The sequence below is a fragment of the Diplotaxodon limnothrissa genome, linkage group LG18, assembly GCF_057381915.1.
Source record: "Diplotaxodon limnothrissa isolate DT_005_m linkage group LG18, D_limnothrissa_male_GT1.1, whole genome shotgun sequence".
Taxonomy (NCBI): Eukaryota; Metazoa; Chordata; class Actinopteri; order Cichliformes; family Cichlidae; genus Diplotaxodon; species Diplotaxodon limnothrissa.
This window is the reverse complement of record NC_140613.1, coordinates 41,025,987-41,098,075: the sequence shown is the minus strand read 5'-3', so window position 1 is coordinate 41,098,075 and position 72,089 is coordinate 41,025,987. Positions and strand designations below refer to the sequence as shown.

The 72,089-nt window shown below is 42.0% G+C and overlaps 2 protein-coding genes across 3 annotated transcripts; one reads left to right on the top strand and one right to left on the bottom strand.

Moving 5' to 3' along the window:
* Positions 1 to 15,436: 15,436 nt before the first annotated feature.
* Positions 15,437 to 32,424, top strand: LOC146614186 (tissue factor-like). The gene is made up of 7 exons (XM_085377618.1): positions 15,437 to 15,536; positions 17,247 to 17,361; positions 25,119 to 25,208; positions 26,040 to 26,131; positions 26,462 to 26,640; positions 27,157 to 27,322; positions 31,249 to 32,424. Exons 1-7 carry the CDS (start codon positions 15,470 to 15,472, stop codon positions 31,383 to 31,385), a joined length of 846 nt encoding a protein of 281 aa, XP_085233744.1. The 5' UTR covers positions 15,437 to 15,469; the 3' UTR covers positions 31,386 to 32,424.
* A 6,593-nt stretch (positions 32,425 to 39,017) lies between these two features.
* LOC146614185 (uncharacterized) lies at positions 39,018 to 59,486 on the bottom strand. Of its 2 annotated transcripts, none has more exons than XM_085378888.1 (10): positions 59,259 to 59,486; positions 58,593 to 58,754; positions 52,353 to 52,550; positions 51,855 to 52,013; positions 46,908 to 46,988; positions 46,500 to 46,656; positions 45,616 to 45,660; positions 45,003 to 45,470; positions 40,194 to 41,650; positions 39,018 to 39,059 (listed from the first exon to the last, which is right to left on the bottom strand). In XM_085378888.1, the coding sequence occupies exons 1-10, from the start codon at positions 59,484 to 59,486 to the stop codon at positions 39,018 to 39,020; spliced, it is 2,997 nt and encodes a 998-aa protein (XP_085235014.1). The 2 variants fall into 2 exon arrangements, with proteins under 2 accessions (XP_085235014.1, XP_085235013.1); XM_085378887.1 differs by having other exon boundaries at positions 39,018 to 39,065; positions 46,911 to 46,988.
* Between the last annotated feature and the right edge of the window lie 12,603 nt (positions 59,487 to 72,089).

Sequence of the window (72,089 nt, the reverse complement as noted above, 5' to 3'; positions counted from 1 at the left end):
TGAGGGTGGGAATGGATGTTTGTATCTGTGTGTGCCTGTATTTCTGTGTCTATATGTCAGGTTGGGTGTCAGGCGCCACCTCTCTGGGGACATCTCAGGCCCTCCAAGGTTTGGAGGCCTATCTCCACCCACCACCACTTCCCCTGCCGGTGGCGGACCCCCTCAGGTGTCGGTGCGTTGGTGGTTCTTTGTGTCTGGGGGTGGGCGTCTGGGTACACACCGACTCACTCCTTGGCGGCTGCTTATCGGGGCCTGGAGCCTGGGGCTCGCTCGGGCCACTTCGGAGGTGGGGTGCCCCCGGCCTCTCGGCCTGGGGCTCGGTCACTCAGGCACAGCTGGCTGCCAGCGGAGCTCACGGGCGCGTCACTGCAACTCCCCCTGGCTTCTGCTCCGCGGCTGCTGAGTGAGCCCTCATCTGGGACTCTCCTCAGCTCTTACTGGGACAGTGGCGCAGCTGCCCCTCTGTTGGTCTTCCTTGGTCTCTTGTGTTCTGGGGGCCTCTGGATGTCTGGAGTTTTGATCTCCTCCATACCTGCTTCATGCCCTGGAGGACGGGGCTGTGGCCCCCCCACACTCCCTAGCAGATCGTTACATGGAGAAACCTTTGGAATACAAGCGCGCTGATCCACACAGGTATGCACACAGGTATGCACACAGGTGTACACACGGGTGTTCACAGACGCGGACTACAGCTTTCTTGGCTGCTGCCTCAAAGCACATTGTGCGCTGTCTATCTTGCGTGCTGCACAATATCGTTTATTATTTAGTATCTACTGATATCTACTGCCAGCTAGTTTATTGTGATGGTGCCGTTTTTTTTCTCCATACAGGTGACCCAGGTGTTTTGTTTTTTTGTTTTTTCTTTCTTCCCCCCCTTCTCACCGTCTCTTCTCCCCTTTGGTTTTCTTTCTCTCCCTCTCTTTCTTTCATTCTTTCCCCCTGTCCTATCCCCCAGTCATGTCTGTCCCGTTTGTAGCAACTGAAAATAAAATAAATTCATAATTATAATAAATGTCAATCAAATGGACCAATATGGCAAGGCCATGATGATCCACTTGGTAAAATAAATCTGCTTGGCATCTGTCTTGGCCTTAAGACAACAATTCTGATGGCTAAAGATCCAAACGGGACACAAAAAAAAGAAAAAAAAGAAAAAAAAGAGCATATTTCTTAACATAATTAGAAAAACGACACTTTGTAAATAAGTGAAAGTATTGTTCCTAATCCCATCTGCTTTGAAATACTGGACTTTCAAATTTACCTCATGAAAGATAATAACTCACTGTGGCTCACAGTCATTATCTCCTTTCTCTGTGATACTGTGAATAAATGCTGCTGGTAACTCACTGTGGGAAAGCTGTGTTATTAAAATGAAAACATCTGTGTCATGTGTAACACATTCACAGAGGAAGAGGACACGCAGAGGCTGTATTAAAATCAAAAATCCAAATCTTTAGTCAAAAACAGGCTTAACAGAAAGATAAGCAATCCATTAAACAGTCTACAGGGTCAAACATACAGAGAATTCAAACAGCAGTAAAAAATAACCAGACACTGAAAAACTTAACACGGTGATGTGGGAACAAAGAGACACAGCTGTTTACAAGCTCAGTTACAAAGGAGAAAAACTGTTAAAGGCAGCACGCAAACAGAGCAGAACACAGAAAGAGTAGAGATTACAAAATAAATATGGAAATTACTTCAAACTTACTGAGAGCAAGGGTTACCTGGACTACTTGAATATTTGATAAAGTCACTGAGTCAACAATTGAGTGTGGCTGGTAAAGATGAAAACACATACAGAATGTAAACTGTCTGAGTTTGGTGAACTTTGTTAGTAACAACGCCAAAAAACAAGACAAAACACACAAACATACTAATGATTCATAAATAATTAAAAAGCATTTAAACATTCTGTTCATGAATTTTTACAGTCTTAGTTCTGCTCATTTTCATCTTCATAATCATACTTGACACAGGGAGGTCCTGAGGTGGGCGGGGCTGTCTCTGGTGGTGTAACTATGAATGGCAAGAACAGCATCTGGCACATGCTGGTGAAACATCACAGCACACTGGCATGGTTTCCTTTCCAGCTGACACTTCAAGATTGAAGGGAACAAGAAGAAATAGTGATATGGCATGTGTCTAGAGTGACCGCATGATGGTTACTGTAGGTCACTATACTTACCAACAGCAGAAGCAGACAGACCAAGAAAAATCAGATGCTGAATGTTGCAGGAACACACTCATCTGTGGTGATCACTGAGGCCTGCCATGTTCTTTTGTTGAAGTTGGCTGGTTGGATGGCCTGACAGCGATATCCTGCCCATCTGTGGAAGTTTGAACACACACATGCAATGGCTTGTCTGAATTATGGTCAAAGTTGGATGTTAAGTTTTGTCCTTTAAAAACTTTTGTGTATTTGAAAGTACTAGAATTTAAGGCTAAAATGGCTCAGATCGTCTGTCTCTAAGAGTATCTCATTTGAAAGTGGAGACAAGTTTATCCACTGATCCGCGTCGCTTTACCTGGATGTTTTCTTTGAAGCTGGATGAAGACTGCTCTCTCTCTCAGTCCTGTTCTAGCTTTGCAGACCAGTTCGCTCTGGGGTTACAGTCATCACCTGCAGCAGGAGACTGGAAATTCTCCATGTTCAGAAAAACACTCCTAAAGTGACCAACAAATAAATATTATTAAAGATTTAAACACTTCATTAGACAGTGAAAACATCTGCATCTCATTCCACTTTCCATTCCTACTCTAAACATCAGCCGACAAAAATCACAGTAAAATGTAAAGAACACACTACGTACAACATGAGAGGCCATAAATTCTACAACTCACAACTATTTCTTTTCTAGCTGTGGATGGTTTATCTTCTGCCTCTTATGAGAGATCAGATCTTCATTTTCTCTGCTTTGTCTAACCTCTACAGAGCCTCTGCATCTGTACGCATAGAAAATGTGGAATATACATTTGATGACACAGCACAGGACTTGTGCCCTCTGGTAGTTCTTCTGAGGAAACACCACAGTCTCTCACACCGTCACCATCTGTGAGCACAGGCTGCTGCTCTGCCAAATGTAGAAAATCACACACAGAAGTGAAGAGTATTGCTACTATTAAACATTAGAGCTTCTTTGTGATGTGTGTGAATGAGAGGGAGATAGGTACTGTATAATACTGAAGATGCAAGGAGTAGTTTAAATACCTGGAGTCAACCGTAAAAGGCAATGGGCACCCGATTCACATGTTAACAGTCCATACAATGGGCATTATTAGCAGAAATCAGCCCCATAGATATGGGCCAGTAGGGGCCTTCTACACCTAGTTTGTTCAGAAGGTTGTTATCATCCATTCAGATGGGGGATCACTAACAGGAGGATGGGAAGACTCCCTAGATAAATATAATATGATAATTTTAACCGGTGATTTTAACCTGCACATAGATAATCCTTCTGACCCTGCAACAAAAGAATTCTTAAACATTCTTCACTGTTTGGATTTTACCCAGCACGTCACGCAGCCGACTCACAACAGAGGACACACTCTGGACCTGGTCATCACCCATGGGCTGTCCACCAGCATGTCCTCTGTTGTTGACTTGGCTGTCTCTGACCACTACTGTGTGTTTTTTAACATCACCGGTTTTATTCAGCGGGAGACCTCGGTGCGAACTGTGAGGAGGCGCTCTCTAACCTCTGAAGTGGCTGCAAATTTTACCAGGGTTTTAGACGAATGCCCCCCTGTGATTCTACCTGCACCCTGCGATTTGATTTTTAATCATTTCAACAGCAAACTGAAGAAAAGCCTTGACTCCGTTGCTCCACTCACCACCAAAAAGATTAACGTAAAACATGCATCACCCTGGAGAAACGAAGAAGTCAAAAAACTCAAAAGAAATTGCAGGGCAGCAGAAAGGAGATGGAGGAAAAATAAAAATAATATCAACCATCAAATACTTTCCGAGCAACTTAAAATGTACAATAATACATTAAGGAAGTCAAGAAATTCATACTTCGCCAAAATAATCAGTAAAAACAAAAATAATCCCAAGGTCCTCTTTTCCACCATAGATCATTTATTTAACCCTGATTTTAAAAGCTCCCAAAGAACCCCCACAGACTCGCTCTGTGAGCAGTTTGCAGACCACTTCAGGGGAAAGATCAGCGCCATCAGATCTGATATTTTATCTAATCGCCATATGATTGTAAACACATCTGAGGGCTCGATTGTACCTGAGGAGACACTGGACAGCTTTGTCCTGGTTAATGCTGAGAACCTGCAGAAAGTTTTCTCCACAGTGAGACCCACCACATGTCTTTTAGATCCAATCCCTTCTTCACTCTTTAAAACACTTTATGGATTTTTTGAGGCTGAGCTTTTATACATGATGAATTGCTCTCTTCAGTTGGGTGTCTTAAGATAAGATAAGATAAGATAAGATAACTCTTTATTGTCATTGCACAGTCATACATAGTACAGTAGTACAATGAAATTGGAAAAACTGTCCTACGTCGGCACTACATATAACACAACACGACACGATATGACACATCACAACGTAACAAACAACACAACACAGTATATTAACTTAGTATAAAAAAGAAGAATAAGTGTATGTGTATTGCACACTGTTATTATTGCACATTAATTATTATTGCACCTTGTTATAAATATAAATATTATTGTTATCGTTTTAAACATTGTAAACTCCCCCTAAAAAGTCCAGGGAGGTATCCAGTCAGGTCAGCTATTTGCCTTGATCAGGGCTGTTGCCCTGTTGTAACAGCTGTCCTTGAGTCTATTTGTTCGGGACCTCAGCAGCCTGAACCTCCTGCCAGACGGCAGCAGCTTAAACACCCAGTGTCCTGGGTGTGTGCAGTCCCGTAGGATGCTGCGTGCCCTCTTGAGACAGCGAGTGCTGTACAGGTCCTTCAGGGAGGGAAGAGGATGTCCAATGATTTTTTGGGCCATGTTGATGACCCTCTGGAGTGCCTTTCTCTGTGCTGTGGTGCAGCTGGAGAACCACACACCGATGCAATATGTCAGCACACTTTCAATGGAGCAGCAGTAGAAGACGGTCAGCAGCTCCTTCTTCAGGTCCATTTTTCTGAGGATTCTCAGAAAGTGGAGACGCTGTTGGGCCTTCTTTAAGACCGCAGAGGTGTTAGAGCTCCATTGGAGGTCTGTGTCTATGTGCACACCCAGAAACTTGAAACTGGAGACCCTTTCCACGCACTCCCCGTTGATGCTGACAGGCTGCAGCTCGGACTTCCTCCTTCTGAAGTTAACTACCAGTTCTTTTGTCTTGGTGGTATTGAGGTCCAGGTTGTTGTCTGCACACCAATCTGACAGCCTCTGAACTTCAGCTCTGTATGCAGTCTCATCTCCCCCTGAGATGAGCCCCACCACAGTGGTATCATCTGCAAACTTGATGACTGTGTTGTCTGGGTGGGAACTAACACAGTCTTCCCTGCTGCCTTTAAAACGGCGGTGGTGAGGCCCCTTCTGAAGAAGAGCAATTTGGATTGTAATGATTTTAATAACTACAGACCTGTATCCAACTTACCATTTTTAAGTAAAGTCTTAGAAAAACTTGTTTTTACTCAGATTACTGATTTTCTCAATGATAGACAGATCCTGGAGATATTCCAGTCTGGATTTAGGGTGAACCACAGCACAGAGACGGCTCTCCTAAAGGTTTTAAATGATCTTAGATGTAACTGGGACTCCCAAAAGCTCTCAGTCCTGGTGCTACTGGATCTAAGCGCAGCCTTTGATACAGTAGACCACGCTATTCTTTTAAACAGACTAAAACACATGGTGGGCCTCTCTGGTGCTGTACACAACTGGTTCACTTCCTATCTCTCTGACAGATCTTTTATGGTGAGTATGGATACATGCTCCTCTAAGATCCATAGAATGACATGTGGTGTGCCTCAAGGGTCGGTTCTAGGCCCTGTACTTTTTAATTTGTATATGCTGCCTCTCGGCAGTGTCATCAGGAGGCATGGAGTGAACGTCCACAGTTACGCTGATGACACGCAGCTGTACATCTCCGTGTCTCCTGATGACACCAGACCAATGGATGCCCTTTTTAACTGTATCTTGGATATAAGATCTTGGATGGCAGAAAACTTTTTACAGCTTAACCAGGACAAAACTGAAGTTTTAATTGTTGGTCCTGAGGCTCAGAGAGAGAAACTCTTGTCTAAATTAGAGGCATTTTCACTATGTCCTTCGCTACAAGTGAAAAACCTGGGTGTTATTTTTGACTCTGAGCTTGGTTTTATCCCACATGTTAAACATGTAACTAAAATTGGATTTTATCATCTAAAAAATATAGCCAGAGTCCGCCCTATTCTCTCTCGGGCCAACACGGAGATGCTGATGCATGCTTTTATTACCAGTCGCATTGATTACTGTAATGCCCTGCTCTCTGGTCTTCCTAAGAAGAATATTTCAACTTTACAACTCTTGCAAAACTCGGCAGCTCGTGTGCTGACGAAGACCAGAGGGCGGGCCCACATTACACCGGTTTTAGAATCGCTGCACTGGCTCCCCGTGTGTTTCAGGATCGATTTTAAAGTTCTTTTATTGGTTTTTAAATGTCTTAATGGTCTTGGGCCTTCTTACCTCTCAGATCTGCTTTTACCATACGAACCCTCGCGGACCCTGAGGTCCTCTGGTACTGGCCTTTTAATTGTCCCTAAAGTCAGGACACATACTCACGGAGAGGCAGCTTTTCAGTGGTATGGTCCTCGTCTGTGGAACAGCCTGCCGGAGGAGCTCAGGGCCGCAGAGAACGTACATGTTTTTAAGAACAGGCTCAAGACCCACCTTTTTAATTTAGCTTTTACTTAGCGTTTATTTATTTTTTATGCTTATTTATTCTATCCTGTTATTCTATTATTAATTTAGGATTTACCTAATATTTCTTGATTTTATTCTTATTCATTTTTTAATCTTCTTACTCTATTTATATTTATATTTATATTGTATCCTGTTCTTATTTATTTTATCATTTTACCCTGTATACATCGTATTGCGTCATATCTCCAGTGTTTCCTCGGAGGGCGCTCTCTGCACCGGGGCTATTATTGACCGTGGCTGCTGGGTCTCTGGGGGTCCTCTCAGCCTGGTTGGGGGGCTCCTTGGCCTCCCTCCTGCTGTGTGCCCAGCCCGGAGGCTGCGGTCTGTGACCGGCTCCCGGTGCAGACGGCTCTCTGTTATAATGTTTCCTCACTTGGCTCATGCGAGCCCAGCCCAATTTTTACTCTTTAAGTGTGCGCGTGTGTGTATGTGTGTGTGTGGGTGGGGGGATATATGTGTATTGAGAGTGTGGGGAGTGAGTTGGAGGGTGGGGTGGGCTGCTTTTAACTATGTAAAGCACTTTGTGCTACATTTTTTCTGTATGAAAAGTGCTTTATAAATAAAGATTGATTGATTGATTGATAGATTCTGGTGGACATGGCAGTGTTTACAGGTAAGACCATTGCAATGGAGAGCATTTATAGGGACTATAATAAGTCAGCGAGTGTCAGTAATGTTAATGTGGTTACCAGGAGTGTTATTATCACGTGCTTTACCGTCTTTATGGTGCTGGCTTAAAGTTTCGGTGTATAGGTTACTCATACTGACTCAGGGTCAGTGTAAAATAAAATTCTACCTGTCTGAAAGAAATCTGGCTCCTTTAATCAGCCGGACAGATCATCAACAAACCTCAGGATGCAGCTTTAATGACCCTCTTAACTGCTGCCGGAGCATTAGTTAGAAACTTCATGACATCAAACGTCACATCAAACATCATGCAAACACTGTCTGGGAAATACTGTACAAACATTTGCTGTCCTTGACTTTAAACAATGCCTGTCTGTCTGCGCTGAACCTTTTCTAATCAGGTTGGAGTCAGGCTGGATCAGCTGAATGTGTTATCTGTAAATATCAGTATTTTTTATTTAGGTGTGGGAAAAATACTCAAGTCTCATTTAGAATTGTTAAAATGAAGGTGGTGAGGAGATGTATGACCAAAGGTACCATAATCAATTCAAAATACTGGACTTTGTGAGGTCTGTTTAAAGTAGACTAAAAATGAACTGCAGGTTCCTGAGAAGTGGACCGTGGGCACAGAGACACATGGTCATAGTTGCAGCCAGCTTGCAGTCGTTTTAAACAGACTTGCTACTCTAATGTCTGTCTCACTGTAAGTCCTGCCACAGACTGGAACCCATTGTGACCCTGAATTGAATGGGCAGAAGAAAACGAATGTTTTTTTTAAAATTGTTCTAGAAATCCGAGCTGTCGGTGTGTCCTTGGATTTTGTGCTATTAATATTAGAGCTAGCAATCTTTCTCACAGAATCCCTACAATAAGCTATTTCCCCTGAGATTACACCAATATTTAGCTGGAGGCCATGACAAACGTGCTGGGTACATGAAAGATGTAAATCAAACCGCATCTTAACTCCTCACAGTTAAGGAACACATTCATATTTAACTGAAAGATAAATCAATAATTTTCCGTATATTTGTGATCAATATTTGATTACTGATTCCAAAATGGCCTTTATGGAAATCCTGTTTGGGTTTTTTCATTTTACGTCTCTTTTCAGTTTGCCAGGGCAGCTCTCCACAGTCACTGTCCACATGAGTCAGAAGCACTCTGCTGACATCAGCAGCAACATCCAATATCAACCCAGACAGCATTTTCCAGGTGCCTGCTCGAGTTTTTGGTTTTTGTCTGTGACTGGAGAGTTAGATTTTCCTGAGGGCTTTTGCAGCTCTCTGTGCTGGAGGAACAGCTTCACACAAAGTCAGTTTTCAGAAATCTGTCTTAGTGTTTCTTTCTCTGTAAAATACCTTGATGTTGTGTATGTTTAAGTGACTCCATGAATGCAGCCTATGCCTCATACGATGTAAAATGTATAAATATTGCTTGTTTTCTGGAAAATGGCCATGTTATTTTACAGGGAAGGAGACACAGATTGCATTTTAAGTAAGTTTAAGTATGTGGTGGGGCGTAGTCTGCGGTGCCATGCGAACGCAACTGCACGGCATCTGCAATCATGCCCCCCATGTTAAAACATGGAGAATCGGGGTTTGGGTAAGAGTTGCAAGTAGTTTTGTGGTGTGATGTGCGGCTGACAGCCGAGAGCTGCAGCCAGAATAAATAAAATGGATCCAACACCGAGTCTGTGGTCCTGGCGTGTCTCAGTTACCACAAAGTACACCATCAGTAACTTCACAGCAATTCAAAAGCATTAATGTTTTGGTGTTAATAGTCTTCTTGCAAAAGTAGAGTTAATTTTACTCTAAGTAGAGTCACAATCTTTTAATGTAACTCCGAGGTGTAAAATGATAGTAGTTAAAATCAGTGAGCTGTCGCCCCGACGCCATGTCCATGAGAAAGGCGACAGCTCACTGATTTTTAATGCGTCGGTGGGTCCACTCTTTGTGTTTATGTCTTTTTTTGCGCTGATTCTGAAGCTGCAGGTTTTATCTCTCGCCAATATTGACTGAACCATCAACAAAAGAAGCCAAACGACGCTTCACATTTCGCTTCACGTAAACATCGTCATGAATTCCTTCTGACTTTTGCTGTTCTGCTTCCACCACGATAAAATCACACTTCATGCAGAGCTTTCTGTCTCCCTCTCTCAGGAATAGGTTTCCCATCCAAAAATCTCTGTTTTCTGCATTATTCGCTTGCTTATTATGCACCTGTCTACCGTTGTTTACAGCGCTGTCGGCCACAGTTTGTTTTTTGTTTTTTTACTGACTTCCAAAAAGAAAGTCTCATTTCTGTTGGTCAATACTGAACAAATGTAAACTTTTTAAAATTATGCAAAATTGCAAAACGCTCAGCTCTGTAACTTTGTTCTGCTTCACTTCAGCAGCATCAGGTAACGTTCATATGATGATTCATGGTTTTCTTTCGTTTTTGTTCTATTGCACAATATTTTGAAGGTTATCTGCTATAAAAATCCAGGCCACGAAAATGTCCATGTTGTTCTGTGTTTTATCCTCAGTTACTTTGACACAAAGGCATCTGCTGTGATGCTCACACCTTTGATAAAGGCTCACAAGTGTCAGCTGTCTTTTTATAGATATAAAAATATGGATAAGTGTTTAGAATTATAGTCAAAGGAGCTTGCAAAGAAAAGCGTCTGGACTTCTTTAAGTTGCAACTTAAAGAAGTCCAGACGCTTTTCTTTGCAAGCTCCTTTGACTACGATGACCTGGATGACTGAGAACCTTCACAGACATTCTGTTTAGAATTATAATATTTCTGACTGTCTGAGGCAAAATTTCCCAAATTCAAATCGAATTGAATCGAATCCATTCGTGGATTGAATCGATTCGGGACCTTGTGAACTGGAATCGATTGATTCTAGAAATCAGTGATGATACTCAGCCCCACTTGTTAGTCTCGGTAATGGTGGCGGTAGGTATTGTCCGTAGAGCCGCATTCACATCATCTAGTAGATCCTCAGAGGATTTATATGAACAATTGTGTTTAAGGTACCCTATCTTGGGTGTGGATGATGATATCACCCCCCTGACCTGATGACTGCCCCTTGCCATAGCATTTGTGTTGTACCTCATTGAGCTCCACTTGTGATAGCAGATGCGCCTTCTAAATGGTGGAACACTGAGTTACTAGTTGTTTTGCAGTTAGTCTAGAAGTTGGGCATCACAGGTTCCATGTTTCCATAGCTTCCATGTCCTCTTCATGTAACCCCTTCCACTGAGATGATCCTAGCAGCGCCCTTGCACAAAGCCCTGCTTCGCCCAATAAAAGTTGCACAAACTAGCACCACTAGCGAACAATGGACTGTGAGATCAGTTTCTTGATCACCAACATGCAACTTGTCATAACCATTAATCAAAAACCACTGATCAGAGACCATTGATCAATGACCATGAGTGCCATTCACAGAGAGTTGGGGAATAGCTACAATCACAGTATTGTAAGATGGTGACAGATGTACCCTTAGCCCCCCTCCTCAAATTAAAGGTGGCCTTTCCCTTTTCATGTAAATGGCCTCCTTGACTTCCTGCTCAAACCAGCGTTCCTCCCTGTCCAGGATGTGCATATCCTCATCACTGAAAGAGTGGCCACTGACCTGTAGGTCAGGTGGGTGTGAGTGACCCAGGGTCCTTGAGCATTATTATTGTTATTATTATTATTATTTGTATTTTTGCTGCACTGTGCTGCCATTCTGTGTTCCACATTTGTATGTATACGCAGGCATGTGTGCGTGTGTGTCTGCAGGTGTGGCTGTTTCCTGTAGGCTGGGTGACAGGCACCTGTAGGCCTGGTGGGTGTGGCCCTGCAGGAGAGCTGGCCACACCTGAAGACCATGCCACTCACCTGCTGCTGATGAGGCTCGTCGGGGGAGCGAAGACTCCATGAGGAGCGTGGAAACAGGAGGGCACCGAGCACAGGGAGTGCAAAGACACTGATTTCTGGGAGAAGACACGACACGGAAGTCAAGGGAGCACATGTGGATTTATTGTCCTTTTCTGCACTGTAAATAAACTGTTCACTGCACAGAGTCCAGCGTTTGGGTCCTTCCCCACTTCCCCACGGTCTGCCTCGGTGACCGTGACAGGATTTTAAAATTTACAAACTATATTTACATTTAAAGTTATGAAATACGATTCATTAAACATGTTTGTGGTTGTTACAGTAAAAATAACTTTTTCTACTTGGATTTTATGTTTTTTGTCTGATTTTAGATCAGTTGTGTTAATACTGTAGTCAAAATGAAAACATGACTGTAAATTCAGACACGTGAGGTAGTGCTGAAAAGGATGATACTGTGGAGGTATGTAATAACGACAGGAGAGGTCTCAGTGTCTCACTCCAACTTTATTAACTGACTCTCAGAACTTCACATATAGTAAGCGCCAAAATCTCCACCCCAGCACTTCCCTTCAACTTGGGTGTGAGTGGAGCCACCTGGTGGTCCGCCACAATACGAAACAAGGCAAAGAAAATCGTTTTAAAGGTGAAATGTAGAGGAAACATCAGAAGTAGTTAAAAATGGGCAATTATGACCTGGACCCCAGAGGGTTAAACAACTTTTTTAAGTAGCACAATAGTTACTTTTCCTAGTAATTAATTACTTTTAGAATCTTGTAATTTAGTTATTAACTCAGTTACTTTTTTGAAGAAGAAGTAATTAGTATCTATAATTAATTACTTTTCCAAACAACTTGCCCAACACTGCTGGTTCTACTGTTGATGAAGCAGCAGCAGCAGCAGCAGCAGCAGCAGCAGCTAACATGCTGGTTAATTTGACACAGTCCCAGTGTTAAGAGATAAACTCATCACTGTGCTGTATTTATTGTCCCTTTTATTTCAAATTTTCCATGGATTTAACGAGTACACGTGTTTTGAAAACAGAAAGACACCAGCTGGGATTTGAATGTTGCAGCTGACAGGCATTTTAGGACTGCGAGATCATAGCTGTGTGACTCCACACAGCAAAGCAGGAGGCCTGAATGTTCACTCTACGTAAAGCAGCCTGGTGTGAACAAACAGCACAGGCAGACATGTACACTGCTACGATGTGAGTCAGGTACTTGAGTGAGATGTGTCAGAGTGACCGGGTGAGTCATTAAATTTCCTTGCAACCTTGTGAACACCATGCTGACTCCTTCCGTGAAACTGGCATTCCTTACATGACTATCACTCATTAGATTTCAACATTCCAGCATAGGGAGGACGCTGCTGAAATATTACACTTTGTTAGTCAAGCCTTTCTGTCTTATGTCTACAAATTAAGTCTAAGGCACCACTTAAAGCTCTCGGGACAGCACTTGGCTGAGCACAGCACAGAAGGGATTAGTGGTGATTTTCAGAGTTTGCTTGGGTGGATGTTTATTATTCTAAAAAGAGAAGAACAGCATCACTGCGACTACGCAGGCAGGCTTTGGAGACACTTTTCTACAGTAGTTTTCTGTTTACAAAATCTGCATTGAATAGACTGAGAGCTCACTGTATGTTGTGGGCTGTAGAGCCCACCAGAGACAGTGTTGCTGTGTTTACCAAAGTATTCCTTCGTTTAACAATGTACGTATGTACGTAGAGGTTTTGCTCTGTCTGATAGTTTGTTTGGGGTTTTCGGCCTCTTCGTCTTCGCTGGGCCTCATTGAGAATTAAAAGCCTTAAAAGTTACCAGATGCAAATTCCAGAGTTGGAATCAACTGCATATGTTGTGTTTGCTTTATTTGTTATGAAGTAATGAGGAAGCAGGCCTCACCACACCAGGAAAATACTTTCCAGTTAATGGTGCATTTTAGCCTCTGAAAATGGAGAACTGCGCATAGAAATGGTTTTCATTCTTTAAAGGTTAATGCAATACTTTTGTTAAACCCTTCATTTACTGTTAAACTGCACTTAAAAAAGGAAAAACAACTACTTTTGGACCTGTCACTATGTTTACTTGATGTAAACACTGACTTGGTTGTTGAGCAGTGAATTTTACAAGACTGGCTGCACCATCACACTGATTTCGTGTTGCATGTGTGCGCTGGTGTTGGTGCTGCAGTGATCAGAAACATGTGTCCGGGCTCTCATTGTTTACAGCAATGCTTTGTTTATTAACCAGTGCTGAGAAGAAGCAAAGCAGATGCTCCGACACTTTAACGCAGGAAATCCTAGAAGAAACGACACACGCTTTGCCACGTAAAGCTGTTTCCAGTATTTAATCCACATCATCATCGTTTCCTTGACAAAGTGAAATGCACAAAACAATCCTGGAGTGAAGCTACCCAAAAAAGACAAATACTTTGTACGCTTGTGGGTTTTTGGAGTAAGTGTGTGTTCCTGCGTACATGTGGAGGAGGGTCCAACGTTTGTCACTCAGGTGCTTACATGATACCAGAAGGTTTCATGGAAATGACTGCGACTGCTGAACTTTTCCCACATAGTTACTGGCTCCCAGTGAGGCTTTTAGATGATCTGAAATAGGTGAAATCATGGGAAGCATGAATTCCCACAAGCATATAAAAGAGCTGACTGTTTTCTTCACAGCCACATTCCTTGGCATTTTTCCCTGCTCTGCTCACCCAAGGGACTAATGGATGGAGAGCAAAGGGAAGGTAGAGTCTGTAAAAGTTCTCATAAATGTCTTGTTTTTTGTTGCATTTGTACAACCGACATTAGAACAACAAAGTGATCTATTTTTAGTTTTTTAACTAACTAAAAGCCTCAGTTCTTCCTCACGGTTACTTCAATAGCTTAGTTTCTCCCAAGTTTCCGAAAATATTAAATAATTCATGTTTTTATAGATGAAATATCATCAAATGATAACCATGCATTTATATGCACTTAAATATGCTGACATTTTGTCAGACTTACAGCTGCCAGTCATATTCCAAGATGAAGCTTTGTTGGAATTATAATATACATTATTAACATTTCTACCAAATGAACAATCTACATTTCATGTTTCTTGGCAGGATCTCCTTCATCCTGCCAAGAAACCTTCTGTCCTGATGAATCAAGAGCTTTTTGAATGCCAAACACATAAATCTCACTGCAGTGGACTGAATCATGTGTACTTGCTGGTTCTTCACCTGTTCCATAGTGAGGAGAAGTATTTGCTGCAATAACATCCAGTCATCCCTAACAGGTTTTTTCAAGCTCAAGTATACTGTAGCAAATGTTTTGGACCTGACTGTGAAATTGGAAGATGAGAAATTATTCTTACAACATTTCTAAACCTTTAATTTTGTTGGCAGTGACCTTTTCACTGACACAAACATGTGACTTTAAAATATGAACTGAGGCTCTGGGTGAGCTGCAGTGTATTTCATACATGTTTATGGAAATATGTCTTCACTGCTGAGAACTTTAAAAGTGTTTTGGGAAATGTTTCAAAGCGACTGAGCAAAAATTGTAATAATGCATCCTATTTTGTACTGTGTGGTATTTGTATGCATTGCTGCTGAGTGAAACTAGAAAGAAACAAGTTTCCCGGCAACCTAGAAGTTAGTAAAACTGAACCACTCACACAAAGCCTATTAGTTGTCAAGGCAACAGGGCATCAAACTGCGTGCACTCACAAAAACACCATTGAACAGACAGACCGTGGAGTGCAGGCGAATTCCTTTCCACAAAGAAGAACTTCATGATAAGACAGGTTAAACGTAAATATAAGCATTCTTTTGCAAAAGTTTGCACACTGCACGATCGCAGTCCAATTCCTGTAAACGTCGTAAAGGGGATGAATAAGAAGGAAAACAGTTCGGATTGAGCAAATTGTTTCAGAACATCTCCTCCCCCATTCCCCAATGTTGAGGCAAACATGTGGGAAGGATCAGCATACCCCACCCCATTACCCTTGTGTGTGCAGCTGAACGGAAGCGGCACCAATCCTTTTCAGCTCCTTCTGCTCTCTTCAGCTAACAGATCAGGACAGATCAGGACAGAGAAAGGACACGCTGGTACTAACATGGCAACTGTAAAAACTCTGCTTTGGCTGGGACTCTCTCTGTCTGCCTTCGGCATAACCACTGCAGGTAAAACACACAGCACATGATCGGCAGACAGACAGACAGAGGCGACTGGTGTTAGACATTTTACCTAGACACCAGTGTCATGTCTCGTTTCAGTTTTAGCATATCACATATCAAAGTTTAGTCCTTACAACACAGCAGGCTCTACTTCATCTGATAGAGAACACAGACAGAAGAGTTAAGCATCTTACACAGGACTTAAAGTTTCATGCTTGGTATTATGATGCAGTAAAATGTCCAACAATTACAGATGTTCTGAAATATTGCAGAGAATTTAGTATTTAGTATTTATTTATTTATTGTCATTGTCAAGAACAATGAAATTGCGTTTGGGGCTTCCATACAACCCAAAAAAAGAGAAGAAAATAATAAATACCCCTTAAAACCCAAGTGTACATATTTAACCCAGTGTGACTCCAATGCAATAAGACAATCCTTAGCAATAATGTTCGTAGAAATTCAGACAAAGACCTGAGAAACATGACAAAATACAACAATGCAACCCATTCAATATTATTGTACTGTGAGATATGATATCAGATATGATAGTTATCTATTTAAGAAAGAGGGGGGGGGGGGGGGGCAGGAGGGGGAAGAGAATAAAGATATGATGCACCAATGCAGACCAGTTCATTGCTATTAAGAAGTTGGATATGGTTATTGTCCGTGAGAGGGGGGCAGAGAGTTCAGGAGCCTCACAGCCTGTGGATACAGGCTGTTGGCCAGTCTGGATGTTCTGGCCTGTATAGACCTGTACCTTCTTCTTCTGAAAGAAATTTAGAATATTTAGAAAATAGCAGTGGGATGGTCCCGTGGGTTTCTGGTCACATTTGAAAGAAAACTGCTTTTGCATTTTTATTCTTACTCTGATGGCATCTAGCTTTCCATCAAGTTTTGCTCTCACTGACTGCTTATGCAAAATTAAATATTGGTTGTTTGCTAATTTTCTTAAATTAAACAGTGACAAACTGAGCTTCGTCTGGTAGGAACACGTACCGTTGTGTAATAATGTGATATTCATCGCATCACCTCTCCTTCCTGTACTCTGAGATCCTCCTTCTCGCTTACTGTCATTATGCCATCTGCTCATCGGACCCCCTCTGGGCTTCAGAGCCTTGAACCGATTTTCCCCTCATCTTTAGCTCTCCCACCACCATGTTTGAAATATTGATTCGCTCTCAGTCTGAAAACTCTGTTGTACTGACTTTTAATTCTACGACATCTTCCAACTTTTATTTGATCCATACTGTGACTTGTAATTGAATTGCTTGTATTGTAAACTTGAGTGTTTTGAAAGGCGTCTGTGAATAAAACATATTAGTAATGGAGTACTCATTAAGCATTCCATGACGGTGCACAGATGTGGGGATTTTCTAAATATGCTGAACTAAACAAAATCTTCCACTACAGTTTTTAACAGATGCATTCGCTTTATGATTTTATAAAATGTATAACTTTCTGTTATGTAAAACTCTCATTTTGGACCTGTGCCCACCTTTGCTGACTCGCAGACTTTAATTTGGTTCTGATTACGAGTATGAAGATGTTGAGGGAGTTGTCATCATTTTCTCCAGCTTAAATAAATGGTTCATTAAGATCCTTCATTCAATTCAGTTATTGTAAAATAAAAACAAACACAAAAACCCAACGAAAACAGGAAGCAGGAGTCATGGAAAACTGGAAAATACTGACGATGTTTTATTTTATTCACAGATGTGAACTCAGTCCCCAGAGCACAAGACGTCCACTGGGTGTCTCTGGACTTCACCACACATCTTCGCTGGAGTGTGACGTCCTCTGACTACACATACACTGTCAGGTTCTCACGGTGAGACACACACACACACACACACACACACACACACACACACACACACACACACATTTTGAACCTCAAAGATGCCTTTAAACTTCGGGTATTTTGAGGCTCTTCCTCCTCAGTTTGTGGAGGAAGTAGAGTTGTTGTTGGGCTTAAACGACCAGTGAGGCTGTTTTCTTTGACCAAGAGAGACCTTCTGAGATGTGCACACCCAGGAACTTGGTGCTGCTTGCCCTCTCCACAGCAGCACCATTGATGGTTAGTGGAGCATACATGGTGTGAGCTCTCCTGAAGTCTACGATGATCTCCTTAGTCTTCTCCACATTCAGGGAAACCACTATTAACTCTTTTAGTAACCTAACGCCGGTAGTAGGTCTCATCGTTGTCGCTGATGTGACCTACCACAGTTGTGTTGTCTGCAAATTAGATGAAGAGGCTGTGTGATGATGTGCAGTCGTGGGTCAGCAGAGTGAAGAGAAGTGGGCTCAACACATCCTTGGGGAGCAGTGTTGGGAAGGTTACTTTTAAAATTCCACTACAGATTACAGAGTACATTGACCCAAAATGTAGTTTGTAATGTATTCTGTTAAGTTACTCAGTGTGATTATTTGATATATTCTCGTGCTATTTATCCTACTGCTCTGTGATTTATTACTATTACTGAACGTCTTTTAACAGCTGTTAGAATGTATGAACACATCACTCCAGTTTCAGCAGATGTACACTGGCTCCCTGTAAAATATCGTGTTGATTTTAAGAGTACTTACTTTTAAAGTTTTAAATAATATGGCGCCTAGTTATTTAAACAAACTCCTCAACATGTATGACCCCAAAAGAGCACTGAGATCATCTAGCCAGATGCTCTTAGCACAACCGAGGGCTCGTTTGAGATCGGGCCTTCGCAGCAGCAGCGCCCAGACTCTGGAAGAATCTGCCAGAGGAGATTCGTACTGTAGAGTCTATTCAGTCTTTTAAATTGCGTCTTAAAACTCACGTCTTTACTTTGGCTTTTAATTTGAGTTCAGTATGAGTACCATCAGGCCTGTTTTATGTTTGTATTGTTAATTCACTGTCTTCTTGTTTATCTGTGTTTCTCTGTTGTTTTCTCTTGTTTTTAGCCGATTGTGAAGCACTTCGGTCAACCCAGTTTAAATGTGCTACACAAATACATTTTGAATTTAAATTTGAAGGCTACTCGCCACCGAGCTACCATTGGTTAGTTCATAGTGTCAGGCTCAGGAGGGACTCGGAGTCAGACCGTCACTAAAGTTCACGTTTTATTTACACACACAGACACCAGGTGCGAATATATACAGGTGAGGGGGCACAGGAAGAGGGTCTCCGGGAAGCACAGGCACGGGAAGAAGAGGGCTATGTACAAAATCCACTGAAGCTCAGGTAGCTCGGACTCCGGCTTTAGCTCACCAACGGCGGTCCTCAGGCTGGCGAGAATCCTGGCACAGAGAGGAAAGGCAGGTAAGTAGTGGCACGACAGAAACTCAGAAAAAGGCTCAGATAGGTGATGACACTGACGAGTGTTACACGATAATCCAGCGAGGAAGCACTCTCAGCAGCCGCCTTAAGAAGTGAGTGAGATGATTGCTTGCAGGTGTCCGAGCCAGGGGCTGGAGCCGTCATGACTCCGCCCCGGTAGAGCGCAGTGCAGGGGAGAGAGAGAGATGCAGCACAACAAAAACACTTGTAGCCATACAGAGTCAGCCGAGAAGGCACAGGGTCATGACAGTACCCCCCCCTCAACGGGAGCCCCTCGGCGACCCACCCGGCTTACCCGGATGCCGCCGGTGAAACTCGCGGAGCAGACCAGGAGCCAGAACCGCCGACCGGGGCACCCAGGAACGTTCCTCTGGCCCGTAGCCCTCCCAGTCCACCAGGTACTGGACGCCCCGCCCCCGCCGCCGAGAGTCCATAACGCGGGTGATGTTAAACACTTCCTGCCCATCCATGAGCCGGGCGGGCGGAGGGGGCCCGGAAGGAGGGCACAACGGGCTGGAGAGCACGGGCTTGACCTGGGAGACATGGAAAACATTATGGATACGCATATTGCGAGGCAGCTTCAGACGGACGGATACCGGATTGACCAGGGCCTCAATCTCGAACGGACCGATGAAAGCCGGGGAAAGTTTCTTCGACTCTGCACGAAGGGGAACAAAGCGTGAGGAGAGCCATACCTGTTGCCCAACTGTATAGGCAGGCGCAGGGATCCGGTGGCGGTCAGCGATCTCTTTATTGCGCTCCGCCGTCCGCAGCAGAGCGGCTCGGGTGGACCGCCAGGCCCGGCGGCACCTGCGGAAATGATGTTGTACTGATGGGACGGCATGCTCACCCTCCATGGCCGGGAACAGGGGTGGTTGGTAGCCCAATGAGGCTTCGAACGGCGACAGTCCAGTGGCTGAAGAGGTCAGGCAGTTGTGGGCGTACTCAATCCAGGGGAGCTGCTCGCTCCAAGTGGCCTGGTTGAGAGAGACGACACAGCGGAGTGCCGCTTCGAGCTCTTGGTTGGTACGCTCGGCCTGTCCATTGCTCTGAGGGTGGAAGCCCGAAGAGAGACTGACCGCGGCGCCGATCTGCATGCAGAACTCCTTCCAAACCCGAGAGGTAAATTGGGGTCCCCGGTCGGAAACGATGTCCATCGGAATGCCATGAAGCCGGAAGACGTGGGTGGTGAGCAGCTGGGCGGTCTCCAGGGCTGTAGGGAGCTTGGGGAGGGCAATGAAATGAGCCGACTTAGAAAAACGGTCAACAATAGTGAGGATGGTGGTGTTACCGGATGACGGTGGGAGCCCCGTAACGAAGTCCAGCGCTATGTGAGACCATGGCCGTCCTGGCGTGGGGAGTGGTTGAAGAAGCCCGGCGGGTGGTCGGTTGGGACGTTTGTTCCGGGCACACGTGGCGCACGCCATAACGTACTCCCTGGCGTCCTTGTCCAAGGTGGGCCACCAGAAAAACCGCTGGAGGAAGGTGATGGTGCGGCGGGCTCCAGTGGAGTACCTGAGGTCAGACAGCAGCAGGGACAAACAACCGACCAGGGGGCCCGTCCCTGGGTCGGGGTCAGTATCCTGGGCCTCGCGCACGAGAGCTTCGATCTCCCATGTGACAGCTCCAATAACACAGGTAGCTGGAAGAATCGGTTCTGGATCGGAGTCTCCTTCCGTACTGGAAAACTGACGGGAGAGTGCATCGGGCTTCACGTTGCGCGACCCTGGTCTGTAAGTGATGGTGAAATTGAATCTTGTGAAGAAGAGGGCCCACCTGGCTTGTCGTGAATTTAGGCGTTTGGCGGACCGGATGTACTCAAGGTTCTTATGGTCGGTCCACACGATGAACGGGTGTTCCGCGCCCTCAAGCCAGTGCCTCCACTCCTCCAGGGCCAGTTTGACCGCTAGCAGCTCCCGATCACCGATGCCGTAGTTCTGTTCTGCGGGTGAGAGACGACGAGAAAAGAATGCACAGGGATGGAGCGTACCTTCAAATCGTTGAGACAGAACTGCTCCCACTCCAGAGTCCGAAGCATCCACCTCCACCACGAACGGTTGCCTGAGGTTGGGCTGACGGAGGATGGGGGCGGTAGTGAACTTCTCCTTTAGTAGGGAAAAGGCCTCCTGAGCAGAGAGGTCCCACTGAAAAGGAACTTTGGGAGAGGTAAGCGCAGTGAGAGGTGAGGCGATCTTACTGTAGTCCTTTATGAAGCGTCGGTGGAAGTTGGCGAATCCTAGGAACCGTCGGAGTTGCTGGCGGTTCGGCGGTTGAGGCCAGTCCACCACGGCCCGGACCTTCTCGGGGTCAGGTTTGAGATCCCCCTGAGAGATGATATAGCCAAGGAAGGCCACCGTGTCAACGTGAAATTCACATTTCTCCGCTTTCACGAACAACCGGTTCTGCCTCACGTGACTCTCGTGCTCCGCCTGGGACTTAGAGAAAATGAGAATATCATCAAGGTACACAAAAGCACATCGATTAATAAAATCCCTCAGAACATCGTTAACAAGGGCCTGGAAGACCGCGGGCGCATTGGTTAAGCCAAAGGGCATGACGAGATACTCATAGTGTCCGATATGAGTGTTGAAAGCGGTCTTCCACTCATCTCCCTCCCGGATCCTCACCAGGTGGTAAGCGTTTCGCAGGTCCAGTTTGCTGAACACCGTGGGGTCATGACACATAGACTGCAGACTGTTAGACTTGATGGACAGCATTAACAACCTGCTAGCTGCAAGTGATCACGAGCAGTTCTGAAAGTAACACCAACTAGATTTCTAAATCTTAATATAAAATGAGCAACAGTAGGGGGGACATTAGGTGAGGCTGCACTTTTTGCAGTGATCTTGTATAGAAAATTATTTCTTTATTAGTAATATGTTTTCTTTCTGTTTTCTTTCAGAGCTGCACGTGATTATTTGCAGCTAGCAGGTTGTAATGCAGCCTTCATTAATAGTAATAAATCACAGCAATAGTACATCGAAGACACTGAAGTGTTTCTTTAGGTTGGAGTCTTTGACGCTGAGAGCAGCTTGGTTGCTGGATGTATTCCATTACCCGTATTCAGCATTCGTATGCTGGAGGTGTTGCTGCTGACCCGTACTGCCTGCTGTCTTAATAATAATAATAATAATAATAATAATAATAGATTCCATTTATATAGCACTTTTGAGACCCTCGAAGCGCTTTACAATGCCACTATTCATTCACTCTCACATTCACACACTGGTGGAGGCAGCTACAGTTGTAGCCACAGCTGCCCTGGGGCAGACTGACAGAAGCGAGGCTGCCATATCGCACCATCGGCCCCTCTGGCCAACACCAGTAGGCAAGTAGGGTAAAGTGTCTTGCCCAAGGACACAATGACCGAGACTGTCCGAGCTGGCGCAATCTTCCGATTACAAGACGAATACCCAACTCTTGAGCCACGATCGCCTCTTCCTGTCAGGAAATCCAGCAACTAGTTACAGAGCGAGGTGCTGATCCCCAGCTGATCCAGTTCACGTCTGAGCTCCTGTGGAATGATCCTGTTGAATGTTGAACTGAAGTCTATGAACAGCATTCTGATACATGAGTCTCTCGTGTCCAGGTGTGTGAGGACTGAGTGAAGGGCAGTTGAAAATGCATTATCGGTCAAGCAGTTTGACGGGTATGCGAACTGAAATGGATCCAGATGTTTTTTGGTTTCCCACAGTGTGTAAATCACGGCAATCCTCCTGGCACAACAGTGTACACCACGGCTATAAAGTTAGTTGGACCAGATTTTAAAACCAAGGAATATATCTGGGCCAGATATTGTTTAGCAGCCAGTCAGCAGCAGATCACGATAAGTTTCAAACCAACACAAATGTATTGAAAAAAAGTTGTTTATTATTTTTTCCCTTTTAAATCTTGTGACATTTCACACATGCACATGAAAAATCATATAAATGAGCTATAGCTGAAGAGAGCCTGCGCTAGTAGCAACACTTTTTTTATTCACATTTGAAATAAAAAAATAAAAAATATTTGGACAATTCCCTTTCAAAATAAAGTTCATACTTATGTGACCCGGACACATCTTAAAGTGCATTTAACAGAATTTAAAAAGAACAATCAATCCTATCAAAGCTATCAGTGCACAAACCCATAGCAGTAACACATATGAATACAACATTTACTGCTGCACACTGAGGGAATGCAGGTTTGTTTTAAATCAACAGTACACAAGTCTACAGTAACCTGACATTTGTTTTGTTTGGCCCTTCTGTTAAAACACTAAATGGGTCTCTGGCAAAACTCATCACCTTTGTGCGTAGAGCAAGTCCATCCAATCGACCAGAAAACTTCTCTTTCAACCTTCTCTGAAATCAGTCATCACATCCATGACTTGTGCCGCAGATGAGATGCTTTTGCAGAGCCCTGGAAAATGCAGCAACCGGCCTGTGCTCAAGTCGGTGGTGAAAGGTTCGGCTTGGCTTGGAGTGCACGCATCTGTTCCACAAGCTCAGTGTCAGTTTTGCCTCTGCCTTGTAGTCCCACATTGAGGTCATTCATGTTTTGAATATGTCGCTCAGAAAGCAGACACTGGCCATGAAGCTGTTGTCCTCATGCAGTTCAAATGTGTTTCTGCTGTTTTTTTGCCTGCTGTTGCAGAGGAAAGTTGTGCTCTCCTCTTTGAGATCACAGAAATACTCCAGTGCACTGCCTTTGGACAGCCACCTGACATCATTGTGCAATAACAGGTCATGGTGCTCAGCAGACATTTCTGAGAGCAGCATGTGGAATAAGCAGTGCTGGAGGCTTTAATCAATTGTAGCCATCACACTGTCCATTGTTGTTTTGAGCTCTGTGCTTAGTTTTGCGCACAACACCATCTGCTGCACAATGCAATAAAGGTTTGAGGTGCAGCAGCCAAACCACTCACTTTTCCTGCCATGGATGAAGCCATGATGATCTACTCACCAGAAGGGTGGTGGTTCGATCCCAGGCTCCTCCAGTCTACATACCAAATATCCTGGGGCAAGATATTAACCCCATGTTGCCCTCCGATGCATCCATCGGAGTGATACAAGCACTAAAACCTTAGATAAAGTGCTTGTGTGACTGGGTGAATGCACAAGTTGTGTAAAGCGCTTTGAGTGCTCAGTGAGAGTGGAAAAGTGCTATATAAGAACCAGCCCATTTACAAGCATACAGACATGCTTCATTACCACTGTCCTCAAAAAAAGCTGAAATCTTCTCAAAGATTATCTCGCCAGCTGTGTGGTTTATTTGTTTTACTCTGCGTTTCTGCCGCAGGCAGGGCCCGTCGGAGGTTGCTTCTGGGCCTGTGGCCCTTTGAACAGGTTTGGTGAACACTAGATTACTCTGTTTGAGCTGTGGGACCAGATCGTTGGGGCGGACCAATTGTTGGCGCAGTATGTTTTGGGGTTTGAAAGCCATAGAGCCACTTGTGGCCCACGTCACCCCTACTTCTGGCCCATATATTGACATGAAGAAATATAACGCAAGAGAGAGAGAGTACCAGTGTGTCTATTTGGTAGTTCAATGAAAGGCTTCGGTTAGTTAAGAGTGAGGGGAAAACATTTGCAGTTTTACCTTGTTATACAATATTTGAAATTAAAAAAAAAATGGAAATGTTTGTGAGTGTTTTCTTGTTTGTTTGGGTTTTTTGTACTACTTGAACACTAAAGTGGCCCTCCAATGAGATGACAGTGCCCGCAGTGGCCCACAGCACATTTAAGTTTGAGAGAAAATGCGTCTCAGCCGTTCCAATACTCCTGACACATGTGGGGCAGCTAACGGTTTCCGCTTAGGCAGCAGTTGTCCCGTGGATTACCTGGTCAATTCTTTACGAGCCTTCCCAGCTTTGGTCCTAAACTGACACAACACTATGTTAGTTTCTAATGAACATCTTTAACAAGATCATACAACTCATGGGGTTCAATGGGAAGTCAAGGTGGCAAGGGAGAGCCAGAGAGCCTCATGAGCTGGGAAGACTAAATATTTCAAGTGTCCTGCATCTGTCATCGAGGAAGAACACCTAGAACCTAAAGAAAGAGTTCACACCTACAGGCAGGCAGTCACAGTGATAGAGTGATTCAAATAAATAACTGAAAAAGTGAATTAACCTCGATGTATTGCTTGCATATATCATGACTATGTGTACAGGAGGAAATATTTGCTTGCCAAAAAACAACACAATCCAGACATGTCAAGCGGAACATTTCCATTGAGTTTTAAAAACTGTTTTCATAAGCGCATGTCAGTAACTGCCGTGTGACTTGCAGTGAAGATGCTGACTGGGAAGAAAGTCCTAATTGTATCCAAATATCAGCATCAGAATGTGACCTGACTCAGTCCCTCAAGGCCTCGGATAGGTAAGAACACTTCCATCACCCTTAAACACATCTGGTAGGTTTACATCGAGCTTACTTTATACTTTTACTTTTGATTTTTTTCTTATTGTCAGCAATATTTGTGCTCTGTGATTTTACTCAAGAAAAGTTATATGTACACTACCAGTCAAACGTTTGGACACACCTTCTCATTTAATTGTTTTTCTTTATCTTTACTTTACAAATTGAAGACATTAAATCATATGAAGCAACATATATGGAATTATGTAGCAAGAAAAAAAACATTGATAAATACCCTTTTGCTTTGTTGACAGAGCTGCAAACCCTCGGCCTTCTCTCGGTGAGCTTCATGATGTAGTCGCCTGAAATGGTTTCGCTTCACAGGTGTGACTTGTCAGGAGTAATTTGTGGAATTTCTTGCCGTTTTTATGGGATTGGGACCATCAGTTGTGTTGTGCAGAAATCAGGTTGGCAGAATGAGGTCAACAAGTTCTCATCATCTCCTCCTTCAAGCCTGTTGGAAAACCATTTCAGGTGACGACCTTACGAAGCTCATCGACAGAATGACAAGCGTGTGCGAAGCAGTAATCAAGGCAAAGGGCGGCTACTTTGAAGAATTTAAAATACATTTTTTGAGTTGTTTCACACTTTGTTGTTTACTACATAACTCTATATGTGTTCATTCATAGTTTTGATGCCTTCAGTGAGAATCTACAATGTAAATAGTCATGAAAATAAAGAAAAATGACTAAATGAGGAGGTGTGTCCAAACGTTTGACTCGTAATGTGTTATATAAGTGCAGATGAATGTGCCTCCAAAGCATATGTATTCTTTGTGTCCCTATTTCACAGGGCCTACTTTGCTGATGTTCAAACAGAAATCATGGACATGGACTATGAACTCCCTCACACTCAATCTTCCAGGTTCAATCCCTATAGAGAGAGTAGGTTATATATGACACACACACACACACACACACACACACACACACACACACACACACCCTTAGCCTTCACAGCTTAATGTCAATCAAAGCCTGGACCTGATCAGGTCATCCATGCATCCTGATCCCTGTTGTGGCTGAGCCCATAATGTCAAGGCTACCATACCTGCACCAATCAGGCATTCTGAATAATGTTTAGTAGAGCACCCATCCACTCAAAAACTCACTCGCTCTAGTAATGATGTTGTAAACTAACTGAACTGACTTTTAGCGCATGAATAAACCTTTGCAGGCAGTCTCAGCATAACTGTTGGTTGGTCCTGTCCCCAGGTAACATCAGTGCTGTGAGTTTCACTGTGGCGCCATTGGATGACAGAAGAGTAATAGTGAACATCACTGATCCTTTAACCTCCATTTATGATCGTGGGAAGCAGCTCAGCATCAGAGACATTTTCAAAAAAGATCTTAATTATAAGATCCGCTACTACAAGTCTGGAAGCACAGGAAAGGTAATCTGATGTTAACGCTAAAAGTGAAATGAGCTGCAAATTATGTTGTTAAACTGAAAAAATTACACCTTTTTCATGTAATTCTGTTAGTGCTCCACGTTAGGCTTGCTCACACGAAGAATATGGGCTAGCAATGGGCCTTACTATGGGTCCCTCTCTGCTTAGTGTGGTCAGCCCATTCTATAGGCACCCACACAGTGGGTGGGTTAGTTAGTTAGTTAGTAACAAGTTCATCTGGGCCTTTAGATTTAGGGCCTATGGCTAGTTTCATTCAACACTGGTCAGTATTACCAATGTAATTGGGCATCTTCTAAAAATCCAGAACTGCAGCTCTAAGAATTTGAAATAAAGAACAACAATGTGGCATTTGTGTGTGTAGGCTAGCTGTTTTCTGCTGGGCCTGGTCTTACGATCAGTCAAATGAAGACTTGACCCAAACATCCAAATGTCTGCTTGGTTAGTTGGTTAAATGTTTACAGATGAATGACAGTAATCTGTCCTGCTGTTACCCCTTAGAGAGATGAGATATCAAACTCAAGTATGAAAGTGATACCGGGGCTGGATAAAGGAGAGAGTTACTGCTTCATGGTGGCAACGTTCATCAGATCCAGACCCAAAGCCACTCAGCAGGGATCCTGGAGCATGCAGCAGTGCACAGAAAGTTCCCAGGACAATCTGCAAGGTACACATATTCTACATGCAACTCTGTAAACTATTTCAGCTTTGGTGAATACATACTGAAATTTGTTATTAGTTGTTTCAATTGCAGCTTCTTCCTCTTTAAGTACTCAAGACCAGAGTAATAAACAACCAGTGTATATCAGCATTAGAGGGAGAGTGCTGCCCCCTGCTGGAAATTAAGACACCTTAATTTGGTATTTTGTCAGATTTGATTTGATTCCATTGGCTTCATAGTATCGTGGTTAACACTTGGAGCCTTATGTGAAAAATCAACAGCTCACGATTAGGAGGAGGCACACCCAGCCTCAGTGGGTCATAAGCTAGTGTACTCCGAGTGCTGTATAAATAGGAGGGCACTGAACATCTGTGCCAAATATGTGGAGTCATCCACTGTGACAACTTTCTCAGACATAAGGGACTGGCTGACAGGATGTGATTTACAGTTTTTTACAGACGCTAGGACACATTTCTCAATACTTAGGTCACGTTTGCAAAACTCCTCACACAGTGAGCACAACAGAAGTCTATGTGGGCTAAACTGAGGACCAGTTATCATTGTTTTGGCACAAAATGCATTCAATGACTACATCTCTCAAATTTCATGAATTATCTTCTCACTCAGACACAACAACTGCCAAAAATCTTTGTACGGACAGGACATTTTGCATGTGCTTACATACTGTTTTCAAAACTGTTAAACTTATGGCCAAAACAATAACACAATGCAAAACTTAAAAAGACAGCAAAATCCAACAGCAATATTTTATTGAAACATATTTTAAATCTAAAAATGCAGTTTAACCAGCCACAGCTGATTCTCATTGTAGATGAACATCTACACAGGTGTTACTCCTTCAATTTTTCAACTCCTTCAATTCTGGCAGCCAGAAGATTCTTTCCTAGGTGTGTTGCCCTAGATGACATAAGATCTGATGTGGATGAGAACCTGTGGCCAAATGGAGGAGACCGAGTAGATTAGCATTACTATTGTATGTGTATCAGTGGATGGTGTGTATACAAATTCTTGTATTTTGGGATTACTTAGTGCAAAAAAATAAAAATACATAAACAAATATTACAGTTTTTTACAGCCGCTAGGACACATTTCTCAATACTTAGGTCACTTTTGCAAAACTCTTCACACATTTCTTCTAACTGACCTTCAGCTTGGCAAAGCAGTTCATTTCACATTCAAAATGCACTACAACTACCAAAACACTTCATTCAGGTCTCAAATAAACTCATTCTTCCAGAACACTAGCAAAGGTTGACAGCCGACAAACACACTTTGTCACCCACAAAACAATGACCTAAAAAACACTAACAACATGTAGCATTACACAGTGTTTTCTTGTGTAAAACAAGGACACATCTCTGTTTATAATTTCAATATATGTTACTGGAATGAATCAGACATCATGCAGAATTCGTTAATATTTGTTTATGTATTTTTATTTTTTTGCACTAAGTAATCCCAAAATACAAGAATTTGTATACACACCATCCACTGATACACATACAATAGTAATGCTAATCTACTCGGTCTCCTCCATTTGGCCACAGGTTCTCATCCACATCAGATCTTATGTCATCTTGGGCAACACACCTAGGAAAGAATCTTCTGGCTGCCAGAATTGAAGGAGTTGAAAAATTGGAGGAGTAACACCTGTGTAGATGTTCATCTACAATGAGAATCAGCTGTGGCTGGTTAAACTGCATTTTTAGATTTAAAATATGTTTCAATAAAATATTGCCGTTGGATTTTGCTGTCTTTTCAAGTTTTGCATTGTGTTATTGTTTTGACCATGAGTTTACAGTTTTTTCTGATAGCTTAAGCACATTTTTTGTAACTATTGGCTAATTTTGCAAAACTCTTCACACAAATAAGAAAACCTGTCACCCAATCATCAAAACATTGTAGTTCTCTTGCAAAAGCAAACACAGCTAGATTAACTCTTCACACCTTCGTAAAAATGGTGTTTCCGTATCAAACAGTACACACAAGCCATCATCTACTAAGCACACAATGCGCCAACTGCACACTGATGGTATGAATACAAAACACATCTGGCTTTTGCTTTCTCTGTGCACAAGGTAGGCTATGTCAGTTTGAGCTCATACTTCTGTCATAGATCCGTAAGCATAGAGGGATCCAAACTTCAAGTACTGGTGTTTATTCAAACACATCAAAACAAACACAAGTGTTTATTTCCAAGTATAGGATTATTTGCAATCGCCATAATGACTATATGGGTTACTTGGTCTGCAGTGAACATGCTTCCTCTGCCCCAGCATCTGGTCATCTAGCAATTCTGTAAAGTAACAATTTCAGTATTTTTACAGCAATGGTATTGGTGTGTTTCTCATTGGCATATGGCAGTGCTACAGATCTTTGTGCAAAGTGACTGTACTCACCGATTCTCATTTCAAGATGTCCCTATGGTGCTTGCTACAGTGTAGCGGCTCGAGTTAGGCTGGACCCGTTGGCCAGCTACCCTCAGGGTCATTCCACGGTTGATTACATGGTCCACTATTGTAGCTCTGATGTCATCAGCAATTCTCTTTCTTACTCTTCTTACCCTTCCTCTCCCCCCTCCTCATCTGCCTCTCCCCCCTCCTCATCTTCCTATCCCCCCTCCTCATCTGCCTCTCCCCCCTCCTCATCTTCCTATCCCCCCTCCTCGTCTTCCTCTTGCTCCTCCTTGTCGTCCTCTTCATCCTACTTCTTCACCTCCACATCCTCTTCCTCGGCCTCCTCTACTTCTCACTCTTCCTGCTGCCTCCATTGTACTCCGCACACACAGCTTACCTGTATTATAGTGCTTAGGCTGACTGCAAAGTGGACTAATTATCTAAAACAGTTTTCACATGTGAAAGTGTGCCAGACAGTTGGCAGATTAGTGTTAATGATAGCCATACATGTGTATACTTTTGCTAGGAGTGTGTTGGAAATTTGGTAATTGAGTGTTGTGCAGTGAATTGTGCCTACAGTTTTGCAAAGTGTGTGTTACAAAATTGCAAACTGAGTGCAAAGCAGTTTTTGTGCTTTTAGTTTTGCAAACTCAGTGAGTGGTTTTGCTATAAGTCTGAATAGTTTTAGAGATTGTGCTACAGGAATCACAGTTAGGGTTTAAGCATTCAGAAAAAACTGTAACAGTTTTGAAAACAGTATGTAAGCACATGCAAAATGTCCTGTCCGTACAAAGCTTTTTGGCAGTTGTTGTGTCTGAGTGAGAAGATGATTCATGAAATTTGAGAGATGTAGTCATTGAATGCATTTTGAGCCAAGACAATGATAACTGGTCCTCAGTTTAGCCCACATAGACTTCTGTTGTGCTCACTGTGTGAGGAGTTTTGCAAACGTGACCTAAGTATTGGGAAATGTGTCCTAGCGTCTGTAAAAAACTGTAACGAATTCTGCATGATGTCTGATTCATTCCAGTAACATATATTGAAATTATAAACAGAGATGTGTCCTTGTTTCACACAGGAAAACACTGTGTAATGCTACATGTTGTTAGTGTTTTTCAGGTCATTGTTTTGTGGATGACAAAGTGTGTTTGTCGGCTGTCAACCTTTGCTAGTGAATGAAGTGTTTTGGTAGTTGTAGTGCATTTTGAATGTGAAATGAACTGCTTTGCCAGGCTGAGGGTCAGTTAGGAGGATTGTGTGAAGAGTTTTGCAAAAGTGACCTAAGTATTGGGACATGTGTCCTAGCGTCTGTAAAAAACTGTAATGATCTCCCCCTCTCTCTCTCTCTCTCTCTCTCTCTCTCTCTCTCTGTGTGTGTGTGTGTGTGTGTGTGTGTGTGTGTGTGTGTGTGTGTGTGTGTGTGTGTCTGTGTGTGAATGAGGCATGTTGTATAAAGCACTTTGAGTGCTCAGGTAGAACCAGTCTATTTAACAGTGACCCTCGTTCTTTCTGCAGATTTGAGTGTTGGAGCATGGGTTGGTGTAGGCTTCATCATGTTAACAGTCCTCATCGTCATCGTCACGGTGACCGTCCTCTGCTGTCGCCAGAGAAACAAAACTCTGCAAACGTCTCAGTCATCAGCACCAGTGTAAAGTGCTTGGGTTAAGTTTGCTCTCTGAAACCAAGTTTACACTGTATTATGGGTATTATTTCTGTATTTCATATTCAAGTTCTTTATTTAGTTGACACTGAAAGTGAAAGACTTCATCAAGAATTTGGTCTTTCACATTCACCAGTGTTTGTCCTTTCATTTGTGTGATCATCGGGTACATCAGGAAAACAGTAACCAAAACCAGTCTGCTACAGCAAAGTCGTGATTTGTGTCTAAATGACTGGATTATTAGAATGTTCATGCCTGAAGTACGGCATCATTTATTAGCTTGTCTTCTGGCGGAACCTGCGTCCAACCCATGCGTTTGCATGGAGCTCATTGGCTGTAGAGTAATTTTCATTAAACAACATTTCTTTTTCTAAAGTAACTGAAATATATCATTAAGTCACAATCACAGTTTATCTGTAATCTTCATTTGTAAAAAACGTTTAAATGGTTCAAGATTATAGAAAAAGCAAACAGTTTGACAAATATTTTGGTAAATGTGCAGCACAGTGGTTGGGTGGTTAGCACCTGGGTTTAAATCCAGCATCTGGCTGGAGCCTGTCCTTTCACGTCATGTCTGCGTGGGTTCTCTCTGGGTACTCTGGCTTCCTTCCACAGTTTAAAGACATGCAGTTATTGGGGTTAAGTTTGGTGAATCTAAATTGCCCATACGTGTGAATAGTTGTCTGTCTCTCATTTCTCCTTGCAAAACCTTACACCTTGGTTAGGCTCTTGCCCACTGTGACCCTGAAATGGTTAAGTAGAAGAAGATGGACGAACAGCTGGTAATTGAAGCTGTTGCAAGTTCGTTTTGATGTCATATCTGCATCAGCTTGATGTGCTGTTTTGTCAGGGGTTACTTAGGAAGACTTTCCAACATATTTGTGTGTCTGAGCCAAATCTTTTGCCTTTTTCTTCTTTTTGACCCATTATGTTTCAAATTTGAATGTCCAGGTCTTATAAATCACCACTGGTGGTTAGTGAACACAGTGGATTATTTAGCAGCTATTTTCTCACGAGTGGGGGGAGACAAAAGGTCCATGGATTATTCTATTTGTATATAAATAGTGTTAAATAAAAGCTGAAGATTACTTTACTACTTTTATCTCATCTTGTTGTTTTCATCGATCACTCAGATCCCAAATGTAGCAGAAACATCAATTTCATACTTCTTCCAACAGCCACTGCTGGTGGGCCTTCCTGAATCCATTGTACTCATTTCCAGTAAACAAAGACTGGTCTTGGGCCCAGCTGGCCTGCCCCAGCACCAGGAATCCAGCGCTTCCTATGCTGGAGCCATGTGTCAGTAGATGCAGTTACAGATCCTTTTTTCAGCTCTCACTATGTAAATTTGAGGCCAGATTCAAAGGCGCTACAGCAGAACTGGCTCCCTGCCTGGCTGAACAGAAGCGCTCCATCCTTGTCTTTGAAATTGTCTGTGAATTGCCTCAGAACAGGAAAAAAGAGGATAATTGTGACACATAGTCTTTGATTTATGAATATCTGAAGGTAAAAATGTTACAAACATGAAACAATTCTTTCTTACAAAGCACAATTAATAAAACATCTTCTCCAAATTCTTTATCAATCCAATCTTATCCTTTCACTACGCACCTCTTTACCCCACAACTGGTGCTGGCTCATGACTGCCCTTCCCAGAGCCCGGTCTTTCTGGAGGTTTCCTCCTGTTAAAAAGGGAGTTCCTTTTTCCCACCATTGCACAAGTGCTGACTCACAGGGGTCATCTGATCGTTCTCGCTTTGTATTGGTAGCAGTATTTGTATTTGTATTCCACAATAGAGATGGAAAAGCAGACCACATTATGGCTTGCAGATGACTTTTATTTCTTAGTTTTTTCATCACACATTTAAGACACCAAATTGTACATTAGACATAAATGAATCATCATCACAATAAACCATGGCTGCATCATGACAAAACGCACAATTTCTTCTGAATATGCTGTCCTTCGACCATGGCTTTGGAGCACACACATATACATCGTAGAAAACACGTCATTCAACGCTGCAAAGAATGAAAAGCTCCACAGGGAACTTGATATCTGCCTCTCTGAACAGTAGAAGAGCTCTGCCAATGCTTTGGGTAATATTCTTATCCTGTGTGGGTAATAAAAGCAGCTGGTAAAATGAATATATAGATATTTTAAATCAGAGATATGGACAGCTATCTGTGTATATAATAAAACTGATTGCAGACCTTGTCATTTTAGTGTGCGCTACATGTGTCTATGTACAGTGATGCATTTTTGCTTTTTTTGGATGTTACCTTGGCAATCGATTAAAACACACTTTAGCCCTGGAGAGTGGCAGTCTGCTGAGATTTCCTCCTGACATGTGGATAATTTAGTAGCAATAAAGTAGCAATTTTTAATGAAAGATGTCGTAGCTTATTGGGAGAGTAAAAAACAAAACATGGTTTAAGCAGGACGACGGCTCCACCTGCAGATACTTAAGATACTTAAACTCTACTGATAAATGTTTCTTGCTAAATTATGTTATTGACAGATACTCCATATTAATATGTATCTCCATGAGACTATCAGAACTGAGATCCATTCTCCAGGCGGAGAAGAAACCTGTTCAAAGTGGTCAGTAAAGCTTCTACCACCTTCAGATTTATCACTACTGTTATTCACAAATGCATTTTAGAACAATACCCTCATGTTTGCAGATATTCTTCTTTTTAGGTTTTCACATTGTGAGGACGACATTATTTTGACTGCATCATTCAATTTTTCAAACTCAGAAACTGACTTTCATTTTTATTTGACATGGGTAGCTGTGACACGCCTATTTTGCTAACATTTGAGGTAAGTTTATATGCATAACTACAAAAATCTACACACATCCACACAAGAATTAGGGCAGGTTCTGGGCCAAAGATGAATGGATAACAAATTAACAGCTGGCACACTGTGGAGCTCCAGATTTGCTATTTTATTACACCACAAAAAGTCTGACATTTTGAGCAAACCTGCTTTTTATCACATAAGATACAATGCAGCACCATCTTAAATCACATGTTACTGGTTGTAATGATGCATGCTTGTGTATGTGTGAGACTACTTTATATGGAATATGCTTAACTGTAAGCACATCATGGTACAATGCACTCTCATCCGTCAGTACAGCCACTGGTGGATGAGTCAGGGGGCGGCAGTCAGACAGGAAACTGCTGTTGAAGCTGAGCTTCCAGCGGGCAGCTTAGGTTTACAGTCTATTAGCTTGAGACAGCATAGTTTTAGCCAGCTGTCTGAAAAAGATAATCCAGTTTTCTGCAGCAGACCATGCTCAATACGTCATAGTTTCTGTGTGTAACAGGCTGGCAGTGTGCAAACTGTTATTTTAGTGTTGTGTATGTAACTAATTATGTTCCAAAATGCAACAAATGAACAAAATAAGTCTTCTAAATGTTCTGTTTTCTTTACACATGATTGTACATTTGAACAAAGCAAATACATGGAGCACTGTGCTTGTATATGAAGTGTTGTGATTCACGCTAGTAGATTTGTCAATTTTAGATTTTGCCAATAACTTGATACTAAATGATACAGAAACACACATTAGATCTAAATATCCTTTAAAGGTGTGTACCCTCACATTATGCTACACCCACATGGTTTCCATGGACAAAAGACCAAAATGCATAGGAAAACTGCAAAACGCACGTCAATAATGTCTCGATGCATGCCATTCCCCAACTCTCTGTGAATGGGACTCATGGCCATTGATCGGTGGTCATGACAATTTGCATATTAATGATCCAGGAACTGACCTCCCAGCCCACTGTTCCTTCAGTGGTGCTAGTTTCACTCATTGTGCAAATGTACTGTATATAAGATTGGGGAAACCTGCAGTCAGCTGAGACTGAAGAAGTCACCTGGATGAGTGACGAAACATTTCTCCCACTGAAAATGTCCAGATGAACAGGATGCACTTTTGGGACACATCAGTAATCCTTTAACTGGAAGTAAGAACTTTGAATATAAGGTAAGGTGACGATGGCTGGTCTTCGGGGTCTCACTGACTCTTTTATATTAAATTAGCTCTGGCTCTTTAACTGGTTCTGTTTAAAATGATTAGACCCTTGATGTTAACTCGTGAACCAGCTTGTGTTTTCTTCCATTTCCAATGGAACCATTCTAGTTATTCAGTGGAAGCATCTCGTTTGAAGCAGGTGGAATGTGGGACTTCACTTTAATGTCTTTGCTATATGATGTGTACCATTGTACAATCAAAAGAAAATGTGAGTTCATGTACATATCTACAAATATGAAAGTCATGGAATACTTGCTTTTAATGGGTGTAGCTGCTGTCATGAAATCATGGTAAAAGAGTGAGGTAGGCTGAACTGAAGCTTTGTGTGAACTGAAAGGTTCAATCAGTGCCTGCTGAGTGTGCCATGTAAAGGTAGACTCACACTCATGATATTTGTACTACCATGTAAAAACAATCAGTTTGAATTTGATGGCAGCAGCATGTTTCAAAGAAGGTGGGATGGGGCGGCAAAAGGCTGAAAAAGTAAGTGACACAAAAAAGAAACATTTTATACGTAATTAGACAAACTGATGACAGGTCAGTAACAGGACTGGGGGGAAAAAGAGAACATCTGAGAGAGAGATCTGCAAAAAAGTGCTTCAACAACATTGTAGAGCAATTTCAGAATAATGTTCCTCAACAAATAGTTGCAAAGACTGTGAATATCTCATCATCCAAAGTCATAAGCTCAGAAGATTCAGAGAATCTGGAGAAATCTCTGCATGAGGGACCAGGCTGAAAATCAACATTAGATGCAGCTGATCTTCAGGTCCTCAAGCAGACACGATCCTGTTATGAAATCAGTGCGTGGGCTTAGGAACACTTCCAGACATCACTGTCTGTGAACACAGCTCACTGTGTTGTCCACACACACCACAGTGCCACCATCTCTGGACCAAAGCTCATTTAAAATGGACTGAAGCAAAGTGAAGAAATTTTAATTTGAAATCGGAAAACATGGACACTGCGTCTTCTAGACTATCCGACTTGCTGTCAGTGCTCAGTTCAAAAACCTGCGTTTCTGATGGTGTGGCAGTGCATCAGTGCCTCTGGAGTTGGCAGTTTTAGAGCAGCATATACTCCCATCCAGATGGCATGTGTTTCATGGAAAGCCTTCATAGTAGAAGAGTCCTTGCTGTTACCAGCTGGTGGAGCATCATAAAGTGAAAAATATCTCTATGAGACAAGAATGGGACAGCATTCCTCTCCCAAAGTCTACAGAGTGGGAAGCATGACCCTGTTTCTGAGATGTGCTGCTGCCATCAAATTAAAATATTACATATTTCTCTTAAAATGATATGTTTTCTCCGTTTAAACATTTGATATGCTTTCTGTGTTCTATCAGGAATAAAGATGAGCCAATTCTGTTTTATTTAAATTTTACACAGCATGAAAACTTTTTGGAATTGTACTTCAGGTTGGCTCAGGAGGAAGACTGATGACTTCATCCTCCAGTCTGCAAAACACTGAACCCCAAGTTCAATGTGTATGTGACTGTTAGAGAAAAGCTCTCAGGTGTAAAGAAAGTGCTTGTGTGAATGTGAGTGCAAATGGTTAAATGACGCTTGCAGTAGAACAGGCTTCGGGTGCTCAGAGGAATAAAGCGCTATGTGCCATTTCTGAACTGCCTAATGAACTGGTTACACTGATGCTCTGCTACCATACCAGTAAATATCATGTACTTGTTAAAAAGCAGTTGTGCGTGTGACCTTGTGTGGGTACAATCAAAAGGAATAACAGTGTTTTACATATAATTAGATATCTAATTATAACCTGAAAATGATATAACAGTGTCAAAGAGGTCTCTGGGAGTGATTAACCTACAGAAAATGATCAGCTCACAGATTTCTGCTTTGTACTCTGGCTGTGGCGTCACTGTTGGTTCTGACTACTTTAGTCTGATCACAGTAAACTTATCAGACCTGGGTGGAAGAAACTGCCGGATGGGCAGCGTAACAGCGGCACCGGTGCCAGACCCACTCCACATTTACCCTCGCTGTGTCCTGGTTCCACGCTTCAGACCATTCCTAAGCAAAGATGTTTACACCAATGAAATGCTCAGATCTGCCTTACCACTGTAAATCTGCTCGACTTTGTGTGCGCCATCCACAAATGAAAACACATCTTAATTACTTCATAAAGTTTCACTGGCAGTGCTATAAAAAGCTGCTGGACAGAAGAAACTGCTTTCTGAAAGTTACATACAGTACTTCTGTACTGGTGTCTTTAAATATCAGCAGTAGTAAAATTAATTACATTACGAGGGAGAGACAAAAATACAAGAGCTTACTACTGATGACAACGGTACAAGGCAATAGTCTTCCACTCAGATGTAACTATCTGTCTTTTGGTGTTGTGTCCCCACCCCAGCGCTCCCCTCATGCATCGCTTTGATCACTAGTAGACGCTCCAGGCTGTGGTTGCCTAGGTGACCTCATGCATTTACAAATGTCAGTCACTCCAGTGGCCTCCAACATGAGAAAAGTTCATCCTGGGCTTTTTGCCCATCGCCACTTGAAGTCAGACAATGTCGCTGACTTTCATTGCTCACCAAACCACACCCACATTTCCTGGGTGGACACAGCTTTGCTGCTTTTTTATTTGTTGCTACCAAACAAAAGAAAGAATTGGAAGCCTGCGCTGTTAGTTAGGTAGTTACGTCTGTAACTGCCTAACTAACAGTACACAACCAAAATCCCTGCATAGTTTTTATTTTCAGCATTAGTGTGCAGTATGAAATTGGAACAAAGAATGAAGTGGCCATCTTTTCAGTTACAGTCCAATTATAAACATGGGTGGCATCGCATCACTACTGAGCGTGCTACACATGTAACAAAGCACACACCTGACCACAGCCATCAGTCGTGCTTTGTCACTGGTGAAACTGAAGAATCCAGCCTAGAATGGCAGTGAACCACTGCTTCTCTTTAAGGAGCCTCTTAAATGATGTGTGAAAACACTGTTGTGAGCGTGGATATGCGTTCATTGGTAAATCTGACTATAAACTCTCTACAGCTCATATGCAACTTAGATCTAAACTACTAATTGGATAGATAATCTCAAAACCACAACAGCAGATTACATTGTATCATTTATATACAGTTTATCTATTTGAAGTCTTGTAACATATGTCCTAATATTTACTGTATGTCACATCACAAACATGGACATTATTTGCACTTCAGACCAGTCAGGTCCGTCAAAACCTTCTTCAGTTCATCAAATCATAAAAAGACAAGATAGTAGGTCAGACAGTCGTGTGCAACCTTGACAGATGTAAATAAAAAAACTGGATAAAATCATGTTTCTTAATATAATAATCAGGAAATCTTTTTTATCATTTGGTTCCTGGTAGTTTTTTCATCTTGCCTTCCATTGTTTCTCCTCTGATTAACCTGAACTAATTTACTGTGATAATTAACACCAGAATGAGCTCTTTAGTCATTTTTCCTCCATTGCATTTCCCTTTGTCGTACTTTATTCCTTATCATCTTCACTTCTTGCCTTGTTGTCATCACAGGAACCGTGCTGACACAGTAAACCTCACTTGAATGTTTCATGGTGAGAGATCACTTTAAATCGATGACCTGAGTCTGGGACTGGGCCTTGTCCTTGGCCTAAAACACATGAAAGTAGATGTTTTTAAGTAGATGTTTTTTTTTTTTTAAATATAATTTTCTATGCACAAAGCAGTTCGAGAGGCACGCTGACTTATAACAGTTATTTTAAATAATCATTTGAACTTCAAACAAAATGAAAAAATATTTTCTTTAAGATAGGTTCAGGGCTGTTCAGCAGGCACTTTAGTAGTGGTGCAAACCATTAGCCAAAGAAACCAGAATTAATGTTCAGTACAAAGAAAAACATGTATGCATGGCACCACAAACCAACAATAAATATATCAACAATTTCTGGCTGTTGGATGGAAACTTTTGGCATATTGTCCAACCCCTACAAGAAATGTTTTTCATCTCAACGTTGTAAGAAGTTTGAAAGGTTTCGGACTTTGGAGCAGTTTAATGGAATAGCTGACTAACAGAACAACTATAATTCTAGCTAGGGATACAATGATGCGACATTTGGATCAAATATTGGTTCAAAACCTGGATGGAATATTGGGGAGCCAATTCATAGTCTGACAGTTAAATTGGATCAATCAATCCAAAAATATTTGTTTCATGTATTTATCCGATTCTCATTTATTATTTCACAAATAAATACCAACAATCCAGTAAATGTAGTCTCTTAGGATTAAGTTAGGTGTTCAAATGGAGCCAGATATACAGTAATTATGGCCAGTCTCACAATGAGGAAAACAGCTTATTAACACTGAAACATTGATGTGTATTAGCAGATAGTCACAAAGTATTAGATCAGAAAAATGTGAATGGATGCTATTCTACTTCTAACTTTGCTAAAATGACTAAATACCTGGTTCTACTCTTGAGAAATATTTACAGTTGTAATTATTTCAACTCAAAGTTCAAATTTAACACATAACATATTTAAAAAATAAATCCCTAACCCTAACACATTAATGACGGCTTGAATTATATTAATATTAAATGTTGGGTATTTATTCTTAATCTCCAAGTTCTACAAAATGTCGACAATCATGGGCCAAATAAAAGCAAAAAATAAATAAAGGACAGTAAACCTGAAATTAGGATTTCACAGGATATATCAAACTAACTGGCCATCGATTTAATGCTATAATAAGTTAAGAAAAATAACGTCCAACTTACCCTGAGAGATGGTCGAGGAGGCCTAACTGGTCGTACTGGCTCTGGTACTGGGTTTGTCTGCCTTCTCTGCAATGGCTCTAGGTCATCAGCTACATCAGGACATCCAATGTATCCTCCAGCCCCAAACACTGAACCGAGATCACCTTCTAAAAGGTTGTGGTGGATCAGGGCAGCAGACGAATTAAGGTCCTGGCTGGCAGACATGCTACTGATGGCCATGTTTAAAGTACTAGTATGTGTGGTATTCGAGGTGCAGACACTGGGGTTACCGAGCTGCAGTCCCAGCATATTTTCGGATGCCACATCACTATCTGAGCTGTCATTAACAGAACTGACATCCTGTTCTGGTTCCAGAATGCACTGGATGTTGTTTGCTTCAGGCAAAATGTCTGTACTCAACAAGTCCAACCCCTCCTGGTCAGGTAACTCCTGATTTTCCTGAAGTTCCTGCTTATTGTAGCTACCTGAAACTAGCACGCCCTGGTTTTCCTTGCTATTAAAATCCAAAACTTCCTGGTTACCATGGCTATCTAAATCTAACACTTCCTGATTTTTAGGATAGGAGAAGTCCAGGACGTCCTGACTGCCAAAGCTGTGAGGTTCCAGCACTTCTTGGTTATGACAGTCACAAGGTTCAAGTAATTGCTCACTGCTATTATTCCGACAGAGGTCCACAACTTCTTGATTGTTGTGACTACAGAGTTCCAGGACTTGGTTTTTATGGTTAACCACCTCCCTGTTTTCGAGGCTAGATGGTTCCAGCACTTCTTGGTTTCCATTATTACACAAATCTAGAAATTCCTGGTTATTGTGGCTATCATTTTCAAGCACTTCTTGGTTTTCATGGGTATGAGGTTTCAGTATTTCTGGGTTATTATAGCTTGAGAGCTTTCTTTGCTCATTGTTGTCATTGGTACAACGGTCTATTGCATCCTGGTTGTCATGGCCACAGGGATCCAATACTTCCTGGTTCTCTTCTTGAGGGCTCAGCTTAAAGCCATAAGGGTCAAAGTCCCGTGTCATCTGGGAGGAGGTAATGTCAAACCCATAGGCATCAAAGTTCAGCTGATGTTGAGAAGAGCAGGGTTCAGGGTCAAAGGTCAGATCATCATCAGCAGGTTCTGGACTCAACTCATCTTCATCAGGGTCTAAAAGAGTGTGACTAGAATGCTCTGGGCTGAGTTTAAAGCCATACGGGTCAAAGGAAGACTGACTGGTTGGTTCATAGTTCAACTCAAGGCTGTTCTGATGTGAGTCAGGCTGAGTGAAAATGTTCTGGGACTCTAGTGAGTTCTGTGGAACAGCAGGGATTTGGATTTCTTCTTTGATGCTCCTAACCTGTTCTGTTTGCTGACTGTAAGTGACATCACAGGGCAACGTTTCCTCTCTGTTGCCTGTCCAACCTGGCTCCAACAGGACAGGTTCGCCAACAGCTTGAGTCAAACCAAGACACTCCCCTAGCAGAAATATACAGTGAGTAGTTAAGAATAGAATTATGACGCAGTTACAAGACCACAATTTTAAGAGGTTAAGCTTACAGGCTAAAGAGTCTGAAATAATACGATATTCAAAGGTTTAAAGTTTATAAAGACAATTATACTGCTCAAAATTGCACATCTAAAATCGAACGTAGTCAATGTCCAGAAATGCTGTCAGTCCATTTTCACAGAAAAAAGATTTGTGATACTAATTTAAATTTTCATCACATGCAACATGTAAAACAATAGGGGGCATATTTTCCCCCTAAAGGCCTCTGAGTGGGCCCTGTGGACACCCAAGTTTGTGAATGCAATAACTCGAGAACGAGGCGATGTAGGATTTTCAAACTGAAACCATCGGTATCTAAAATTCTCTAAAGTTTGTATCCCGGTGACCTCGACCTCAAGGTCAAGGTCAGAGGTCAAGTTTTCTGAAAATCGTCTAAATGTGATAGTTCAAAAAGGACGTTATCTAGAATGTTCTAATTTATAGTATAGGTGCATCTACTAAAAATCTCAGATGAGTTTGAATCCTGGTTACCGTCACCTCAAAGCCACATAGGATTTTCACATTCATCCCACAGGCGTAGGACGCTGAGGAGCAGCACTGACGGCTGCCGTTTTAGAAAAGAAATTCAGTCTGAAACTTTTTTGTGTAATGGAAATGTGTTCCTAGGTCAGCAATTAAAGTAGACACCACTTAAGCAGGAAACTGACTCCCAGCATCAGTATATGCACATGCACAGTATCTCACCAAAGTGAGACACATTTTTGTAAATATTTTAGCACAATCCTTTCATGGAACAATACTGATGATATGACACTTTGATAAAGTGTAAAGTAGTCAGTGTACAGCTTGGATAACAGTATAAATTTGCTGTCCCCTCAAAATAACTCAACATACAACCATTAATGTCTAAACTGCTGGCAACAAACGTGAGTATGCCCCTAAGTGAAAATGTCCAAACTGTGCCCAAAGTGTCAATATTTTGTGTGGCCACCATTATTCTCCAACACTGCCTTAACTCTGTTAACGGGAATCCTCTTCCACTCCTCCATGATGACATCATGGATCTGGTGGTTGTTAGAGACCTTTCACTCCTCCACCTTCCATTTAAGGATGGTTCCCTCAATTAACTGTAGTGCCAGCAGCACTCATCCAGCCCCAAACATCCCACCACCATGCTTGACTGTAGGCAAGACTTGTCTTTGTACTCCACCTGGTTGCCACTACACACCGTTGACACCATCTGAGCCAAATGCGTTTGTCTTGGAATTGCTGTCCGTACAGACACTATTAATGTGTAAATGATTAACTAAAAATCTTGTCAACACAAAGTTCTTTATTTGGAGGACATTTCTACAAGATAAGTTACTGAAAAACTGCTTGTGCTTAAAGTGCTTTGGCACTCTTTGGCAATACCGTAGGTAATGTAAAACTTCATCATCACATCAGCCTCCTCTGATGACCTGTTTGCTGCTGCCTGCCACTGAAAGGCAATGGAGAGAGGGGAGACTTGGGCAGTGCATTTATTGCAGCATATAATGTGTTTTCTGGATACACTGTGCTTTTTCAGCGTTCAGAGGTTGATGGCTCCGTGTCAGAGCTGGCTATGAATTTCAGACAGATCAGGCCTTAACTTAACAAAAAAGTTATCAATCGTTCTTTTCATCTTTTCTCATTACCCACAGCTACATCCACTTCTGTCGGGCCTAGGCTGCTCACTAGGGCTGGGTATCAACACTGATTTCTATTATCCATTCAATTCCAATTCACAAGGTCCTGATTTAGCCTCAGACAGTCAGAAATATTCTAATTCTGATCATTTATCAGTACTGATACATGTGAGACTTCATCAGAGGTGTGAGCCTTTGTGTCAAAGTAACTGAGGATAAAACACAGAAAAACATGAGGGAGATTTTCCTGGCCTGGCTTTTTATAGCAGATAAACTTAAAAATATTCTGCAATATTGCAACATTTTTAATTAAAAAAAAATAATAATTCAGTATTGAACAGCAAAAATTAGGCTTTCTAGTTCGCGGCCATTTAAGTCAATAAAAAAAAGAAAGAAAGCGGCTGACAGTGCTGTAAACCACGGTAGACCGGCGGGTAATAAGCGAATGAAAAATGTAAATGACGATGTTTTTCCAAATGTGAAGCGTAGTTTGGATCTTCTTTTGTTGCTGGTTCAGTGAATTTCGGTTGGAGAGAGATAAAACCTGCAGCTCAGAATCTCACGCAAAAAAGACGTAAACACAGCGCGGACCGGACGCATCAGAATCAGTGAGCTGTCGGCTTTCACCCGTGCCCTCGGGTGAGAAAGCCGAGAAAGAGAAAGCTGATTCTGATGTGGCGGCTCTGTGTTTACTTCTTTGTGCAGAATCCGTTTTCCTGCTCTCATTTGCTGTTTGTTGAAATAGTTTTGTGAGCTTTAACCTGAGATTCTGGCGTTTCTGGCAAAATACATTTATATTTGTTATGTTGTAACAAGGAATTGTCCACCAGGGGGCAACAGTTGTTGAAGAGTGGTGTCAGTGTGTGTGGCGCATGCCCCAGTTCAATATAACAAAGAAGTGACTGTGAGGTCAACATGGTCTCCGTGGTTCCTGAGTTCTAGGATATCACAATATTTAAAAGTTGATTCAGGATTTAATGAATCGATATCGCTTTATTCGAGCTACTGACCTCTCTCTATCTGCCTGCACTTTCAAACGTACAAACGAAGGACAACTACAGGACCACGGCCAATCAGAGGTCCCGCCCCTGACTATCTCTGATTGGTTTAGACCACGATAGGCGCATAATGTGTGTCAGTTGTTGACCACACGGAGATTTTCAGAGTTGTTGAGAATTTTATTTTATTTTATTTACTCGAAAAGTTGGTCACACCAGTGAGACCTAGGATTTTTTTTAGTTGCACCACTGAATAATTTGGTCACATTTGCGACAACACACCTTCTACCCATTTGTACCTGAGACCTTGTAACACTAACGAGTCACATGACACCAGGGAGGGAAATGGCTAATTGGGCACAAATTGGACATTTTCACTTAGGGGTGTACTCACTTTTGTTGTCAGCAGTTTGTGGCTGTGTGTTGAGTTATTTTGAGGGGACAGCAAATTTACACTGTTATGTACACTGACTACTTTACATTGTATCAAAGTGCCATATCTTCAATGTTGTCCCATAAAAAGATATAACAAAGTATTTACAAAAATGTGAGGGGTGTACTCACGTTTGTGAGATACTGTAAATGAAAGTAATAAAAAGTAAAACTGAAAAACTGTCATGTCTGATAACCGGGCGTGTGACTAAAATATAAATTACCTTGCTCTAATCCTGCTGATGACTGAGTAATAGCCTCTCCAGCCAGAGATCCCAGACTATGTTCTTCTATGTCGGAGGGCGGGGAGACAGCACCAAGATCAAGCTCATACCCATTAGGGTCAGATTCTACAGAATACTGTCCCTGGGAACGCCACCCTCGGATAGGCTCTGGCCCCAGCTCCTCTGACGAACTCTGAATGGGTTTAAATCCATGAGAATCATCTTCCATAGCAATGGTGTCCAGGTCCTCTCGACTGTAGCTAATCTCTATGTCACTGTCTTCATCTGGGAATTCTGACTCAAAGCACTGAGTTCCCGTTGAAGCTTTGTTTTCAACACAAGACAGACTGGTGTCTGCTTCGTCACCGGCATTTCCTGTGCTCTCACCAGTGGCAGTATTCGTCAACGGAAACAAAATATCTGCTGCGAAGGGGTCGCTGCCTTTGAAAGGGTCAGAACCAAAGCCATCTGAAAATCAGAATATTTAAAGAGTTTATACTTGTAAGTTTTGCTAAGAACAGTATTGAAGTTGAGTAACAAAACAACAAAATGAACAAGAGCCTCTTTATGTCAAGTGAAGTTCTGTTTAGATTAGTGGTCTATTATAACTCACCAGATGAGTCTGTTTTAAGGAATAGGTCTTCATTGAAGAGGTCATCTATAAATCATGTGTAAAAGAAATGAAATCACTGTACTTTATTAATACCACTGCAACAAAAAGTAAAGGTAACAAAAGCATATATGATTAGTTTGCCAAATAAAAAAATCATCATTTATCCCACGATGTCACAGCCTAGCTCCCTCTGGTCCCTAGAGTTGAAGGAGTTTTGATGCCCAGCTTGGGTTGGTTTATTTTCTGAGCCCCTACTCTAGTCCTCTCCTACTCCAGAGTTTGAACCACATACACAGCCCCAGGATCAGAGCTGCCCGATGTCCTAGTGGGAAAAGTTCTACTTGTGCATGAATTAAGTTGTCCCTTCTGACAGAAAAAAAGCTGTAGTCTCCACCAACCCAGAGGCTGGATTTTAACAGTTCTGATTCCCAGTCCTCTGGCTGCCATAGTTCATGTCCAGTTCCAATTACCACCTTAAGGCCAAATCACTTAACCCTCAAACAATTCAATTACATCACTTTTGAGTGTAGCCGTAGGGCTTGAGTATGTTCATATTCTAACAGGAAGATTAGGTATTGCAATCATCAACCACTTCTTCAAATTGATGCCAAACTACCCAAGCAAACAAAGTCACACTCTTGAGTGATTTGCTTGGAAAGATGCACTGGCACAGCATTCATTCAGATTTAACTGTCTGGGGGCCAGGTTGATGTTCGAGAAATGCAACTTTTCTTAACTTTTCAGTACTGCAATGCAAAGTGAACGGATACCCACTCCAATTCAGCAATGCGTGTCACCTCTTTCAAAGTAAATTAGAGAAAAGAGTGCCAAAGTCTGAAATCCACGACAGCAATAGTAGCTCAGCCTCTGAATTTGTTACATACGGTCACACTGACAGCGGGCGAAGGGGTTGGCTTGGTAGAAGTCCAGCTGGCTGAGGGGGTTGGGGTTCATAGTGAACTCTTCCTGGTCTCTTTCGTTTTCCCCTTCGGCGTTGAGGTCCCCTTCCTCCAGGCCATCCTCTATGTCAGACCTATCCATCTGTGGACGCGTGACAACCAGAGGTCACAACACCATGGCTCTATCCAAAACTAAGGAAGATGCCTTTGACTAGTGACAGCTGGTGCTGCCAAGTTACACCGGTTAGAGGTCTTTAAATTAATTTAAACTGATTTCATATCAATAAAGTCAGCACTAATTACAATGTCAAGTTTTTGGATGGATTTTAGCCTAAAATGTTTTGCACATAATTCGTGCTATGCATGACACGACATGTTCTGTAAGAGCGAAGCTACCTTTGGTGAGCTGGTCCCACTGTCATCTTCTTCTCTGGTACCGACTAGATTATTGCAGAAAGGTGAACCACTGCCCCCCTGGAGGTGTTGGAGGCACAGAGAGAGAGATAGTTACTAAAATGCCACAGAAAAGAAAACGCAAGACACATATATATATATTCTCCATGATAAAAACCTGCGAAAACTGTAGCATAAATATGAAAGACATAGAATAATACACTGAAGAAAAAAGATCACAAACAGCTCCAGATCACACACTAATAGTCCACATGCATGAGCTTGATTCATTTTTGACTCCCCAGAGAAAACATGTGAATTCATATCTATATTTCCCTGCTAAATACAGATACTAGTTTTAAATTTGAATTTAAATTTAAATTCATTTTTGATAGATTTCTAAAATATTTGTGCTTTTTGTTTTGATTGTATAAATATCTTTTTATGGTCTAATAACTTTGTTAAGCAGTGTTTTTAAAATGTCTCATATTCAGTGCCTTGGCTCCTCCAGTCCAAATGTGGAAATGCCCTGGAGAAGATAATTCATGCCAAACAGCCACTGGATCGGATATAGTGTAAGTGCACAAATGGCAGTATGAATGTGTGCGTAAATGAGTGAAATGGGAAATGGACTGGTTCTTATATAGCACTTTTCTTCTCTTCACTCAAAGTGCTTTATAAAACTTGCCTCAATCACACAAGCACTTTTTTCTTTTCTTTTTAACATCCACACACATTTACATTCCGATGGATGTGTTAGTGATCAACTTCGGGTTAGTATCTTGAAAGGGGATATTTGGCATGACTGGAGCAGCCAGGGATTGAACCACCAATGTTCAAATTAATAGATGATCTGTTCTGCCTCCGGAGCTACAGTCACCCCAGAAAGAGCAGAAAAGTGCTGTATAAATTGATCATTATACAGCACTTGTCACAGTGCAATATAACACAGAAGAGTGTTTGTTATTGACTTTTTATTGAAATTCAGCAATCAATATACTGTGCACTTTCATTTTTATCAGTAGTTACAAAGTAAAAGCTTAAATGTCCTGTTTTTTTTTTTTTACATGTATGACCCACAAAAAAACCAAACAAAAACCCCTAAAACAAAAACAGGAACATTAATGGACATGAAATTGTTATTACACCAAATCTGATTCGAGACTAGTACAATCCAAGGTCAATGTCCGGTCTGTGTAGTATCAGACAGTCCATCCATTTCTTCCAGCATCAAGCAAACAGGTTCCTCTTATAACTGGCGTCTGCTGTCATTCTCTCCATCCTGTAAATGTCTACTGTGATGTCCATCCACATGCTCAGAGTTGGGCTTTCTGTGAGAGCCAGTTTTTGTAATGGCTCTCTTGGCTGCCACCAACAAAATAATAAACAGATATTTGTCTCTCTTTGGCCATCCTTCAGGCATTAGTCCAAAAGATTTAACTTTACTCTCCAAAGGCAGATGACTTCCTAAAGTTGTATTGCATTGTGTATTTCCTGCCACTAGGTTTTAATACCATGACAATCCCAAAAGACATGACTATGATTTGCTTTAGTATTTCCCCAGTGAATTGCCCTCACAGCAAGATATTTGGTAAGGGGTAATAAAATATCTTGCTATACTTCCTGTGAGCCGCTACATTTCCATCGATATGTCCATAATGTTGTCCATTTTTCCTCCCTCCATTTCCCACTTTACGTTAATATATAGAGTTGAATGTATTTCCCTGTTTTTAAGCCCATTGTATACGCCAGAAATAATGCCTCTATATTTGTTTGTTTCTTCCCTCGCAAACATGTCCAGCAGCTGTTTACTTGATTCTTGATACTCTGATTCTTCCTTTTAGAGCTGCTTTTTTCATCCCATGGAATATCGGGCGCACGTCACCATTGTCATTAGTCTCCAAATAAAAGCGGCTCTGCTCTTTAATGTGGGGATCTTTCAGTATGCTCGAATTCAATTTTCTTGAAGAAATGGATATCGCTACCAGATGCTGCATACACATTTAGCAGCGTAATTGAATTCCCCTCAATGTTTTCCCTTATTGAAATAAATCACCCCTCCTTATCTCTTATCGCAAATGTTTTTTCAAAATGCTTGATAAAAGGATGGCAACTCCTCATCTTCATCCAGAATTATGAGATGATGAAAATACATTTGTAAAACCCATTCTTTTTCATTTCTCTTGTTCCTTGTAGTTTAGGTGGGTCTCCTCTGCATATTCCCTTCGCCAACTTAAAACCCAAGCTGCATAATCATGATCTAGGTCAGCGGTCCCCAACCCCCGGGCCTCGGACCGGTACCGGTCCGTGAGTCGTTTGGTACCGGGCCGCGAGAGTTGAGGCTCGGGTGTGAAATGTATGGTTTTCAGGGTTTTTATTGGTTTTCAGCGTTATTTTGTTATCGTTTTTATCGTTTACTCGGTTTTCCTGGGTCTTTTCATGTGTGTTACGAATAAATTTTCTTTTTTTCGGTACCGGTACTAGTTTTATTTTGTTGTATTTATCCGCGACACGTTAAAGGCCGGTCCATGGAAATATTGTCGGGCATAAACCGGTCTGTGGCGCAAAAAACGTTGGAGACCGCTGATCTAGGTTAATCCTGTTTCAAATCTGTCCAAATCCATGTTTCTGCCAGGCTGCTTTCAGTGTTGTTTCGTTCAATCTGAAGTTGGCCATCTTTACAACTATGGACCGTGGCGCCACATTTGGTGGTGGCTTTGGCACCAGAGTGCAGTGTGCTCTTTCCACCTGTAGCTCAGTGGAGTCAGGCAAATCCACTACTGATGGAGACTCCTCCTACAATCCTTCTTTAATGCCACATATTCTAATGTTTTCTCTTCTGGATCGTCCCTTTAGGATGATTTTTTTCATCATCTCTGTTACTGCTTCCTCATTAAGTTGTATTCGGGTTTCATGATTCTTTCTTCAGCCTCTTCCATTTTCTTGTTTGTTTTACTTATAGCCTCTCTGATTCCACTCAGCTACGCACAGTTGTCTTTTCTGAATTTATTTAGTTCTCTGATTGTTCTCCACTAGCCTCTGCTTGCTTGCCATTATCTTCCATGATGCTGTTAGCAGGTGAGATCTGGTCGTCTGTGTCTCCCTCGTGTAGCTTGTGTTGCACAGATTTCTTTCTATTTTTTCCTCTTTTTTTCCTCTTTTTTGGCATTTTGAAGGCCTCACTCTTATTTCTTATTTTCACAAAAGAAACTTTGGTAAATCAAGTTGCCGTGTGCTATTTTTTTTTGGAGCCATGGGCACATATTTGACATTAGAAAAATCACACGGCACACCACCAAACAAAAATGTCACAAAAAGCATGTTGATAATTTTTGCCCGCGCACCAGGTATAGCAGAATTGTTTTCTCCAGGGCCCAGGCCAGTCTGACTACTTTTTCTTTTCAAATATTTATCTATTGCTATTACGCCCTGTGTCGTCTCACAGCATGACTATTATGTAATTTCTTCTTCGCCTTCTTCTGTTTTACTGGCAGTTGGCAACCCATTTTATTAGAGGAGGTAGTTTTACTGCCCTCTAGTGGAGGAGAGTGTAATTGTGCTGCGGCACAGTGGTTGGGAAACACTGGTCCCACAGTTTTATTATTATTATTATTATTATTATTATTATTATTATTTCATTTTGCTGTAACAAAGACAAAAGACGACATTCTGTACAGTCTTTTGACAGATTTTTATCTTGACAAATGCAATATTTATGAATATGTGTAAAACTTTCATGTTTCAGATCATGAAACAAATTAAAATCTTAGACATGGATAAGTAAATAGAAAATGCAGCTTTTATATGATGCTATTATTTTTCAAACCACATGCCTCAAACCACAACCGCTCTGAAGCTGCTGTTAATCAACTATGTGCAATATCTCAGTCTCTACAATATTTTGGTCTCAGTGGAATTAACATCCCATATAACATGTATATAGTTCACTCACATATATGTACACATATATATTGCATTTTTTTCCCTTGCTGTATATTGTTTTCTCTTCTTTACTTTTGCAACTTTGTGGTCCAGCTACCCAGTTTCGCTGTGCAAGAAACTGCACAATGACAATAAAAAGCTCTAAGGCTCTTTCTCTCTCTCTAAGTCTCAAAGCTGAGAAAAGTTTATGTGGGACCTGCCTCTCCCAGTGTTTTTCACACCCGTAGATGCTTGAAATCACTGAGTGTCACTGACTCTCTTTGGTCTCTGGTTATTACACCACTGCAAATGGCTCCCTGCAAAGATTTAGGGAGCGGCAGGTAAAATATGTCGTATTTAAACTTTCAGGATCTGCTGTTCTTTTTGCTGGTGAAGTGTGTCATGTTATCATGCCTAAGAATCTCTCTAAGTTCCACAGAATAAAAGACTGTAGATCCTTGAGGGTATGGAAAGAGATAAAAAAAAATAATTATTTATTTGAAGTGTATCAAACAACTGTCCAGGACTGGACTAATAAGCCCTAGAGCAGATGATCTGAAACAGCTGACAGATGGTGTCTAGAGAGAAACATAGGTCACAGTTGTATAATGTGTATTAGAGGCAGCCATGTAAATCTGTAAAAACAGTAGCTTCTGTGACCAGAGGTGTATTTCCCATACAAGAATATTCAATTCATTATAGTTTTGTTGGACTAACGACATCGATTTGTCAAAGAAGACTAAATATTTATTTTCCAAATACATGAAAAAAGCTATCCATGCCATGGGATTTCTTTCCGCAGTGTCCAGTTTGTCTGCTAGTAGTTCCTTTAAGGAACACTGGAGAAATCTGCTTTCAGAACATAGTGAATAAATGTGGAGATGATAGTTTCTAAACCTTCTGTTCTTAACAGCGACTAAGGCCTGTTCTCACACTTCTAGGAATCGTCAGTATTGTTTTAGATCACACTTGAAAATTGTCATTCATATTCAGTAAGGGGTACTCGCCATCATCATTGCCATTTACCATTATGAGGTCAGCATAGGCAGGCAGTGATTGGCTCCTTCCCCATGGCCTCAGAGACGGCAGATTATCTTCAGTGGTGTCTGCAAGAGATGTTGATTCATCCAGATGGCTTTCTGGAGTGACTGCACCTCCTGACAGAGAGTACAGGGTGTGCTCCTCCTGCAAGAAACACACACAGGAGTGGGGTGAACATGAAAAGCTGGTATTGTTAAACTTAAGAAACCAGATACATGTTTTCCTCTTTTTACAACACATATTTTATTTGAGATAATTAAATGCAAAATGTTTTTGTGTTTCTCTGAAATCAGAAAAACAAACTATATTCCTACCAAAAAACGGGAATAGTTATTTACTTCATTCACTTTCTTAGTGCAGTCATGGACAGATGGTCCATTTTTCAAAGCTTTAGGGGATAAGTGATATTAATAAAATAGAAATCATTGATATGAACACTTTATGGACAGATGCACTCAAACATCCTTGTAGTGATCGTTGTACCTGCAGGATCTCTTCATAAGACTGTCTGATCGAGTCTTGTAGAGGACTGTTCCGCTCTCCAGCCTCTTCCACTTTCCTCTTGGCCTGTTTCACCTCTTCTCTTAGCTTCCTCAGCCTCCATCTGGCTCTGGAAAGCTCCCTCTCATACTCCTCCACTTGGCTCTCCTTCTGTGCCTCCTCTGCCTGCAGAGATAGGATCTGGAAAGACAGGACTCAGTCAGTCCAGTGGGCTACAACAACAAATGTATTAGCTCATCTTGAATTTAAGAGCAGTGAAATGTCTTTCTGATGAGACTGATAAGAGCAACACAAGGTTAGAAGAGTAACACATGAATTATACATCTGTGTCAGATTGCATCGCAACTTACACATAACTGTAGCCCAATTTTAACTACGCTGCAACCTTCAATGTAACCTGACTTGCACCTCCCAAGGAATGTAACTCCATGTCATGTTACTGTCTACCATGATGACTTGAATGGTGCGGAAGGTTGCCGTGTAGGGATAAAAGGAATTTCTGTTCACTATATAAACTATGATGTAGATTTCCTGCAGAAGTTCAAATCATGCTTAAGTGGCACGAAAAAGAAACACCTGGAGGAACGTTTAGCAGTAACTAATTATTTAAATAAGCATTAATTAAGAAGCAGCAAGTGTAACGGTATGACTGCACAGCTTTGGAACGGGAGTCGCAAGTTCGATTTCCGCCTGGAGTGACTGTATCCAATAAGAGTCCTAGGCTAGACCCCCATGCTAACCAAGCCTACCGCAGACATGAGCGAAGGAGATAAATATGAAGCCATACTTGCTCGGACATCGCCCGGATTAACAAGGTCCGCATCAGGTGTTAAGAAACCAGGGCACCCAGATGAGAAGTGGGCTACAGGAACAGGAAGGCATCGGTGGGCAAGAGACAAAAATAGTGCACTGTTGGAATGCTCTACACAAGTAACCCCAGTGGAAGGGGTTACACGAATATGATTAAGATTCTTATGGAATCTTCAGTACCCAGCATCCACATTGATGGCAAAACAACTAGTAGCTCAGTGTTCCAACATTCGGAAGAAGGGACCGCTCTCATGGCTAGAAATTGAAGAGGTACAACACACATGCTATAGAAAAGGGGAGCCAGGACGACAGGTCAGGGGGGAGATACCATTACCCCCACCTGAGATTGGGTACCAAGCCCATGTGCGATAGAAGAAGGATTGTTGAGTGAAAGACAGATTCATGGCGAAGCTTGAAACCTGGATCCTCCATAGCTGGTTACCGAAACTAACAAGCTGATCTACACCACGGCAGCAATGAACAGTGAGAATCTTGGCTACAAGTTGAACAGCCACAAGGAGCAGTACCCTCCATGGAGAAGGAGACTACAGGCCAAGGTCAAGGTAGGCGTCTAGTCTAGTTAGACAGTTCTGTGAGTCCGAGCAATAGGCAGGCAGGGTGAACAACACCCTGTTGACCATCCGAGAAACCTTTTTGCAACGAGTTGCTCCTGCAACCCTGTCCCTGGCTAGTGCACCCACATTCTTAGCTTCCGCTTCTCTGCGCTCCCCTCTCCTGAACCATTTACAGGGGAGGTGGGCCAGTGCAGAGGCTTCTTCTTCATTCTGCTCTGCTATTCCAGCACTCTTCCAGGGCCTTTCCCAATGTTAATTCAAGGGAATAAATAATTGTTGGTTCCTTTCAGGACCCTGACTTGTAATGGGTCAGATCTTACCTCCTGGTGACATTCTTTAGAAATACTTACTTATGCACAGTTCCTGTAAGATTTTAAGGTTTTATTCCACCATCCTTTGTGCACAGATGAAGCAGCCCATCAGTTGCTTGGCCTTTGACAGTACCCGGTCTGTAGCCGAGTTCTCCATTAATTTTCATGTTAAGGGCACAGAGACAGGGGGTTAAGAAAACGCTTTGTGCTCCCCTTTAAAAGGATGAGCTTGCTGCACGGGATGAACCCAGGTGTTTTGAAAGCCTAGCAGATTTTGCAATCAGGATTGACAATCGGTTGCATGAAAGAGAGAGAAGAGGGTTAGAGGTTACAAGACCGGGTGGGCACTTCTCCATTCGTTTTGCTCCTCGGACCTTTCTGACTAGCTCCATGAGTGTCTGACAGCACAGATAAAACAGCTGCTAGTCGATGAGAGACACCCAGAATAGCTAACTGAAGGCTGAAGAGACCTGATCTTCAAGGACCCCAGTCTTCCTTGTTGGCATTTGCTTTGCCTCCCCCTGAGCCAATGCAACTGGGATGCACAAGGTTGACATCAGAGAAATGCTGGAGGAGGTTCGACGAGCAGTTGTGTATGTATTGTGGTTTGTTGGGCCATTTTCTGGCCTCTTGACGTGTCTGGCCAAAAGACAGTGCCTACCAGTAACTGTGGGCCGTGACAGGGATACTAAGTGGGCAGTGCCTCTCCAGATGCCGAGGGTCCCCGTATGCAACTCCCTACCACCCTGTGTGGCAAGACCAGGACCTATTCATTACAAGTGCTTTTGAAGGCAGGTGCCAAGCAGAGTCTGATTGACAGAGATTTGGTGCAACAACTTGTGAGGTTCTGGTAGCTGTAAATGCTCTCAGTGGTCAGTCACTTCCCTCCGTCACTCACCAAACCAAACCAGCTGAACTTATTCGTTAACAAGTATCTACTACCTTGGTCCATTTCTCATTACTCCTGACAGTCCAGGTTCCTCAACACCTGACCTGGTGAAGTCCAAGCTGTTATGGCTTCAGTTAACAGCCATAACAGTTATGGCTTCAGTTAAATATATCGCAAATATTCCGAGATAGGCTTGGTTAGCATGGGTGCCTAGCCTGCTGACCCTTACTGGATACACACCTTCACGTTGAACCCCCAACATAAAGTTCCTAAGGGGACAACTGTGCTATCGTAAGAATAGCAACACCAAGGCTGGAAGACAGAGCAATACTGGAAGAGCATATGGGAGAAGGACACAACCCAAAACAGCAATGCTCATTGGCTAGTAGATCTAAGAACAGACCACAGCAAAGGTCGCCAGTATGAAGAATTGGACAGAACCAGGCCCTGACATGGTTCACGCCTACTGGCTGAAGAAGCTGACTGCACTCCACGAGCGTCTGGCAGCGGAGATGAACCAGCTGCTAGTCAATGAGAGACACCCAGAATGGCTAACTGAAGGCCGGACAGTTCTGATCCTCAAGAGCCCCCAGATGGTATCGGTGACGTCCAATTACCGGCCAATAACCTCCTCAGTACCACATGTAAGCTCCTGTCAGGCATCATAGTGGCTAAGATGAACAGTCACATGGGTCAATACATGAGTGGGGCACAGAAAGGAATTGGCAAGAATACCAGTGGCGCAAAACACCAGCTAGGTTGGTGGACTAGGCTGACCAACCTGTGCACTGCCGAATTGATTACAAGAAGGCCCATGACTTGATGCCCCACACCTGGATCCTGTAATACTTAGAACTGTACAAGATCAACATGACCCTAAGGGCCTTCATCAGGAACTTAATGGGGATGTGGCAGACAATGCTAGAGTTCAACTTCAAGCCCACAGCACAAGCCATCATCAAGTGGATCTACCAAGGAGATGCTCTGTCCTCACTACTGTTCTGAACCCATCAGTGAGATCATTGATAAGACTGGCTATGGATACTGACTATGGAATGGAGCAATTGTCAGCCACCTCCTCTACATGGATAACAGCAAGCTAATGCCAAGAGTGACCGAGACATCGATTCACTGATCCAAACCACCAGGATATACAACAATCACATCGGAATGTTGTTCGGGCTGGAAAAGTGTAGTCGGATGATAACAAAGAGAGGGAAGGTAGTCAGAACTGAGGGGATTGAACTACCAGAAAGCAACAATGCAGACATAGAGGACAGTTACAAGTACGTGAAGAGGCCGTTAGGTAAGAACGGAGGTTAGAAGCCTATCATCAAGATCAGGAAGCTCCTGACCATGCGTGGAGAGTTTCACCCCAAGTCCAGCACCCTTAGGCTGTATGGTAAGTGGAAGGAAGGAGGTCAGAGACTGGTGAGTGTCAGCACCACAGTCCAGGATTAGACAACGAACTATATTAGGAAGATGGCTCAAACTGACTGCCTGGTCAGTGCCATTAAGAGATTTAAAAACAAATGAGAGAATTTTAAAAACAATCCTAAAATGTACAGGTAGCCAGTGGAGTGAAACTAAAATGGGGGGTAATGTGCTCAGACTTGCTTGTTCCAGTTAAAAGACGTGCTGCAGCATTTTGCACAACCTGCAGACGCCTAATGGATGCATCACTAACCCCACAATAAAGTGTGTTACGATAATCCAACCTACATGTAACAAAGGCATGGATTACTGTCTCAAAAAGCTGTTTTGATAAGATGGGCTTTATTTTGGCTAATTGCCTCAAATGAAAAAAGCTAGATCTTACAACAGCTCTGACCTGGCTTTCAGGTTTAAGATCTGCCTCCATTTTAACTCCCAGATTAGTGATGACTGCTTTAACATACTGTGCCAGCAAACCAAGATTTATAGCAGTGGTCTCAGAAGCACCACCAAAAACCATCGCTTCTGTTTTCTGCTCATTAAAATGTAAAAAGTTCAAAGTCATCCAGGCCCTTATTTCATCAAGGCATCTGAGTAGAGGGTCTACTGAGAAGCCATTTATCTTTTTAAGTGGGAAATAAATCTGGGAGTCATCAGCATAACCATGTTTCCTGAAAATAGAGCCAAGGGGTCGGAGATATAGGAAGAAAAACAAGCGTGCCTAAAACTGAACCCTGTGGGACCCCACATTGAAGAGAAGCAGCAGAGGATACAAACTCACCAAGCTACTCACTCATACAGAAACATCTGTGCTGAATATGGCCTTGAAGTCCCAAGGTCAAAATGGGAGACGCCCCCAAGGGTGGTGGAGAATGACCGAGCTAAGATCCTGTGGGACTTCCAGATACAGACGGACAAAGCGGTGGTGGCTAACCAACCGGACACCGTAGTGATAGATGTAGCGGTTCCAAATGACAGCAACATCAGGAAGAAGGAACACGAGGAGCTAGAGAAGTACCAAGGGCTCAAAGAAGAGCTCGAGAAGATGTGGAGGGTGAAGGTAACAGTGGTCCCAGTGGTAATGGGAGCACTAGGTGGAGCAAGTCCCAAGCTAGGCGAGTGGCTCCAGCAGATCCCCAGAACAACATTCGAGATCTCTGTCCAGAAGAGCGCAGTCCTTGGAACAGCTAAGACACTGTGCAGGACCCTCAAGCTCCCAGGCCTCTGGTAGAGGACCGAGCTTGAAGGATAGACAACCCACAAGGGCGAGAAGGGAATTTTTTATATGTATATATAAAAATATATAAAAAGAGGTGGAAATCAACAGACACCCCATGTTACGATATTATAACAATAGTACTGCAATAACATATATTGCATATATTGCTGTAGATTATGTCTCAGACAGGCAGAGTTTCAGACCCAAAGTGCATACATGCAGGCAGGACTGAACTTAGTTTTATTGTTGGATCTGCTGAGAAATAAAAAACCAGGGAGGCTAACTGACAAAAACAAAACAGACATAGCAGTACAGCGATTTACCACACAGACAGGGCACACATCAAGAGAGAGATCACAATGATTGACAGAGTAAAACACAAATAATATATACAAAAGGGGAAATCACAGCAAAGAGGAGAGACCTGGGGAACACAGCAGGTCATAATCTAACAGACGAGAAGGGGGAAGCAAAACTGAACACACTGAACATGGGACAAGAGACTGTCAAAATAAAACAAGAAACACACCAAGATGCAGACTAAGACATGGGGCTTGACACAGGGGCCATGATGAAGGAACACACACAGGAACAAGAGAGACTCGGCAAACATGAATACAAAATAACTCAAAATATTAGAGGAGCAGAACTCAACCCTAAAACATACTAATAAAGCAAAGCGTCATAAACCTAAAGGAAAACTCAAAAAGCTGTGTCACAAACCCCGAACCATGACACATTCTGGAATTTTGAAAAACTTTGGCTTATTCAAAGTCATCTTCTCTGGCCATGGTTCTGAACACTTACACTGTGCGCTCAACAGTTTCACCCACCTCTCAAAACTCCACAGTTAACATCAACGTCCCTCAAACTGACCGTAGTTTTCAAGGAGATGAGATACCCACTCATGCAGCTGCGCATCACGTGAATGCTGAAAAAATACAGAGCACAGGCTGCCAGAGCAGCAGTACTGTGCATCATTACCTGCTGACTTTCTTCATAGCAGAGCTGTCTGGTTCCCTTTATTTGCTGTATCAGTTTCTCTTTGTGTTTCTCTAATTTAACTAGGGTCTCCTCCAGCTCTTTGCGGTCTGACCTCTGCTCCTGAAGTTCCAAGTTTTCCACTGCCACTGCACTCTCCAGCTCCTACATCACACACAAAGACACAGTTAAAATCTGCAGAACGATATAAATGCTGGGATGATGAAACATTCACACACACAAAGTGCAGGTGAAAAAACAAAATTACGAAAATACACCAGCCCAAGTTACTGTACAGAGCTTTTCCCTTTGCTTGGTTGGTTTTTGTTCTGGCACCAGAAATGGCACTTCCCCTTTTTTAAAGTTCATAGAGAAGTCACCAAAATCTGAACATTTCAAGGACCAGGACATTTGGCAATCCAGACTTGCGCTGAACACGTGTGTGTTTACAGCTTCATGTTTGTGAGACTAGTCCTACAGCATCATGACATCACATGAGAGCATCATGGGAAATGCAGTGATGGAAGGGTCCCAAACTGGAAACCTTACAGCCACACACATGCATAAAAATGATATAGGTACTGTCCAAATGATCTCACAAATAACAGAAAACGTGATTTCGACAAAAAACACAGACACACACAGACACACAGATTCAAACACACACACCAGTGCTAGGTGCTGTGGTCTTCTTACTCTGATCTCGGCCGTCTTGGCAAGGATTCTCTCATCAGTCTCCATGATGTCGGCGTCCCTGGGAGATGACCAGCAAAGTAGACAGGAATGTTTAAGGAGGGATGAGAGAGAGCATTCGTTCTTCCAGTCTGCTTTTCCTTCATCATGCCCTCCTTCCCACGATCCCTCTATTTTTTCCTGCTGCACTGCTGGCTCCTCCATTGCTGCCCCTCTCTAGCTGTCGCTACACTGCAGAGGAGGCGGAGCGTCAGCACGCACGTGTGTGTGTGTGCTGGAAAATGCACACAGGCAGACTGCACCAGCGTGGAAGATGAGTCAGACCAGAGAAGGGTAGAGCCGACTTATGCATCAATGGAAGAACGCCCGCTCCTGTACAAGTCTCCATCCTTCATGTTTTCCTCCTCCTCAGTTTCCTGCCATACCACTGTTTCCTTCATATCCTTCTCTATACTCTCCCCCTCTCCATCACCACTGGCCTCTGCAGTATGATCAGTTCATACACAACACACAGTGTGTGTGTGTGTGTGTGTGTGTGTGTGTGTGTGTGTGTGTGTGTGAGAGAGAGAGAGAGAGAGAGAGAGAGAGAGAGAGAGAGAGAGCCATCCAGCAGCAGTCTGCACAGCCAATCAATATCAATCAATATTCATTCTGCCCTACTTCATTAGCCAGCCGCACTGGTGTTTTCATCAAATAGTTTTCAAGAGCACAAATACAACCATGCAAGCAAAAGCAATGATCTTGGGTGAAGGGGTACTCTGAGAATAGGTGCATTGCCATTTTGTAGGTACTACTCAGATCATCAGCTACCTCTCATGTAATTCTGTGTAGTTACTCCTGAACAGCTAAAGTTTCAATAGGATGATGGCTTTATCTCCCACATAGTTTGTGCACTTAATCAAAATAGAGCTAGAACGAAGCACTGCAATGTGCTACCAAAGTCAAAATGCAAAATTGTTCAGGTATGTACAGTTTGGATGCTGCTCCTCTACAAGCAGTTACAGGTAGAGTAAAACAGTTCATCAGCCAATAAAATGTCCCCCTATTTGGAGTAAATAACTTTACTTTGTGTGGTTAGCATGTTCTGGGATTAGGTTAACCTGGAACTCCTTTTCTCTCAGGTCAAGCTAAGATTTAGTAACTGATTTGTGCTTTTTTGATTACTTTGAATCACCCGTGTTGCCGTCTGACCAGAATGAAAATAGCAGCCATTTCTGCAGAAAACAGCACATGCAGAGAAATAATGAGGTGATAACAGAAAGGAGATAGGACCAGATCAGAGACACAGATGGAGGAGGGGAGATAAAGCCACAGGACAGTACTCTCACTGTTACCATCAGAGGCTTGCAGATGGTTCAGGCAGAAACCGAGAAGTGCACGGGAAAAAGCAGAGGTGCTTTTATTAACAACAGATAGTGTTGTTGTAATAGTTCAGCATCTTTAAAAAGAAGAAAAATGTAGCAATGGGTTTTGGTCATTCCTTATAAAACCTGTTACAAATTACAGTTAAAGAATCTTAACCATGCTTAATTGGACTCATTTCTCAAAGATCGTGCAACTAAAAGGCATCTGTAATTTGATACTGTAAAGTCCCATTTTTGGGGATCAAAACAGTTCTCAGTGTGGCTTTTCATTGAACAGCCACTACCATTGCTCTAAACTTTGTCCAGCACTTGAAGTGCTTCCTGATTTGATTCCTTTTCTTATATATTGCAATATCTGGGGCTTGTTTGTGTTCCTTATTTTCCCCCTCAGTCTCTGACTGACCTACCTCCTGCCAGGTTTTAAACTGAGAGGAAAGATAGATGCTCATAAACAGACTTTTGGGAGACTTGATGCTAAATTCAAATTAATATTAAAAAAGAGAAAAAAAACCCTTAGTTTAACTGAGGCTCCTGTTTGTTCAATTTCCCAAAAGAGTGAATTCCTTTCAGACTGGTGAACTACACATCCGAAGTGGCCGGCTGTTCATGAAGTTGCAAATTGCAGCATGCTACAGTCTGTCCAAGGTATCTTCCGTGCTCTGCTCAACATCTGCATTTTTAATGTGCTGTAAAATGGACTAATCTTGTTTAAAGTGATCGAGAAATGTAACTTTGTTTCCCTAAAGCTTATATATATCTCAAACCGGGAACTGTTTTGTACTTTTTGTTCTTTGTATGATCAACTTTTTTTTGTCAGTTTGGCTTCATGGAGCCTATTAAACAAATTGTGGAAAATCAAAAAACAAAAAAACAAAAAACAACAGATAGTGCCATCCTGGAACATTTGCTCCCTTCATGTCAGCTACTCAGCTGCACCCACACTACATGCTTAGGAATCCTGTGTCATGCTACTTATGTTTCCAACAACAACTATGTCATTTGACATCCTTGACACAGCATTCATAAGCATGTAGTGTGGTAGTGTTGTCCTGTATTTGCAGTGGTTATAGAGGACAAATCATTTTCTCTAGCTTTGCTACTCTAAGTAGTCGCGCATCCTCACGGTGACACCCCAGGAAGTGAAAGGAAGCTTCTAACGTTGTTTCCTTCCACTTAAAACACTTTGTTTTGAAACATGATTTAATTTCATTTTCATTGCTCACCCCTGCTGCCAACCCAACCACAACCTGATGTCATTAACGCCACAGGACATAATTTCTTGTATTGTCCTTTTAGTTTGAGTAGTGTAAAAAAACAATGTTCCTTTCCTTCACATTCTCCTAATTCCTGAAATTATAGCCAAGGCTGTCTCAGCAGCTGCCTTTAACTAGCTAGGCTACAGTCCCTGCAGCTTACTCACTTTGACTGATGTTTTTAGTTCTTATGAGTCTTCCATGATGTTTTCTCCATAAATAATTAAACCCTTTGTGGTACAAGCCTGATCAAATGTAATGTAAGAGATGTAAGTCACTGTAAGTTATAGTTTGCTTGTCAATTCATCAGATTTGTTTGAGAAGAAGTTTCACTGTGTGATCAATTTCTAATGTACAGCTATCCTCTATCTACACACACACGTCTATCTTTGTGCTGCTGTCCATGACTGCAACTACAGTGGTCTATCTAATATTCACACACATTCATATTCTGATAGATGCATTGGAGAGTAATGTGGGCATAGCAGGTTGCGTAAAGATGAGCGAGTTCGGTGTGGAAGAACTTGCACAGTGAGAAGAATGAGCGCTCATCTCAACCCGACAGACCACCTTTGGTATGAATGTGGGCCTGGCCTTCTTGTCTGATCTCAGTTAGAAACACTTCTAAAAGAATGGACAAAAATTCCCACACACTCCTAAACCTTGTGGAAAGCTTTCCCAGAAGAGTAGAAACTGTTATAGCAGCAAGGGTGGCCCGCCATCATATTAAACCCTATGGATTAAGAATGGGATGTCACTCAAGTTCATATGTGTGTGAAGGCAGATGAGTGAATACTTTTGTGTTTTATCTGAGATGTTAACAATTTAAACATAACCATATTTTTAAAAAGGGGGTTTTATATACCCATTTGATAAATACTTGTAAGTAGGGCTGGGTATCGTCACTGATTTCTAGAATCGATTTGATTCCGATTCACAAGGTCCCGATTCGATACATTTGTTCAGAAGCCTATTGAGCGGCAGAAATGAGGCTTTCTTGTTGGAAGTAAGTAAAAGGAAAACACAGCGGCCCACAGGCTGTAAACAACGGTAGACTTGTGCGTAACAAGCAAGCGAATAATGCAGAAAACAGATTTGTAGACGGGAAACTGTTCTTGAAGTACAGAGAGAGAGAGAGAGCTGTATGAAGTGTGATTTTATCCTGGTGGAAGCAAAACAGGAAAAGTCAGAGGGAATTCATGACGATGTTTGCGTGAAGCGTAGTTTGGATCTTCTTTTGCTGCTGGTTCAGTCAATATTGGAGAGAGATAAAACCTGCAGCTTCAGAATCAGCGCAAAGAGGACGTAAACACAAAGCGCGGAGCCGCCGACGGATCAGAATCAGCGAGCTGTCCGTGTTTACGTCTCAGTGCAGAATCCGTGTTCCTGCTCTCCTTCACTGTTTTAACTGTTTGGTGGTTGTTGAAATTTTCTGAGGTTTAACCTGAGGACAAAATAAATTTATATTAAAAAATCGATTCAGGATTTTAATGAATCGATATCAGGTTATTAGGGGTGGGTTTTTATAATCGATTTATCGATTAAAATCGATTCTGGCCTGGATAACGTAAAATCGATTCATTAAAATCCTGAATCGATTTTTTTTATATAAATTTCTTTTGCCCGAAATGCCAGAATCTCTGGTGAAACCTCACAAAATTTCAACAACCACCAAACAGCTAAGACAGTAAATGAGAGCAGGAACACGGATTCTGCACTAAGACGAAAACACAAAGCGCGACCCGCGGATCAGAATCAGTGAGATGTCGCCTTTCTCACCCGACGGCACGGACATGGTCGGGGCTGAAAGCCGACAGCTCGCTGATTTTGATGTTTCGGCGGGTCCGCGCTTTGTGTTTACGCCCTTTTTGCGCTGATTCTAAAGCTGTTAGTTTGATCTCTCTCCAAACAATATTGACGAACCAGCAGCAAAAGAAGATCCAAACTACGCTTCACATAAACATCGTCATGAATTCACTCTGACTTTTGCTGTTTTGCTTCCACCAGGATGCACAGCTCTCTCTCTCTCTCTGTACTTCAACAACAGTTTCCCGTCTAAAAATCTGTTTTCTTCATTATTCGCTTGCTTGTTACGCACAAGTCTACTGTTGTTTACAGCGCTGTGGGGTTTGTTTGTTTTTTCGTTTTACATACTTGCGAAAAGAAAACCTCATTTCTGCTGTTCAATATTGAACAAATTTAAACTTTTTAAAATTATGCAAAATGCAAAACGCTGTGTCTCTAATAAAACCGCTGTAACTTCAGAGGTGATGTTCATATGTTGATTAATGGTTTTGTTTCATTTTTGATGTACTGCAGAATATTTTTATAAAATCCCAGAACAGGAAAATCACCTTCATGTTTAAATGTGTTTTATCTTCAGCTACTTTGACACAAAGGCCTCTGCTGTGATGCTCACACCTTTGATAAAGTCTTGCGTGTGTCAGCTTCCTTTTCATAGATACAAAAATATGTAAATGTGCTGATCTGAATTATAATATTTCTGACTGTCAAAATTTCCCAGATTCAAATCGAATTGAATCAAATCGAATCGAATTAAATCGTGGATCGAATCGATTTGGGACCTTGTGAATCGGAATTGAATCGATTCTAGAAATCAGTGACGATAACCAGCCCTACACGTTATCCAAGCTAGAATCGATTTTAATCGATAAATAGATAATCCAAACCCAGCCCTACTTGTAAGTGTTACAGTTGTTTTGTTTTATGTGGATTCAAACACACAATTATGAGTATGTCAAAATTAGATATCTTTTTATTCTCAATCTTAATCTGCTGCTAAAACTATTACAATGCTGTTGTTGTAGCGACTACCAGCTACTAGAAAACTGATGCGTTGCATTAGTGGGTTATTTATCACCAGGAACATTAAATTAGTACAATTAATTTCACTTTGATCTGCCAAAGTCGTCTCCACATCCCGCTCCGCTTTTACATGTGCAAAAACAAAGAGCATTTCTCATCACGTGTCAGCATTTTCACATTCTGTACATCTGGGTAAGTATGTCAGGACATGCCATATACATAGTTACAGTTATGTATATGATATTATAAAAGCCTACTACAAACTACTTGCCTAAGGACTGGAGAAACATGTGTCAGTCTTCTGGAGTCTACATTAAGACAGAAATGAGCACTGAGCGCAGAGAGTAAGTGTTGCTGTTTTACCCTCCATCCTTGGGGGTGCTCGCTCGCAGCGTCCTCCGACACTCCACAATAAACCGCATCATTGCTGCAGCAGCAGTGTTACTGGCCGAGCGTCAGCCCAGCCTCCTCACTCCTTGACTGAGCGGTCACTCCTGCGTCAGCAGCAGACACTGACAAGGAAATAAACAGGATTTCCTGTCCGACCTTTCAAAATAAGACCAGGCCGTGACAAACCTGCGCTGGATTTTGGACTCGATAAAACAGCACTGAAGTGTAAAGTTGGCGTTTGGCTGTTATGACTGTCCTCCGCCCACCTGTTGTACTGAGTCCAGTTCATGCTTTCTGACCCTGACCCACAGCTGTGGAGAGAAACGTCTCTCATATGAGAATTTTTCTTTAGTCTTGTTGGGTCCACAGAAGTCTCCACGGTGGTTTAAGCAGTGGCGGAGCGGGGTGGCTTACTGGGCTCAAGCCCAGGTTGTTTTTTCAGTCTTTTGGAGTGTCATTTTTTCAGTTAGATGCCTGGTTGACAGCTGTATAAAACAAAAACTACACACAATATTCGAAGCGCATGTTGTTCAGTATATTTCTACGCAAAACAAGAGGAATTTCAACCCACAGCAGTACATTCACAGTTGAAACCAGATATTTACATACACTTTATGGAAAACACAAGAACATTTTTTTACTGTACAACATCAATTTAGAGTAAACTTGTTTTGTTTTAGATAAATAAATATTGAAATATCTTTTGAATTAGTTAAATGTCAGAATAAAGAGAGACAGAGCTTCTATTTTAATCATCAAATGTAGGAGCACATGTACACTAAGTTTATTGTTAATTAATAAGAAAACTCCAGACGATTCCATTCTGAGCTGAAGAAGCTTCTGATTGGTTAGTAGAGTCCATGTGAGTAAATTGGTGGCACAGCTGTGGATGCATATAAGGCAAAACACAGAGCCTGTTTCTGTGACATGGGAACATCAAGAGATGTCAACCAAAACACCAGGAAGAGAACTGTGGAGCTCCATAAGTGTGGCTCAGTTTGAATACAATTTGGTGCCATTTACAATTAAGAAATACAGATAGTTTCTCTCTTTACTCTTAAAGTTAACAAATGTGTTTTTTATATTTATCAATCTAAAAAAATAAACATTTAGTCTGATTTGATGTTACAATTAAAAAAGTGTTTGTGTTTTGATCTGAAGAGTTTGTAAATATCTGGTTTCAACTGTATATTTGATGATGTTGGTGTTTGGCTTGATTGTCAGCACAAAGAGGGAGAGAGATGAGAATGATTCTCCAAAAGTTGATTCTGTTCATCTGGACGCAGCGTTTTGTGGGAGAAACATTTCGTCACTCATCCAGTGACGTCTTCAGTCTCAGCTGACTGCAGGTTTCAATCTTATAAACAGTACATTTGCATAATGACTGAAAGCAGCCCACTGAAGGAGCAATGGGCGGGAGGTCAGTTCCTTAATCTTAATTATCCAAGAGATGAGAAATTGCATAATTATGGGTTGCCTCTGGGTTTAAGAGCAACTTTTGTGTCTCACTGACACAGGATCAACAATGATGTCAAGCAAACTGTCATTTCCATCGCTCTCACACTGCAGGCCTACCTGTGGTTCCTAGAGTATTTAAAAGCAGAATGGGAGGCAGAGCCTTCGGCTTTCAGACCCCTCTTCTGTGGAACCAGCTTCCAGTTTGGATTCAGCAGACGGACACACTCTTCGCTTTTTAGGCTTAAAACTATTCCTTTCCATAAAGCATATAGTTAGGGGTGGATCAGGTGACCCCGAATCCTCCTGTAGTTGCAATAGGTGTAGGCTGCTGGAGGATTCCCATGATGCACTGAGTATTTCTTCTTCACTCACCTGTGTTTATAGACCTCTCTGCATTTAATCATTAGTTATTATCAATCTCTGGCTCTCTTCCACAATGTGTCTTTTGTGCTGTCTTCCTCTCCTCACCCATCTGCCATCTGCCGCAACCAACCGCCCCGCCCCTCCCCGAGTCTGGTGGGGTTTCTTCCTGTTAAAAGGGAGTTTTTCCTTCCCACTGTTGCCAAAGTGCTTGCTCATAGGGGGTCATATGATTGTTGGGTTTTTCTCTGTGTGTATTACTGTAGGGTCTACCTTACAATGTAAAGCACCTTGAGGTGACTGTTGTTGTGATGTGGCGCTGTGTAAATAAAATTGAATTGAATCTAGCAAAATTTATTTTAAAGCTGACATTAAATTTTCTGATACATTTTTCTTCCTCTGGCTCACCTACACCACAGTTGTGCATAGTTGTGTGGGGCGATCGTGGCTCAAGAGTTAGGAGTTCGCCTTGTAATCGGAAGGTTGCCGGTTCGAGCCCCGGCTTGGACAGTCTCGGTCGTTGTGTCCTTGGGCAAGACGCTTCACCCGTTGCCTACTGGTGGTGGTCAGAGGGCCCGGTGGCGCCAGTGTCCGGCAGCCTCGCCTCTGTCAGTGCGCCCCAGGGTGGCTGTGGCTACAATGTAGCTGCCATCACCGGTGTGTGAATGGGTGGATGACTGGATATGTAAAGCGCTTTGGGGTCCTTAGTGACTAGTAAAGCGCTATATAAATACAGGCCATTTACCATAGTTTAAAATCAAATGAGCAAAATTGTCCTTTATTCCACAGAAAATGATGGACAATTTTTCTCAAATTGAATGCAGCAAAAGTATAAACTCAGTAAAAATAATCCTTGATAGTTGATGTGAAATTGTGTGTCTGTTTGTCTTAGTTACCAATTTATTTTGATGGTATTGAGTTTAATTTGCGCGTCTTGATAATCCCGATTTGTCCCATTGTGTGTCCCTCGGTGTCCCAGTCTCACCTTCCCCTGTCTAGACCCCCGTTCTCCTCTATGTAAGTTAACCTTACCTTAGAAGACGGGGTGTGTGACAGATGAGACTAGCACAACTGCTGAATCAGACACACAGAGGTCACACAGTCCAGAAGGATCTCTAATAATCCGTCACAGCTTCATCGTCATCATCATTTTTATTTATTTATTTTTTAAAATCCTGCCCTATCTGTCAGCTTTTGTGATCAGAATTATGGTCTGAAATCACCAACTGCCGCACCTGTAAGAAAAGCAAACATGCAAAAATGCACAGACACATAAATCAACAATCTTCTTGTGGAGTGTGTGAGCGTGAGAAAGAGAAAGAGAGGGAATGTCGGGTGTGAGTGTCTTTCTCTTTGAAAATGAAGGTGGAAGTCGAAATAACCCCCCAGGAGCCAAAAGCAGACAGAAATGGATCCGGGAGAACCGGGCCGAATGAGCAGGCTGCAGAGGAAGTTTCAGGTAAGTGAGGAGAGCTTTGCTGGAGTAATGTGAGACAAAGCAAAATCTCATTAACAGTTAACATTGCGCACCACTGAAAACATTTCAGCCACTAAATTTATCTGCCAGTTTATTCTATGACAGCTTTTACGGTTACAGCAGGAATTATGCTTACATTCCAACCAACTTCAGCCTGGAGGACCAGAGCGGTGAAGTTCTGGCAACTCCCTCCAGCAGCAAAGGAACGCCATCCCCGAAGTAAACCCGCCCTGGACATGCACGGGAGCCAGCTTATATATAAAAGACATCTTAACCATATATGAAAATATTTCTCTTTAACATATCTCAGGCTTCAAATCTGTAGGTGTTGCCACCATCTGCTTGGTCCCAACCGAGCACCTTGAGGCAACTGTTGTTGTGATCGAGCGCTGTATTAATAAAATTGAATCTGCTTGGCCTTTTCCTTTGTTTTGTTCATTTTCTTTTCCGTCTCTACCATGTGGTAGTTCAGACATTTTTATTCGTTTTTTTTTTAAATTTCTTCTTTCTCTTGATCTTCCTTTTTCCTGTTTCGATGCACACGATGCTGGAGGTGATCATCCACAAGTTGTCCAATCCCACACCTCCTTCTAGGGTTTCCTGCAAGTCCTGAAATATCTGGCCTCCCGCCCGGATCAACCTTCCAAAGCTTAGCTGCCCTCTTTAGATACTCTGGAATCAACTCAGTTGGTTGAAGCTCTACACACAAACACCTCCTTCTGTTTTTTTCTTCCCACCTTACATTTCCCACTGACAGACGTCTCTGTCTATCTGCCATACCCTGTTAGGGTTTTTCTCCATGTTTTTGTTGTTGTTATTACTGTTTCCCAACATTTTGGAGGCACAGCACACTCCACCAAACAAAAACGTCACAAAAAGGACATTGATCATTTTCCCCCGCACACCAGGTGTAGAGGAATTGGCTCGGTTTGATCCCAGTATACCTTTTTTGCTTTCTTCTGACCACTACTCATGCTAGGGTCTTCATCTGGGTTGGATTTTCTCCAGGGCAGGGCCAGACTGACTACTTACTTATCTATTGCTATTACGCACTGCGTCATCTCGCAGCATGACTATTATGTAATTGCTTCTTTGTCTTCTTCTCTTTTACTGGCAGTTGGCAACCCATTTAATTAGAGCAAGTAGTCGTCGTCCCCTAGTGGAGGAGAATGTAATTGTTCTCCCTGGTGGAACCAGATAATCTTCCACGGTTGGGAAACACTGTTAGGTCACTCAGAGTGGCTCTTGGGTGGTTGCACTGCCTTATTCACCTTTCACATCTTTTCTGTTCTCCTTCTGCACTCAGCGTTATGTGTGCTCTGCCTTCAGTGCTGCATTTTACCACATAAACATACATCCATCCCAAACACACATACACACACCAATATACAGCCATACAAGATACACACACACAAAACTTTAGTGAACATTCAACACTTCACCAGTCAGTTTAAACATGAACATACTGAGGTTTGTCACATGGAATATATGTGTGGATGGTTGCAGGGAATAGAATCTTAAAATTACTAATCGATTTAATAACTTACAGGCAGATGTTGCTTTTCTGCAGTGCACTCTAATGTCCAAAACATCTGTACACACAAGTCTCACGTTCTCAGCTGGTTACAACTCAAAACAAAGAGGCGTAGCCATATTAATTAACAGAAAAAGAGTCACACCAACAATTAGAACAAGAATTAAAGAACAAGAGTTAAAAAAAAATGAATGGGCACTGTATTTAGATAACAATGACCATGTGTTCTATAGGAAACAGGAAAGGCAAAATAAAATCTTGCTCTTCACGTAAGAGAAAAAAGGAAAAAATGGTTTAGAAAATCTATTGGAAATAGAACAAAAAATGTAATCAAAGTCCTTGTCATAAGACAACAAAAATAAAAATCACTCCATTTATAACACATCCTGATAAGACAGGTTTTAGATACTCAGCTAATAATATAGACTAATAAATATAACAGACTTTTGCTCTATCAGCAAATTAGAAACCACAGTTGTCTCTTTAGATGCGGGCATTTGACCAAGTAAATTGAAAGTCTTCATAAGCAGTTCAACATTAATTTGTATTTGGTTCATTTATCAGACTGGATCAACACTAAACCTGCAGGTGGTTTAGTGTTGTCTTAGAGTTTCATGTAGAAACTGCATTTTGTGTTTACTCATGTTATCTTTTTTTGTATTATTTAAATTTGTTTGATGATCTGAAACCTTTAAGTCATACAAAAAAAAAAAAAAAAAAAGAAATCAGGAAGATGTGAACACTTTGTCACAAACTGTAAAGTCTCAGTTTTCTCAGACAGCACCTTCTTCCTGTATTTCCTTTTGTTGCTCCTGCCTCGGACACATTTGGCTAATGAGTGGACTAAACAGTCTCACGTGCTTTGTAGTGAAGCAGTTTGGTTTGCTGGGAGTTTACTTGGATTTTTCTCTGTGTGAAAACAAACTGAACCATGGGACAAACTTGGAAAAATCAATCGGAGAAGGACTCTGTAGAATAATAAATGGTATTGAAAGTAGTTGTACATAATGTTATGTCTGTGAGATGGATATGAGCAATTTTTTCTGTAATGGTTAAAATTTTATTTGTGAAGAAATTCAGGAAGTCTTTACTAGTTAAATTTAAAGTAATGCTTCACTCAACAGTGCTATGAGCTGTTGGAAGTCTGGCTACAGTGCTGAAGAATCAGTGATAATAATAAAATGTTCTAGCTGTAAGAGGGCTTTTAAGAGAACAACAAATTATTTTTCCAGGCTAAATGATGATCTTTGAAATCATCAAGATGCCATTTCCAATCCAGTTTATGCATCATCTGCTTTAAGTCTGAATTTGAGGATTACACAGAATTTCTTTAGAGGAGCTACAGTCTCCAGCGTCATACACAGTGAAGATTATTAACAAGATAATTGATCTCAATAATCGAGGTGCCTTCAGGTAGCTGCTCTGCACTATGATGGCATATGGCAGTGAAAAAGACAACAGTGGATGAACTATATTCTTAAATTTAGTGACAGCACTTTCAGAAAGACACGTACTGTAATGAAATCTATTCCCCACTGTTGTGTAATCCATTATTGTGATTTTAAATGTTGTTAGGAAATGAGAGGGGATTTCAGGGAATATTGTCAAACGTTCAGTTTCTATGCTATGTGTCAAACCAAGATCTCCAGCGATATTAAAGTGGTGGGTGGGTTTTTCACATTTTGATAGAAGCCAGTTGAGTCTGATAATAGATTAACATTGAAGCTGCCATTTTCATTATCTACATGGATGTCACAATTATCCAGAATAATTATTTTATCTGAGGTGGGCATTAAATCAGATAAAAAGTCTGAGAAATTTAGACAGAAAGAGTAAGGCCCAGATGGATGAAGAACAAACAAACTGTTTGAGTTTTCAGTTGACGAGGTTCAGAATTATTATCAAACAATTGTGTTTGCTTTTTAAATCATAATGTCAACATGAACTTCTCAAAAACCAGTTGATCTTCAAAAGATACCTCACCACTGGTTCAAAAATATAAACCAAAAGATAAATATACATACATACCACTCACTTTTTGTGGGCTCCTTGGTCATATGACCAAGGAGTGCTGCTCCACTCTTACCAGCAGAGGGAGCTCATCGATTGGCTATAATAGACTCACAGAATGAAGAACTGCTGTTA

Bases quoted from the DNA above. Each gene is read 5' to 3' on its own strand.
- LOC146614185 (XM_085378887.1), bottom strand. From the start codon at position 59,486: ATGGAGGAGCCAGCAGTGCAGCAGGAAAAAATAGAGGGATCGTGGGAA. The intron at 52,014-52,352 runs GTACAACGATCA...TGTTTCTTGCAG, and splicing joins CTTATGAAGAGATCCTGCAG to GAGGAGCACACCCTGTACTC. The intron at 45,471-45,615 runs GTGAGTTATAAT...TCTGATTTTCAG, and splicing joins CCTTAAAACAGACTCATCTG to ATGGCTTTGGTTCTGACCCT.
- LOC146614186 (XM_085377618.1), top strand. From the start codon at position 15,470: ATGGCAACTGTAAAAACTCTGCTTTGGCTGGGACTCTCTCTGTCTGCC. The intron at 15,537-17,246 runs GTAAAACACACA...TTTTATTCACAG, and splicing joins CTTCGGCATAACCACTGCAG to ATGTGAACTCAGTCCCCAGA. The intron at 26,132-26,461 runs GTAGGTTATATA...TCCTGTCCCCAG, and splicing joins GTTCAATCCCTATAGAGAGA to GTAACATCAGTGCTGTGAGT.